At 44.3% G+C, this 72,089-nt stretch overlaps 3 protein-coding genes across 3 annotated transcripts; all 3 read right to left on the bottom strand.

Moving 5' to 3' along the window:
- Nucleotides 1–10,049: 10,049 nt before the first annotated feature.
- Nucleotides 10,050–16,597, bottom strand: LOC136013372 (heat shock factor protein 5-like). The gene is made up of 6 exons (XM_065677131.1): nt 15,829–16,597; nt 14,726–15,094; nt 13,059–13,153; nt 10,989–11,348; nt 10,750–10,902; nt 10,050–10,124 (listed from the first exon to the last, which is right to left on the bottom strand). Exons 1-6 carry the CDS (start codon nt 16,595–16,597, stop codon nt 10,050–10,052), a joined length of 1,821 nt encoding a protein of 606 aa, XP_065533203.1.
- Nucleotides 16,598–29,652: 13,055 nt separating this feature from the next.
- LOC136013371 (heat shock factor protein 5-like) lies at nt 29,653–36,297 on the bottom strand. The gene is made up of 6 exons (XM_065677130.1): nt 35,727–36,297; nt 34,357–34,725; nt 32,689–32,783; nt 30,592–30,951; nt 30,354–30,506; nt 29,653–29,727 (listed from the first exon to the last, which is right to left on the bottom strand). The coding sequence occupies exons 1-6, from the start codon at nt 36,295–36,297 to the stop codon at nt 29,653–29,655; spliced, it is 1,623 nt and encodes a 540-aa protein (XP_065533202.1).
- Nucleotides 36,298–52,502: 16,205 nt separating this feature from the next.
- LOC136013370 (heat shock factor protein 5-like) lies at nt 52,503–65,429 on the bottom strand. Its single transcript, XM_065677128.1, has 7 exons — nt 64,661–65,429; nt 63,558–63,926; nt 61,890–61,984; nt 59,809–60,168; nt 59,582–59,723; nt 58,995–59,088; nt 52,503–52,989 (listed from the first exon to the last, which is right to left on the bottom strand). Exons 1-7 carry the CDS (start codon nt 65,427–65,429, stop codon nt 52,503–52,505), a joined length of 2,316 nt encoding a protein of 771 aa, XP_065533200.1.
- Nucleotides 65,430–72,089: the final 6,660 nt, after the last annotated feature.

Below are 72,089 nucleotides of genomic sequence, written 5' to 3'. Positions count from 1 at the left end.
CCTCTAGACCACAGGAGCCGTCTCCTACACAGGTTGTGCTGCACAGGTCTTCCTTGTGTTCACTTCCTTGGAGCAGAGTTTTCTCTTCTCACCGTCGTGTCCTACAACCACTGCGTGGCCATCTGCAAGCCCCTGCACTGCGGGACAAGCAGAGCTTGTGTCCCCATGGCAGCAGCTGCCTGGGGCAGTGGGTTTGTCACTGCTCTGCTGCACACAGCCAGTACATTTTCACTACCCCTCTGCCAAGGCAGGGCTGTGGAGCAGTTCTTCTGGGAAATGCCCCAGATCCGCAAGCTCTCCTGCTCACATCCCTGCCTCCGGGAAGTTGCACTTCTGGTGGTCGGTGCCTGTTTATCATTGGGGTGTTTTGTTTTCATCGTGGGGTCCTCCGTGCACATCATCAGAGCCGTGCTGAGGATCCCCTCTGAGCAAGGGCACCACAAAGCCTTTTGCACGTGCCTCCCTCGCCTGCCCGTGCTCTCCCTGTCTGTCAGCACTGGCGCATTCGCCTGCCTGAAGCCCTCCTCCATCCCATCCCATCCCTGGATCTGGTGGTGGCAGTTCTGTACTCGGTGGTGTCTCCAGCAGTGAGCCCCCTCATCTCCAGCCTGAGGAACCAGGAGCTCAAGGATGCTCTGAGGAAGCTGGTGACTGGATGTGTTTCAGGCTCTATCTCCCTTTGCTGCTTTACATAGGTCTTTCTGTTTCAGCTGGTGATGCTCTTGTCTGTGTGTAAACGGCAGTTTTCATCCCCTCCTGCTTAAGTATCCACACACCTTCAGTGACCCACAGACGATGTGTCCTTGGGCGTCTCTCACTGTATTTAAGGGAAAGCAAAGACCTTGCAGCAATTTCTTCTCTGTGATACGGCTCTCTGGGATGGCTGCTCTGTTCCTGGAGCAGGAAGAGCTCTTGAGGAGCCCAAGGGCCAGGGCTGTTGTGCTGGTGTGGGGAGACGGGATGGCACGGGGGGGCTGCAGACCTCTCAGGGTGTCCTGGGCAGGAGAGCAGGGACACAGGGGTCCCTGCAGGGGACTCCCCTGCAATGGCACAGGCTGGGGCTGCCTGTCTGGGAGCAGCCCATGGCAAAGGTCTGGGTGTGCAGGAGCTGGACAGGAGGCGGCGTGTGCCCTGGCAGCAGGGGAGCGCAGCAGCACCGCGGGCTGTATGGCCAGGAGCATGGCAGGAGAACAAGGGAAGGGATGCTCTGGGATACTCCATCCAGGTTTCAGTTCCCCAATTCAGGAATGACATTGGCAAGCAGGAGTGGGTTTAGCAACGGGCCCTCAGGACAGGCAGGGACTGGAGCCCGGTGCCTGTGGGGAGAGGCTGGGGGAACTGGGCTTGTCCAGCCCGGAGAAGGGAAGGCTGATGGGGACCTGCGATCTTGGGAAGGGAAGCTGTCGGGACTGGCTGCCTCTCCCGGCAAGGAGGACGTGGAGAATACAGAGCCAGGCTCCTCGCTCTGGTGCCTGGTGGGAGGACGAAAGGCAATGGGGGATAGTGGCAGAGGAGAGGTTCAGCCAGGACATAAGGGAACCTTGTTCCCATAGGCTCAGGCAAGTGCTGCATGCGGTCACCCAGAGAGGCTGTGCAGTCTCTGACCTTGGGGTTTTCCAACTGGGACTGAATCGAGCTTTGAACCACTTGTTCTGAGCCTGTTTCTGACAGGTTGGGCTTGAGATTTCCTGCGGTCCCCTCCAACCTCTGTTCTCGTATGATCCTGCAATGATGAGGCTATGAAGGGCCACAGAGCAGCTGTGGCTGCCCCATCCCTGGCTGTGCTCAAGGCCGGGTTGGACGGGGCTTGGAGCAACCTGCTCTAATGGACCACTCTGAAACACCCCCATAACACCCAGGCACACCCCTGAAACACCTCAAAAAAAATCCAAACCACCCAGACAACTTCCAATGGACACCCTGAAACATGCCCAGAGCCCCCAAAACTCGATTGGGATTCCTCAAACTCCTCATGTCCTTGTCCCCTCCCTGCTGTGATGCTGTGGCTTAAATCAAAACCTAACCCCTAACCCTAAACCCTATCCCTGAGCAAAACCCTTATTCCTGACCCCAACTCTAACCCTCACTTATTTTTGTAATAAGCTATATCGTGTAATTATAATTATTGTCGAACAGATGTTATTTTAATGTATACCAATTTATACATCATACTCGCTAGTAGAAATGCTTTGCAGCCCAGTGCGCCCATGACACCTCAGGCCATAGAAACCAGGGCAGGTCACCCAGAAGGGACGGGTTGCTGCTTGGGTCGGGCTGGGTGACGCTCAGCGGGTGCTGAGCAACTGTATTGGGCTCCTGGTGTCTTTTTCCCTTTCTGGTTCCATATCTCTCCGCTTGTTGTTTCCATTCTCTGAATAGCAATAACACGAATATTACAGTGTTCTTGATTTCGGTTCCTGACCTGTTCTCATCTCCACCTGCGGGTTTTACGTTGTTCCCATTCTCCTCCCCATCCCGCCCGGGTGCTGAGCAAGTGGCTGCTGGTGCTGAGTTCCCAGCTGGGTTTCAGCAGTGACCCGATCCTGGGCTCTTTGTACACGGGCACAGAGCTGGAAGCAGCATTATTTGGTTCAGGAAGCGCAGCTCCCGAGTGTTGCTGGGGCTGGGGCTGTGCTTGCCAAGGGCAGGGGAGGCCCAGCAACAGCTCCTGTCCCGGCACTGCTGCTGAGGGAGCACAGGGGCTTCTGCGGACATTGCCACAGTCAGGATTCTGCAAAGCCCACCAGCTCCTTCCCACCTTCCGCAATGCCCGATGGGCTTCTGGGCTGTGCCTGCGTGTGCCAGTACCCGTCACCCCGGCTGGAATGGCTGGAGTGCTGCTGCTGAGGCTGCAGCAGCCGCAGTGCTGGTTGCTGGGGTTGGAGTAGAAGCACTGCCTGCTGCTTTGCCATGAGATCCAGGGACCTTTTCTCCTTGAGGGTGCTGGATAGTGCTGAGCAGGGCTCGGTGGGCATGGGGCAGGCCCCAGCACGTTGTGCTGATTTGGCCTCTCTGGTACCGCCAGGACGATGCTTTTCCCAGCCAATGGAGTAGTTCTCCTGGATCTTGCACTTGTTCAGGGGTGAAGTTCCACAGCATTGCAGGGGCCCCTGGCCTAGGTACCTGCCCATAGCATCCCACACCCCCTGCTCCCGTAACTGTACAGCCTCGGGGAAGATGTCTGGGGGTATGCTCACATCCTTGTTCACCCTTAAGCAAGACCTGAACCATACGCAGCAACACGCTGGCTCCCAGCAGAGGAGCAGGTTGGTTTCATGGGTATTCAAAGGACATTTGAAGTGTCTGAAATTCTGAAATGCTACCGTAAAGAGCCTGGCGGGGAGGTGGAAGGTGTGGGGGGACGTCTCCCCCATAGGTTGGTCCTCCGAGGAGAAAAAGCAGGAGGTACAGTTATTAATAGTTCCCACAACGTGGACTGCAAAGTCCAGGGGGGACGGCAATGCTGAGAGCACAGACCAGACTGACAGTGTCTAGTACAAAGATGTCGGCACTATTCTTAACAACAAGACACAAACACGGCTCTTTAAACCATAAGATTTATTATCACTAGAAACATCGAGAATGTTATAAATAACAATAAACTTACTAAGAAAGCTATAAATAACATAAACATTTATTAATAAAGCCCTAAATAACACACAAATTCATGAAGAAAGCTCTAAATAGCATAGATTTATTAATAAAGCTAAAATAACATACAAATCTATGAATAAAGCTACAAATAACAAATATATGAAAAAAGCTATAACACAAATTTATTAATAAAGTTATAAATAACACACAAATTTATAAAGAAAGCTATAAATAACATAGATTTATTAATAAAGCTATAAATAACATACAAATTTCTGAAGAAAGCCGTAACATATAAATTTATTAATAAAGATGTAAATAACATACAAATTTAAGAAAGCTATAAATAACAAATTTATTAATAAACCTATAAATTACAAATTAATGAAGAAAGCTATAAATAACAAATTTATTAATAAAGCTATAAATAACATACACATTTCTGAAAAAAGCTATAACATAGAAATTTATTAATAAAGATGTAAATAACATACAAATTGAAGAAAGTTAGAAATAACATACAAATTTCTGAAGATAGCTATAACATAGAAATTTATTAATAGAGATGTAAACAACATAGGAATTTATGAAGAAAGCGATAAATAACATACAAATTTATTAATAAGGCTATAAATAACACAAATTTATTAATAAAGCTATAATAACAAATTTATGAAGAAAGATATAACATAAATTTATTAATAAAGATGTAAATAACATACGAATTGATGAAGCTATAAATAACATACAAATTTATGAAGAAAGCTCTAAATAACACACAGATTTATGAAGAAAGCTCTAAATAGCAGATTTATTAATAAAGCTATAAATAACATACAAATTTCTTAAGAAAGCCATAACATATAAATTTATTAATAAACCTATAAATTACACACAAATTAATGAAGAAAGCTATAAATTACACACAAATTAATGAAGAAAGCTATATAAATAACATAGATTTATTAATAAAGTTATAAATAACATACAAAGTTATTAATAAAGCTATGAATAACAGATGAATTTATGAAAAAGCTATAACAAATTTATTAATAAGGCTATGACACAAATTTATTAACTAAGCTATAAATAACATACAAATTTATTAATAAACCTATAAATTACACACAAATTAATGAAGAAAGCTATAAATAACAGATGCATTTATTTAAAAAGCTATAAATAACACAAATTTAATAATAAAGCTATAAATAACATACAAATTTCTGAAGAAAGCTCTAAATAACACACAAATTTATGAAGAAAGCTATAAATGACACAAATTTATTAATAAAGCTATAAATAGCATACAAAGTTATTAATAAAGCTATGAGTAACAGATGAATTTATGAAAAAGCTTTAACAAATTTATTAATAAGGCTATAAATGACACAAATTTAGTAATAAAGCTATAAATAACATACAAATTTATGAAGAAAGCTGTAAATAACAGATGCATTTATTTAAAAAGCTATAACAAATTTAATAATAAAGCTATAAACAACAAATTTAGTAATAAGCCTATAAATAACATAGAAATTTATTAATAAAGCTATAACATATATATTTACAAATAAAGCTATAAAGAACACAAATTTAATAATAAAGCTATAAATAACAAATTTAGTAATAAGCTTATAAATAACATAGAAATTTATTAATAAAGCTATAACATATATAATTACAAATAAAGCTATAAAGAACACAAATTTAATAATAAAGCTATAAATAACAAATTTAGTAATAAGCCTATAAATAACATAGAAATTTATTAATAAAGCTATAACATATATATTTACAAATAAAGCTATAAATAACACAAATTTAATAATAAAGCTATAAATAAATTTATTAATAAGGCTATAAATAACAGGAATTTATTAATAAAGCTGTAACATATATATTTACAAATAAAGCTATAAATAACATATGAATTTGTGTTATATCTATTTATATAATTTACATACATATTATAAATAATATAATAACAATAATGATGTAAATAACAAATTTACTAAGAAAGCTATAAGTAACATCCAAATTTATTAATAAAGCTCTAAATAACACACAAACTTAGGAAGAAAGCTATAAATAACATCAATTTATTAATAAAGCTATAAATAACATACAAATTTATGAAGAAAGCTCTACATAACAGAGTAATAAAGCTATAAATGACAAAGTTCTTAATAAAGCTATGAATAACAGATGAATTTACGAAAAAAGCTATAACACAAATTTATTAATAAAGCTATAAGTAACATACAAATTTCTTAAGAAAGCCATAACATATAAATTTATGAAGAAAGCTATAAATAACATAAAAATTTATTAATAAACCTATAAATTACACACAAATTAATGAAGAAAGCTATATAAATAACATAGATTTATTAATAAAGTTATAAATAACATACAAAGTTATTAATAAAGCTATGAATAACAGATGAATTTATGAAAAAGCTATAACAAATTTATTAATAAGGCTATGACACAAATTTATTAACTAAGCTATAAATAACATACAAATTTATTAATAAACCTATAAATTACACACAAATTAATGAAGAAAGCTATAAGTAACAGATGCATTTATTAAAAAAGATATAAATAACACAAATTTAATAATAAAGCTATAAATAACATACAAATTTCTGAAGAAAGCTCTAAATAACACACAAATTTATGAAGAAAGCTATAAATGACACAAATTTATTAATAAAGCTATAAATAGCATACAAAGTTATTAATAAAGCTATGAGTAACAGATGAATTTATGAAAAAGCTATAACAAATTTATTAATAAGGCTATAAATGACACAAATTTAGTAATAAAGCTATAAATAACATACAAATTTATGAAGAAAGCTGTAAATAACAGATGCATTTATTTAAAAAGCTATAACAAATTTAATAATAAAGCTATAAACAACAAATTTAGTAATGAGCCTATAAATAACATAGAAATTTATTAATAAAGCTATAACATATATATTTACAAATAAAGCTATAAAGAACACAAATTTAATAATAAAGCTATAAATAACATACAAATTTATTAATAAACCTATAAATTACACACAAATAAATGAAGAAAGCTATAAATAACAGATGCATTTATTAAAAAAGATATAAATAACACAAATTTAATAATAAAGCTATAAATAAATTTATTAATAAGGCTATAAATAACAGAAATTTATTAATAAAGCTATAACATATATATTTACAACTAAAGCTATAAATAACACAAATTTAATAATAAAGCTATAAATAAATTTATTAATAAGGCTATAAATAACATAGAAATTTATTAATAAAGCTGTAACATATATATTTACAAATAAAGCTATAAATAAAACAAATTTAATAATAAAGCTATAAATAACATACAAATTTATTAATAAACCTATAAATTACACACAAATAAATGAAGAAAGCTATAAATAACAGATGCATTTATTAAAAAAGATATAAATAACACAAATTTAATAATAAAGCTATAAATAAATTTATTAATAAGGCTATAAATAACATAGAAATTTATTAATAAAGCTGTAACATATATATTTACAAATAAAGCTATAAATAAAACAAATTTAATAATAAAGCTATAAATAAATTTATTAATAAGGCTATAATAACGAATTTATGAAGAAAGCTATAAATAACATACAAAAGTATTAATAAAGCTATAACATATTGTATATATATTTTATATATAAATATATACTTCTTAATAAAGCTATAACATACAAATTTATAAATACAGCTATCAATAACATCAATATATAAAGCTATAAACATACTAATTTATTAATAAAGCTATAAATAACATATATTTATTAATAAACCTATAAATTACAAATTAATGAAGAAAGCTATAAATAACATACAAATTTATTAAGAAAGCCATAACATATAAATTTATTAATAAACCTATAAATTACACACAAATTAATGAAGAAAGCTATAAATAACAGATGCATTTATTTAAAAAGCTATAAATAACACAAATTTAATAATAAAGCTATAAATAACATAGATTTATTAATAACGTTAAAAATAACATACAAAGTTATTAATAAAGCTATAAATAACATACAAATTTATTAATAAAGATGTAAATAACATACAAATTAATGAAGAAAGCTATAAATTACACACAAATTAATGAAGAAATCTATAAATAACAGATGCATTTATTTAAAAAGCTATAAATAGCACAAATTTAATAATAAAGCTATACATAACAAATTTATTAATAAGGCTATAAATACCATAGAAATTTATTAATAAAGCTATAACATATATATTTACAAATAAATAACACAAATTTAATAATAAAGCTATAAATAACATACAAATTTATTAATAAAGATGTAAATAACATACGAATTTATGAAGAAAGCTATAAATAACAAATTTATTAATAAACCTATAAGTTACACACAAATTAATTAATACAGCTATAAATAACATAGATTTATTAATAAAGCTATAAGAAACATATCAATTTAGAAATAAAGCTATAAATAACATACAAATTTATGAAGAAAGCTATAACAAATAAATTTATTAGTAAAGCTATAATAACGAATTTATGAAGAAAGCTATAAATAACATATAAAAGTATTAATAAAGCTATAACATATTTTATATATATTTTATATATAAATATATATTTCTTAATAAAGCTATAACATAAAAATTTATAAATACAGCTATCAATAACATCAATATATAAAGCTATAAACATACAAGTTTATTAATAAAGCTATAAATAACATATATTCATCAGTAAAGCTATAAATAACATATAAATTTATTACTACAGCTATAAATAATGTAAAATATATTAATAAAGCTATAAATACCACACAAATCTATAAATACAGCTATCAATAACATCAATATATAAAGCTATAAACATACTAATTTATTAATAAAGCTATAAATAACATATATTTATCAGGAAAGCTATAAATAACCCATAAATTTATTAATACAGCTATAAATAATGTAAAATATATTAATAAAGCTATAAATACAACAAAAAATTATAAATACAGCTATCAATAACATCAATATATAAAGCTATAAACATACTAATTTAATAATAAAGCTATAAATAACATATATTTATCAGGAAAGCTATAAATAACCCATAAATTTATTCATACAGCTATAAATAATGTAAAATATATTAATAAAGCTATAAATACCACAAAAAATTATAAATACAGCTATCAATAACATCAATATATAAAGCTATAAACATACTAATTTAATAATAAAGCTATAAATGACATATATTTATCAGTAAAGCTATAAATAACATATACATTTATTACTACAGCTATAAATAATATAAAATATATTAATAAAGCTATAAATACCACACAAATCTATAAATACAGCTATCAATAACATCAATATATACAGCTATAAACATACTAATTTATTAATAAAGCTATAAATAACATATATTTATCAGAAAAGCTATAAATAACATAAAAATTTATTCATACAGCCATAAATAATATAAAATATATTAATAAAGCTATAAATACCACACAAATCTATAAATACAGCTATCAATAACATCAATATATAAAGCTATAAACATACTAATTTATTTATAAAGCTATAAATAACATATATTTATCAGGAAAGCTATAAATAACCCATAAATTTATTAATACAGCTATAAATAATATAAAATATATTAATAAAGCTATAAATACCACACAAATTTATAAATACAGCTATCAATAACATCAATATATAAAGCTATAAACATACTAATTTATTTATAAAGCTATAAATAACATATATTTATCAGGAAAGCTATAAATAACATATACATTTATTACTACAGCTATAAATAATATAAAATATATTAATAAAGCTATAAATACCACACAAATCTATAAATACAGCTATCAATAACATCAATATATAAAGCTATAAACATACTAATTTACTAATAAAGCTATAAATAACATATATTTATCAGTAAAGCTATAAATAACCTATAAATTTATTAATACAGCTATAAATAATATAAAATATATAATAAAGCTATAAATACCACACAAATTTATAAATACAGCGATCAATAACATACAAAATTTATGAAGAAAGCTGTAAATAAAACATAAATTTATCAATAAAGCTATAAATACCATACAAATTTATGAATAAAGCTATAAACACCACACAAATTTAGGAATAAAGCTATCAATAACACCTAAATTGATGAATAAAGCTATCAATAACACACAAGCTGATGACTAAAGCCATCAGTAACACACAAATTGATGACTAAAGCTATCAGCAACTTCAATGTCCGGAAACAGAAGAGGCGTGACGCTGAACCCAGGCCCCAGTTCCGTGCCCAGCGCTGCTGCCGCACTCGCAGGAGGGAACCAGCCGGCAGCTGCTCCACGTGTTCACCGCTCCTCACTCCGCTGTCTTCGTCCAGAAGCAGCCCCGCTTACAGGCTCCACCTTCCGGCTCGTGGGGGTCTAGGAAGCAAACGACACCCAGGAAGCATCAGGCCTTGCCTACGGCTCACCTGGCAGCACGCACAGCAACTGTGCTGCCATCGGGGACAGTCCGACCTGGCCAAAGGCGGCCTGCCACTTGGGAATCTGAGGGTGCTTTTCTCCTGTGTTTCAGCACACGTACCAGCAGGCTGCTCTGAAACGTCTTTAGTGAGCTGAGCCAGAAAGGCTGGACTCGTGCACTCACTTCGGCAGCGTGCGGGGCTTTTCCCCTCTTACTTCAAGGGTCACCTCATTGATCAGTGCTCCCTTTGTGGCACTCTCACCCTCCAGCAAGCATACCCGCAGCCTGCATCTCAGTGTTGTGCACTGTGCCGTGCAGGGCTCTGACCCAACTCCCGCAGCTTCAGCTTTTACTGACTGATAGAATTGATTCCCTTCTCCCCCCAGGAGTCCTCAGCACCAGCTTATCTATAGAAGCCTGTCGGGAAGTACGCTAAGAGCCTGTACGAGTGTAATGGTTGAACTGAAGGCCCAGTGAGGTACTTACACTGCAGACAGTAACTCAGCTCTTGTGATCTCCCCTTCCTGGAAGAGTTTCAGAGCAGCTGTCTTGGCCACCTCTAACAAACGGAGGATCTCTTACCAGGGACTTACCCTGCTGTGAGCTCTGTCTTCTCTTCCTGCACTGATGTTTTGCAGGGGATCCTGGCTCTTCTGCAGCATTCTTCGCCGCCTCGGTTCCTGATGGCAGCTCTCTCTCTTCCGCCAGAGATCCACATTCTACACTCGCATTCTCCTTTGAAAAAAACACACCAAAAATGAAATAAACCCAAAGATCACGCGATAGTTTCCCTCGGAGTTTTACCTCCATTTAGCCCTTACGTGCTCTGCACTGAACAGTGCTTCCACAACAGCCATTTCGGACTGGTGAGCTAGGGTGTGATCCAGTCCTTCTCCCTGTTCTTCAGGGGCTCCCTGTGTGGTCACAGAGTCTTGCGCCGTTTCAGCAGCAGTGGCACTTTCTATGGCCGCATTGAGGTAGCTTTCGAGCAGCTCTCCATCCCAGCTTTCCGCAGGCTCCGGTGTCACTACATCAGCGCTGCGTGATGCACACATCTCATTGAAAATCTCCAACACATCTTCGTAGCTGAATTCCGGCAACTTCTCCTCGCCCTCAGATGCATGATGTGCCCCATCAGAGGGCGGGCATTCAGCTGCAGAAGGTGGCTGCACGTCAGGACTCTGCAAGAAACAAAATGCAGGGAATTGCTAGATCCAAAAATCACAACTATTTTCAGTCAGGGCTGACGGATTTTACTGCTGCTGAGGACCGTGCAAGTGCTTACTGATGATGAGGACACAAGCAGGGCAGGATGATCAAGGCTGTAGCTGGCTGCATCCCTCAGCAGGACCTCGGGGAAGTGTCTGCCCCAGAGCACACACGAGGTAAACTGATTCTTGGCCAGAGCTCAGTGAGATCCACAGCCAAAGCACTGTCTTCTGTACCACCTGCACAGCCCCTGCCACCCTGCTCCCGGAGAAGTGATCGAGGCTACACTAAGGCTCGGAAATCTCAAGCCCCTTTGATCCCTTCTGCACACTGCTCCTGTTGTCCTGCTCAGAGGCAGCCAGGCACTGACCTGGCACCACTGGCTTACACCCGTGCTTGCCTTTGGGCTGCTCACACGCAGGGGACCTCTGCCCAGATGCAGCAGCACCTTTTGACTGGCAGTTCCCTGGCTGCGGCTGCACAATCCAAGCAACCGCTAACCAGGAAGCAGTTAACCAGGAAGCTACCAGGCCACTTACTGGTTAAGTAACCAGTCCATCTCTTCTGACTCCATGGGACTTGCTTCTCCAAGGAAGACCCTTTTGACTGTGTATTTCTATTACCTTTCAATCTAGACACACCACCACCCCCTGACGACTCCTTTGGGACCATGTGCTATCCCAGACACTGATCTCAGGCTTCTGACATCGGAACTGACGTGACTGTGACTTCCCATCACTCACACTGATCCTCATGTGCTGGAGGGAAAAGCAGCTCACAATGGAAGTGAGAGGACAAAGATGCACCGTGTGGAAAACAAACACCAGCCTATCGATGGCACGACTGGCTGTTGGCTATTTCTAGCCTCACAGCAACGTTACCCTGGCCATAACCTCCCCAGCTCGGGTAAGCTCATGTTAAAATAGAAAAACACACAAAAAGGACAAAAGGTCGGTATTTGCAAGACAAGAAACTGGACGATCAGGCTTGCACAGGTCAACCCTTTTTCAGCACACACCAGCAGAGCTTGCTTTGCTTATCCCCTGTGAGGAAAAAAAGCATCTCCATGCTGCTGGACCGCGAAAGGAAGCCCTGGCATTTTTACTGAGGTTCTTTTGCTACTGGATAAGCCAGGCCACCCAATGAGGGGCAATTTCCACCAGAATTCTAGAAAGCCTTGACAGGAAGCACTGGAGCTCTCCTAGATAGGGTATCTCTGAGCTGGGGCCAATTCCAAAAGTCAGCTTGGTTCTTCTCATGCATCCAATGAAACTCAGGACTGCCACAAGCTGTCTGGGGCACAGAAGTGGAGCTGATTCCCAGTATCATAACATTAAAGAATCCCATTTTGTGCAGGCAAGGGCTTTCTTCAAAGACAAACGGAGACTCAGGAAGTAAAGCGAATTATGGTGAAGTCAAACATAACACTTTTATGGGAAAAAACCCTCCGCCGATGAGGACACCCACTATGCCGCTGCCCTGAAACCTTACCTGCATTACAGCACTGCCCCTTTCATGTTTCAAAGCGGTGCTTTGAAATGGGCATTGGCAAACCACGTTACTTTCCCTTTCTAAAGCAGATCCAGTCCCAAAGTCCTCTCCTTCCTGCCGCAAGCCCAGAACCCTGCGGTCCATGCACGGGGTCTCCTCCCTTCCCCCTGCTCTCTGTGCGCTGCACTCACCTGCACAAAGCCGCAGTCGGTGGACGCCGCAGCCGCAGCTCTGGCGCTGACAGTCAGAGGCCCTCCCTGGGCAGGGGGCAAACACTGCAGGGTGCCTGCAAAATTCAAACACAGGCATCAGATGCCAGAACCGGTGCCCAGTGTGCACGGTTCTGTTGCTTACTTGCATTAAACACTGCAGTAACCACTCCGTAAGATAACTCCCTGAAAGGGATTATGACCTCCCCACTGACTGAGAGACTGAGCTCTCCACCTTAAAACATATTTCTTCTGAAGTATGGAGACACAAATCAAACATACGTGTTGTAGAATTAACCAACACACACACACACAGAAACTTCGTATTCACTCTTCTCTATCTAAATACCACCTTTTTGATATGGCTGTGTGTGACTTGAGACGGCCACGTGATCAGACCCGTTTCTTTGCAATGCCTGGCACCTCCGCGGGATTCCTCACGAGACAGTTGCTACGTAACCGATATGGATTTGAGTACCTAAACCTAGTGCCCTTTGTCATACGAAATCTGTGAACTCTTGTCCAGTTTGGAGCAACATACACAAGAGCTAAACAACATGGAGCGAGCTAGTGGACATCCTTCCACAGCAGCACGAGGCACGTGTCTGACTCCTGTTACTTCAAAAGCTCATTCTCAGCAACCTTACTTAGGATGAAATCTGGGCATCTTTCAGAAGAACAGTCTGTGACCTGCAAACATATTACAGTTCCACGCAGTGCCAAAAATCTAAGGATACCTGCGCTTCACTCCCTGGGAACACCAAAGGATGTGGACAAATCCAAGAAATCCACCAAAGAAACTTAAAGGGCTACTGTAAAAGCAGTGCAAGAGAGCAAAGGAGAGATGGGCTGTAACCTGCTGGAGTCATCCTAAGGAAACAAGCACGCAGTACAAAGAGCCTAGTTTCTAAGAGAGGAAAAGGAAGAACCCAAAGGGAAAAAGTGCTTGTGAAACAGGAGGCAAGTGTAAAACATGATGTCCAGACCACAGGCTGTAAGAAGCTACAAGTAAAGTAGAAATTGCACAACTCTTGCACTTTGTAGAGCTTACAGCGGAAGCAACTCGTGAATCAAACGCGCTGTAATGCCTGTACATCAAGGGGAGGAGAACAAACATAACTGTGTAGCAGCCCAGACTGGTGACCAGTTCTGAACGGGTCTGAAGTGCAGAATGGTGCACAAAAAGAATGGTTTGCACTCACAACACCTTTTCTTGGGGGTTTTTGCCAGCTGCAGCAGTGCCTGATCTAACAGCAAGAAAAACTGCACCTGTGGAAGCCCCACTGATGGGCTCGGCCGGCAAAGGGAAAGGGGCCAATTCATTTGTAATACTTCAAGTCTTCCAGGTGAATGAAGATTCCACACCCACCTGCTTCACCCACACACTGTTGTCCTTCCCTGCTCATTGCAGAGAAGGCATTTCTAAGCTCTTCTGTCTCTGATACAGTTCCTCTCATCAGAGCCAGAAGAAAGGAGCAGCTAAAGCACATTCTGTCCCCGGCTGGTAGCAAGTAACGGACAGGGAACACGCATCTCAGCGCAAGCACGCACGTCAGGTACACACACAGTGACAGAGCACTGGGGAAAAACATTTCATGCATCACTTTGCGGTAACTTCTCGAGCAGCAAGGGGAGAACTTTTGCCGTACGTGTTGGATCCGGGCCTGGCAAGCACTGCCCTGGAGACGCGCAGCTGCCGGGTTCTGGAAGGGAAGCAGCAGCTGGAGCCCCTCGCTGAAGCGGCAGAAGCGAGCACACGGTGTGGAGCGTGTACGTGACCTCGGTGGAACAGCGGTGGAGGACGGGAAAGGGAGCCCCTGGGCCTGGGAAAGCTGCGGAAGCCCCGTGCCCTGGCAGCGACCCAACAGAACCCTGCCACGGTCTGGAAGGGACTGGGCGCTGCTGGGAAGTCGCTGCCTGGAAAGCAGGGGGGTACAGGCAGGAGGCCGCTCTGTTGGAGTAGGGGAAGAAGCTGGGTGGACGGCAAGGTTGAGGAGCCTGTCCTGCAGTCACCAGTCCTGCAAAACAAAGGGAAACAAGGACTAAGGGAAGGAGTTTTCACTAGCCCTGAAAGGCAGGATGAGGAGCCAAGGCTCCACAACGTTCCCTGGGAAGACCACCTTTGCTCCAATGTTCTTAATCCAACTACAGACTCTATTCTAACAGTAACTGCTGTAGCACTACCACCTGAACACACAGGAACATCAGTGCTGGGCCAACACACGGACATCTCTGGAGCATTCAGTCTCCTGAAGCCCTCAGGAGCAAGGGATCGCTGCCTAGAAATGTGCTATTATGAACCAAAACGGGCAGGAGCTGACTAAACGGGCACAAGTCATTTAGGAAGTGCTGCGCGTTACAGCAGGCAGCGAGTTGAAATAAAAGGGGAATCGTGAAGCACGGCTCTACCAAGCTCCAGTGATGACAGCACACGGGCAGCCAAGGCAAGGGCAACGTCCAAATCCTAAACGTGCCTCTGAGAGCCCTTGATCACAAGTCCGTCAGTTTGTCAAGGAAAACAAACCCAAAGCCAGCTTTTTTCAGGTAGCTCACCCGGTGCAGTTGAGTCTCAAAAAGCTCAGACTTTGCTGTTTTGTTACTCCCAAGACATCCCCTTTAATCTTCCCTGGTTTCCTCTCTCAGTCAGTTACTGCTTCACGAAGCGGTACCTGCCCTCACAGCGTTACCCATCGCTTCACGCAGATTTAACGACAGCTTTTGGAGCAACCCCTCAAGGAGCAGTAACGTTCACCTGGCAGGGCCGTGCCCGCTCCACAGAGACGGGGTGAGGGGGCTCTCACTGCAGCCCCCGACAGAGGCCGTCTTGCAGCCGAGGGGCAGACTGAAGCACACGCGAGCCCCGCTCCCCGTGCCTGCTGGCAGCACATCTCCCTGCGCCAACAGCAGCGGCTTTCCCGCAGCAAGGTCCGGCAGCCCTGCTCCCTGCGGGGGTGGCGCTCTACGAAGCCCCCAGCCCCCAGCGCTTCTCGGCCCGCAGCCCGGGGCCACCCCAGCTCACCGGGCCTGGCAGCCTCGCCGAGCGTCGAGGGCGGGCGCTGGGAGCGCTGGGGCGGGCGGCTGGGCAGCTCCGGGCCGGCCGCCAGCTTCGCCTTGTTGGCCCTCGTCAGGCGCTTGAGGCGCACGAGGAGCTCGGGGCGGTCGCGGCGGAAATGGGGGCTGTGGAAGTGCAGCAGCGGCCCGGCGGAGCCGCCGCCGTCGCCCCCCGCCGGGTCCCGCAGGGGCCCGGGCCCCGGCCCCAGCTTGCGGAACCCGTACAGGTTCAGCTGCCGGATGAAGCTGGCGAAGTTCCTGGTTTTGAAGAGGCCGGCGCCCAGCGCCGCCCCCTCGCCGGCCGGCTCCGCGCCCAGCAGCTCCCGCTCGAAGAGCCGCCGGTCGATGAGCAGCCCCTCGCCACGGGCATCCCAGCGCACGGAGCCGCAGCGCGGGCTGTTCACCAGCTGCCAGAGCTTGGCCGGGAAGTGGCTGGGGTTGACAGCGCCGGGCAGCCGCTGGCCCTCCATGGCGCTCCCCGACAACGGACGCCCCGGCCGCTCGCGCTCCACCGGCCGCCGGGCACCGCCCGGCCCCATCGGCCCGCGCCGGGGGAGCGACACCGGCCCGCGGCCGGCTTCAGCCCGCGCTGCCCGCTGGACATCAGCAGACCGCAGCGCTCCGACAGAACCAAAGCTGCTTTCTTCCCGAAGCAAAGCCAGACTCAACTCATGCTTTCCCTCTCCGGAAAACACAGCAGAGTGAACCCAGCTCCCTGCACACCTTCCCCTCCGAGCCCGACTGTCCCACAGCAATCAGCCGCTTCAGAGAACCTTCTGGTGCCTGCTAAGGGGAACAAAGCCCACTTGTGAGCGCACTGCTCCCACTCTTCTCACTGCTCATTCTGCAGCTGAAGACCACCACAAATAATCCAGTGGGCTTTATGAGCATTTACGGAAAAATCAACCGAATTCCTCCACATGGAGACCTCCGGAAAGGTGCCCCCAGCACGGTAATCCGCCCTTGCCTTGCCACCTTAAGCACCACTGCCGTACTGACCCTCTGCTGCATCACTCTGCTGGGCTGGAGCACGGCTCCACAGTGCGAACATCCAGCCGCTGTTCCCAAGCACGTAGCGCCAGCACAGAAAGCAGCTGCTGAGCAGCACCTACACAGGGAGACCGGCAGGACAATGCTCCCAACATGGTAATCCACTCTTGCTTAACCACATAGGATTGCATGTGTACTGCCTACATGGAGTGCTCTCTCAAGTGCCACAGAACCAAGCTCCGAAGTGTGACTGTCTAGATCCTGCTCCTAAGGCTAATGTTTCAGAAAAGAAAGAACTGCACGTGCTCCATACGGTCCGGAACAGTGCCCCCAGCATGGATATCCTCACTTACATACACACCTAAAACTCCATCCTAAAGCCTCACTGAACAGCACTCTCTGTTGATCCACTAAAACAGCTCTCAAAGTTTGAACGTCCAAATCCTGATGTGAAGAATATACTAACAAACAGAAAGCTGGTGCTGGGCATCACGTAAACATGGCGCCTTCCGCAACAGTGACACCAACATGGCAATCCACCTTTGCTTAGCCACCTAAACCTACACCTCTGTCCGACCACACAGGGCAGCACTCTCAGACGCCCCATAAACCAGGCCCCTATGTGCGAGGTGTAGACCCTGCTCCTAAGCCTCATGTCATAGGCAGAAACGAGGAGCTAGGCATATCCTATGCATTGTGCCCTCTGGAACGGTGCTGCCAATATGGAAATTCTCACTTCCTTACCGACCTAAAACTACATTTGTGTAAAGTCCAACCGGACAGCACTACCCCCGACCCACAAACCAGCTCCCCGAGTGCAAACGTTCAGACCCTGATGCTAAGCCTATGGTGCCAGGACAGAAAGATACGCATTAGCTACACATGGCGTCCTGTGCAACAGTGCCACCTATAGGGCAAACCATTTGGGTGTCAACCCCCCAAATTATTTTCTTTTTTCCTTTTTTTTTCTCCCTAGATTTTTTCCCCCTATGTGTTTTTGTTCCACTCTTTTTAACCCCACGGTTATTTTATCCCACGTTTTTCCCCTTCCAGTTCCCCTCGTTTTTGTTCCCATCTTCACATCCCATACACACTTCTTTTTTCCTCACAGGATTCTCTCCTTTTTCTTCCTCTCCCTCCAGCGTTGTTTGGGGATTTTTCCCTTCTTTTTTTGTCTTTTTTTTTTTTTTTTTTTTTTTTTTTGAAGGTGGGCTGGGGTTTTTTTGCTGGTGTTTTGGGGTGAGTGTGTCCTGCGGAACAGTGCCAAGAACGTGGATATCCCCGCTTACTTACGCACCTAAAATCCTGTAAGGCCTCACTGGACACCACAGTCCAGTAGTCGAGACAGCAGCTCCCTAAGTGCCAATGTCCAGAACCGGCTCCTAAGCCTCATGTCTTAGGACAGAAACAGGAGCTGGACATGTACTACGCAGGGAACCCTCAGCAACAGTGCCGACAGCATGGATAGCCTCACTTACTTACACACCTAAACCTCCATCTCTGTAACGCATCGCTGGTCACCAGTATCTGGTGACCGAGCCACCACTCCATAAGTGCCTATGTCCAGACCCTGCTCCTAAGCCTCATTAATATCTTAGGACAGAAACTAGGAGCTGGGCATGTCCAACATATGGTGCCTTCCAGAGCAGCCCCTCCAACATGGATATTCTCACTTACTTAATGTAAAACTCCATCTCTCTAAAGCCTCATTGGACGCCAGTTTCTGGTGACCGAGACACCAGCTCCCTAAGGGCAAATGTCCAAACCCTTCTTCTGAGCCTCATGTGTTAGAACAGAAACCAGGAGCTGGACGCGTCCTTCACAGGGAGCCCTCTGGAACAGTGCCGCCAACGTGGATATCCTCACTTACCCACCTAAATCTCCATCTCCGTAATGCCTCACTGGACACCACTGTCCAGTGACCGAGAAAGGAGCTCCCAAAATGCCAATGTGCAGACCCTACTCCTAAGCCTAATGAGTTAGAACAGAAGGCTATAGCTGGGCATGTTCTACAGAGGGATCCCTCCAGAACAGCGGTACCAACATCTGTATCCTCACTTACTTACCCACCTCACTCTCCATCTCTGTAAAGCCTGAGTAGACACCACTCGTGGGTGACCGAGAAATCAGCTCCCTAAGTGCCAGTGTCCAGACCCTGCTCCTAAGCCTGCTGTGTTAGGACAGAAAAAAGTAGCTGGACACGTTCTATGCAGGGAGCCCTCTGGAACAGTGCCTCCAACATGGATATCCTCACTTACCCTTACTTATTTACCCACCTCAGACTCCACCCCTGTAAAGCATCACCAGACACCACTATCCCGTGACTGAGATACCAGCTCCGTAAGAGCGAATATCCAGACCTTCATCCTAAGCCTTATGTGCTAGGACAGAAACCAGAAGCTGGGCATATGCTACATATGGGTCTTTCTAGAAAAATGCGTCCAACATGGATATCCTCACTTATTTACCCATCTAAAACTCCATCCCTGTATAGCCTCACTGGACACCACTCTCCAGTGACCGAGTCACCGGTTTCCTACGTGCCAATGTGCAAACCCTACTCCTAAGCCTAATGAGTTAGCAGAAAAACTAGTAGCTGGACACGTTCTATGTAGGGAGCCCTCTGGAACAGTGCCTCCAACATGGATATCCTCCCTTACTTACACACCTAAAACTCCATCTCTCTAAAGCCTCACTGGACACAACTCTCCGGTGACCAAGATACCAGCTCCCTAAGTGCAAATGTCCAGAGCCAGCTCCTAAGCGTCATGTGTTAGGACAGAACCCAGGAGCTGGGCTTCTTTTACACAAGGTGCCATCTGAAACAGTGCTAGGAACATGGATATCCCCACTTAATTACCCGTCTCTAACTCCATCTCTATAAATCCTCCTTTCATGGCCCTCTTTGCTTCCCAAGAAAACAGCTCCCAAACTCCTCCAGAAGCAGCCCCGCTTACAGGCTCCACCTTCCGGCTCGTGGGGGTCTAGGAAGCAAACGACACCCAGGAAGCATCAGGCCTTGCCTACGGCTCACCTGGCAGCACGCACAGCAACTGTGCTGCCATCGGGGACAGTCCGACCTGGCCAAAGGCGGCCTGCCACTTGGGAATCTGAGGGTGACTCTTTAGAGCAGGAATTCTTCTAACGTTTCAAAGCCATAAATAGAAAACAGCAACCAAACAAATGAAAAGTGCTCCTGTTTTTCAAGCTCTGTTATTTATGTCTGCCTGTGCCAGCATGGACACCAGCTGCCAAACTGGAGCACCTTCCGGATGAAGACAGGCTGAGAAAGCTGGGGCTGTTCAGCCTGGAGAAGCTGTGTGGAGACTTCGTAGCAGCCTTCCAGTACCTGAAGCTCTTTACTGTGAGTGTGGTAAGGCACTGGAATGGGTTGCCCAAGGAAGCTGTGAATGCTCCATCTCTGGCAGTGTTCAAGGCCAGGTTGGACAGAGTCTTGGGTGACATAATCTAGTGGCCCTGCCCATGCAACGGGGGGTGGATCTTGATGATCTCCAGGTCCTTTCCAACCCTAACTATTCTATGATTCTATGAAAACCCGGGTGCTATCTACAGAAATTATCCTTGCTACCAGGACGTAACTGATCAAGAGCTCTCAGTTCTGCATTTTAAACAAAACCCTGTCTTCTTTCAAGATGGCATCCAGCCTTTTCCCGCAGCTTCCTGACAAAATGCCTCTTTTCCTTACTGAAATGTTTGAAATGGATGGGCGTTTAGAGCTGCATTATTAATCAGCGTCATGATCTGGAATGTAGAAACTACCCTTTGAAGTGAGCAACAGCTCTTCAAACACTGCACTCAGCTCTTTGATGAACAGCTGAGACAGAAACAGCTTCTCCTGAGACTTGCAGGCTGCACCAAGCTCTTCTGTAGGATGGACGCAAGGGACACTTTGTTCCCTCTTAACGTCTCTCTAACCTGCAGCCATTCGGGCATTACCTTAAGGTTTGTGACGTGCTTGGCCTCAGATGGTCTGCTGCTTGTTTTTCTCCTGTGTTTCAGCACACGTATCAGCAGAGTGGGGTGAAATTTATTTAGTGGTCTGAGCCAGAAAGGTTGGACACGTGCACTAACTTCGGCAGCGTGCCTAAAACTGTTGGTATTTGAGCTGGAAACGTAAGTGTTCATACATCCCACTTGCTGCATTTGTCTTTGTGTAGTTATAGTACAGGTCTGCTGCTTTGTCAGGCGGAAACAGAAACACCATTCCTCCTTTTCTGTTTTACTAGGATGGTCTTTTGCCATGTATGTATCTCGCAGGACTACCTGGGTATATTCTTGGGTTAGTGGAGGTTGCCTCCATCTGGTTGTTTGCAGACTTGGAAGCTGCAGTGCCAGAGAAATAAAGAGCCCTTCTGCATACAGAACAGTGGCTATTTATGATTCCTGTGAAGGAGGGAAATGGAATACCCTAGGTGAAGAGGTCAAAGGCAAAAGCAAGACCAGCAGTACTAATACCACTGAGAGCCTACGTGGACCTCACAGTGCTGCGCAGTGAGGTAAACAGAATTTATTTATCCTTGTTGCACGATGACCCCTAGACCTGTAGGCATTGCAGCTCTCTGAATCCTGACCATAAAGATTACCTTAATTTTTAAGGCATCTTGGAGCTGAGCCTGTCGTCCTACAGAAGAATGGGTGTCCCAGATGTGAAAGGCGTTGAAGGAGCAATGTTGGCGCAGTGCCATGCTCCCTTTGGCGTGCCTTTGGCAGCCCCAGTATCTCTGGAGCTGTTGGCTTTGTGGCTCTCTGAATCCTAGCCTTAACCATTGCCCTAGTTTTTAAGGTATCGTGGAGCTGAGCATGATGTCCTGGTGCAGAATGGGTGTCCCAGATGCGAAAGGCGTTGAGGGAGCACTGTTGGTGTGACGAGCCTTCAAGACCTACACGTGCGATACTGTGTCAGTCATGATTTGGATTTATATGGCTGTGAACATAAGGGCATGGGATCAGAACTCGTATTTGACATTAGTGCAAAATGTAACCAGTGCTCTTAACAAAAGCGAGTGTTGGGTCTGTACTCAACTGCCTAAATGTGAGATCTCCTTAATTGGCGTACCTATCCCCTACAAAATATCCTGGAATCTATGGGTAAATACCAGCTTCTTTGGGAATCACACTCAAAAGCAAGGACTCAGAATAATGAACCCCAATCCAGGTGAAAAACATCATACCTGTGTACAGAGATGTGGCCCACCAAAAGGGATGGGAAAGATGATGGAATGTGCCAGGCTCCTCACTCTGGTGCCTGGTGGGAGGACGAAAGGCAATGGGGGATAGTGGCAGAGGAGAGGTTCAGCCAGGACATAAGGGAACCTTGTTCCCATAGGCTCAGGCAAGTGCTGCATGCGGTCACCCAGAGAGGCTGTGCAGTCTCTGACCTTGGGGTTTTCCAACTGGGACTGAATCGAGCTTTGAACCACTTGTTCTGAGCCTGTTTCTGACAGGTTGGGCTTGAGATTTCCTGCGGTCCCCTCCAACCTCTGTTCTCGTATGATCCTGCAATGATGAGGCTATGAAGGGCCACAGAGCAGCTGTGGCTGCCCCATCCCTGGCTGTGCTCAAGGCCGGGTTGGACGGGGCTTGGAGCAACCTGCTCTAATGGACCACTCTGAAACACCCCCATAACACCCAGGCACACCCCTGAAACACCTCAAAAAAAATCCAAACCACCCAGACAACTTCCAATGGACACCCTGAAACATGCCCAGAGCCCCCAAAACTCGATTGGGATTCCTCAAACTCCTCATGTCCTTGTCCCCTCCCTGCTGTGATGCTGTGGCTTAAATCAAAACCTAACCCCTAACCCTAAACCCTATCCCTGAGCAAAACCCTTATTCCTGACCCCAACTCTAACCCTCACTTATTTTTGTAATAAGCTATATCGTGTAATTATAATTATTGTCGAACAGATGTTATTTTAATGTATACCAATTTATACATCATACTCGCTAGTAGAAATGCTTTGCAGCCCAGTGCGCCCATGACACCTCAGGCCATAGAAACCAGGGCAGGTCACCCAGAAGGGACGGGTTGCTGCTTGGGTCGGGCTGGGTGACGCTCAGCGGGTGCTGAGCAACTGTATTGGGCTCCTGGTGTCTTTTTCCCTTTCTGGTTCCATATCTCTCCGCTTGTTGTTTCCATTCTCTGAATAGCAATAACACGAATATTACAGTGTTCTTGATTTCGGTTCCTGACCTGTTCTCATCTCCACCTGCGGGTTTTACGTTGTTCCCATTCTCCTCCCCATCCCGCCCGGGTGCTGAGCAAGTGGCTGCTGGTGCTGAGTTCCCAGCTGGGTTTCAGCAGTGACCCGATCCTGGGCTCTTTGTACACGGGCACAGAGCTGGAAGCAGCATTATTTGGTTCAGGAAGCGCAGCTCCCGAGTGTTGCTGGGGCTGGGGCTGTGCTTGCCAAGGGCAGGGGAGGCCCAGCAACAGCTCCTGTCCCGGCACTGCTGCTGAGGGAGCACAGGGGCTTCTGCGGACATTGCCACAGTCAGGATTCTGCAAAGCCCACCAGCTCCTTCCCACCTTCCGCAATGCCCGATGGGCTTCTGGGCTGTGCCTGCGTGTGCCAGTACCCGTCACCCCGGCTGGAATGGCTGGAGTGCTGCTGCTGAGGCTGCAGCAGCCGCAGTGCTGGTTGCTGGGGTTGGAGTAGAAGCACTGCCTGCTGCTTTGCCATGAGATCCAGGGACCTTTTCTCCTTGAGGGTGCTGGATAGTGCTGAGCAGGGCTCGGTGGGCATGGGGCAGGCCCCAGCACGTTGTGCTGATTTGGCCTCTCTGGTACCGCCAGGACGATGCTTTTCCCAGCCAATGGAGTAGTTCTCCTGGATCTTGCACTTGTTCAGGGGTGAAGTTCCACAGCATTGCAGGGGCCCCTGGCCTAGGTACCTGCCCATAGCATCCCACACCCCCTGCTCCCGTAACTGTACAGCCTCGGGGAAGATGTCTGGGGGTATGCTCACATCCTTGTTCACCCTTAAGCAAGACCTGAACCATACGCAGCAACACGCTGGCTCCCAGCAGAGGAGCAGGTTGGTTTCATGGGTATTCAAAGGACATTTGAAGTGTCTGAAATTCTGAAATGCTACCGTAAGGAGCCTGGCGGGGAGGTGGAAGGTGTGGGGGGACGTCTCCCCCATAGGTTGGTCCTCCGAGGAGAAAAAGCAGGAGGTACAGTTATTAATAGTTCCCACAACGTGGACTGCAAAGTCCAGGGGGGACGGCAATGCTGAGAGCACAGACGAGACTGACAGTGTCTAGTACAAAGATGTCGGCACTATTCTTAACAACAAGACACAAACACGGCTCTTTAAACCATAAGATTTATTATCACTAGAAACATCGAGAATGTTATAAATAACAATAAACTTACTAAGAAAGCTATGAATAACATAAACATTTATTAATAAAGCCCTAAATAACACACAAATTCATGAAGAAAGCTCTAAATAGCATAGATTTATTAATAAAGCTAAAATAACATACAAATCTATGAATAAAGCTACAAATAACAGACAAATATATGAAAAAAGCTATAACACAAATTTATTAATAAAGTTATAAATAACACACAAATTTATAAAGAAAGCTATAAATAACATAGATTTATTAATAAAGCTATAAATAACATACAAATTTCTGAAGAAAGCCATAACATATAAATTTATTAATAAAGATGTAAATAACATACAAATTTAAGAAAGCTATAAATAACAAATTTATTAATAAACCTATAAATTACAAATTAATGAAGAAAGCTATAAATAACAAATTTATTAATAAAGCTATAAATAACATACACATTTCTGAAAAAAGCTATAACATAGAAATTTATTAATAAAGATGTAAATAACATACAAATTGAAGAAAGTTAGAAATAACATACAAATTACTGAAGATAGCTATAACATAGAAATTTATTAATAGAGATGTAAACAACATAGGAATTTATGAAGAAAGCGATAAATAACATACAAATTTATTAATAAGGCGATAAATAACACAAATTTATTAATAAAGCTATAATAACAAATTTATGAAGAAAGCTATAACATAAATTTATTAATAAAGATGTAAATAACATACGAATTGATGAAGCTATAAATAACATACAAATTTATGAAGAAAGCTCTAAATAACACACAGATTTATGAAGAAAGCTCTAAATAGCAGATTTATTAATAAAGCTATAAATAACATACAAATTTCTTAAGAAAGCCATAACATATAAATTTATTAATAAACCTATAAATTACACACAAATTAATGAAGAAAGCTATAAATTACACACAAATTAATGAAGAAAGCTATATAAATAACACAGATTTATTAATAAAGTTACAAATAACATACAAAGTTATTAATAAAGCTATGAATAACAGATGAATTTATGAAAAAGCTATAACAAATTTATTAATAAGGCTATGACACAAATTTATTAACTAAGCTATAAATAACATACAAATTTATTAATAAACCTATAAATTACACACAAATTAATGAAGAAAGCTATAAATAACAGATGCATTTATTTAAAAAGCTATAAATAACACAAATTTAATAATAAAGCTATAAATAACATACAAATTTCTGAAGAAAGCTCTAAATAACACACAAATTTATGAAGAAAGCTATAAATGACACAAATTTATTAATAAAGCTATAAATAGCATACAAAGTTAGTAATAAAGCTATGAGTAACAGATGAATTTATGAAAAAGCTATAACAAATTTATTAATAAGGCTATAAATGACACAAATTTAGTAATAAAGCTATAAATAACATACAAATTTATGAAGAAAGCTGTAAATAACAGATGCATTTATTTAAAAAGCTATAACAAATTTAATAATAAAGCTATAAACAACAAATTTAGTAATAAGCCTATAAATAACATAGAAATTTATTAATAAAGCTATAACATATATATTTACAAATAAAGCTATAAAGAACACAAATTTAATAATAAAGCTATAAATAACAAATTTAGTAATAAGCCTATAAATAACATAGAAATTTATTAATAAAGCTATAACATATATATTTACAAATAAAGCTATAAATAACACAAATTTAATAATAAAGCTATAAATAAAGTTATTAATAAGGCTATAAATAACATAGGAATTTATTAATAAAGCTGTAACATATATATTTACAAATAAAGCTATAAATAACATATGAATTTGTGTTATATCTATTTATATAATTTACATACATATTATAAATAATATAATAACAATAATGATGTAAATAACAAATTTACTAAGAAAGCTATAAGTAACATCCAAATTTATTAATAAAGCTCTAAATAACACACAAACTTAGGAAGAAAGCTATAAATAACATCGATTTATTAATAAAGCTATAAATAACATACAAATTTATGAAGAAAGCTCTACATAACAGAGTAATAAAGCTATAAATGATAAAGTTATTAATAAAGCTATGAATAACAGATGAATTTACGAAAAAAGCTATAACACAAATTTATTAATAAAGCTATAAGTAACATACAAATTTCTTAAGAAAGCCATAACATATAAATTTATGAAGAAAGCTATAAATAACATACAAATTTATTAATAAACCTATAAATTACACACAAATTAATGAAGAAAGCTATAAAAAACAGATGCATTTATTAAAAAAGATATAAATAACACAAATTTAATAATAAAGCTATAAATAACAAATTTATTAATAAGGCTATAAATAACAGAAATTTATTAATAAAGCTATAACATATATATTTACAAATAAAGCTATAAATAAAACAAATTTAATAATAAAGCTATAAATAAATTTATTAATAAGGCTATAAATAACATAGAAATTTATTAATAAAGCTGTAACATATATATTTACAAATAAAGCTATAAATAAAACAAATTTAATAATAAAGCTATAAATAAATTTATTAATACGGCTATAATAACGAATTTATGAAGAAAGCAATAAATAACATACAAAAGTATTAATAAAGCTATAACATATTTTATATATATTTTATATATAAATATATATTTCTTAATAAAGCTATAACATACAAATTTATAAATACAGCTATCAATAACATCAATATATAAAGCTATAAACATACTAATTTATTAATAAAGCTATAAATAACATATATTTATTAATAAACCTATAAATTACAAATTAATGAGGAAAGCTATAAATAACATACAAATTTATTAAGAAAGCCATAACATATAAATTTATTAATAAACCTATAAATTACACACAAATTAATGAAGAAAGCTATAAATAACAGATGCATTTATTTAAAAAGCTATAAATAACACAAATTTATTAATAAAGCTATAAATAACATAGATTTATTAATAACGTTAAAAATAACATACAAAGTTATTAATAAAGCTATGAATAACAGATGAATTTATGAAAAAGCTATAACAAATTTATTAATAAGGCTATAAATGACACAAATTTATTAATAAAGCTATAAATAACATACAAATTTATTAATAAAGATGTAAATAACATACAAATTAATGAAGAAAGCTATAAATTGCACACAAATTAATGAAGAAAGCTATAAATAACAGATGCATTTATTTAAAAAGCTATAAATAGCACAAATTTAATAATAAAGCTATACATAACAAATTTATTAATAAGGCTATAAATACCATAGAAATTTATTAATAAAGCTATAACATATATATTTACAAATAAAGCTATAAAAAACACAAATTTAATAATAAAGCTATAAATAACATACAAATTTATTAATAAAGATGTAAATAACATACGAATTTATGAAGAAAGCTATAAATAACAAATTTATTAATAAACCTATAAATTACACACAAATTAATTAATACAGCTATAAATAACATAGATTTATTAATAAAGCTATAAGAAACATATCAATTTAGAAATAAAGCTATACATAACATACAAATTTATGAAGAAAGCTATAACAAATAAATTTATTAATAAAGCTATAAATAACATATATTAATCAGTAAAGCTATAAATAACATATAAATTTATTACTACAGCTATAAATATTATAAAATATATTAATAAAGCTATAAATACCACACAAATCTATAAATACAGCTATCAACAACATCAATATATAAAGCTATAAACATACTAATTTATTAATAAAGCTATAAATAACATATATTTATCAGGAAAGCTATACATAACCTATAAATTTATTCATACAGCTATAAATAATATAAAATATATTAATAAAGCTATAAATACCACACAAATTTATAAATACAGCTATCAATAACATCAAGATATAAAGCTATAAACATACTAATTTATTTATAAAGCTATAAATAACATATATTTATCAGGAAAGCTATAAATAACCTATAAATTTATTAATACAGCTATAAATAATACAAAATATATTAATAAAGCTATAAATACCACACAAATTTATAAATACAGCTATCAATAACATCAATATATAAAGCTATAAAAATACTAATTTATTAATAAAGCTATAAATAACATATATTTATCAGTAAAGCTATAAATAACATATAAATTTATTCATACAGCTATAAATAATATAAAATATATTAATAAAGCTATAAATACCACACAAATTTATAAATACAGCTATCAATAACATCAATATATAAAGCTATAAACATACTAATTTATTAATAAAGCTATAAATAACATATATTTATCAGTAAAGCTATAAATAACCTATACATTTATTCATACAGCTATAAATAATATAAAATATATTAATAAAGCTATAAATACCACACAAATCTATAAATACAGCTCTCAATAACATCAATATATAAAGCTATAAACATACTAATTTATTAATAAAGCTATAAATAACATATATTTATCAGTAAAGCTATAAATAACATATAAATTTATTAATACAGCTATAAATAATATAAAATATATTAATAAAGCTATAAATACCACACAAATCTATAAATACAGCTATCAATAACATCAATATCTAAAGCTATAAACATACTAATTTATTTATAAAGCTATAAATAACATGTATTTATCAGTAAAGCTATAAATAACCTATAAATTTATTAATACAGCTATAAATAATATAAAATATATAATAAAGCTATAAATACCACACAAATTTATAAATACAGCTATCAATAACATACAAAATTTATGAAGAAAGCTGTAAATAAAACATAAATTTATCAATAAAGCTATAAATACCATACAAATTTATGAATAAAGCTATAAACACCACACAAATTTAGGAATAAAGCTATAAACACCACACAAATTTATGAATAAAGCTATCAATAACACCTAAATTGATGAATAAAGCTATCAATAACACACAAGCTGATGACTAAAGCCATCAGTAACACACAAATTGATGACTAAAGCTATCAGCAACTTCAATGTCCGGAAACAGAAGAGGCGTGACGCTGAACCCAGGCCCCAGTTCCGTGCCCAGCGCTGCTGCCGCACTCGCAGGAGGGAACCAGCCGGCAGCTGCTCCACGTGTTCACCGCTCCTCACTCCGCTGTCTTCGTCCAGAAGCAGCCCCGCTTACAGGCTCCACCTTCCGGCTCGTGGGGGTCTAGGAAGCAAACGACACCCAGGAAGCATCAGGCCTTGCCTACGGCTCACCTGGCAGCACGCACAGCAACTGTGCTGCCATCGGGGACAGTCCGACCTGGCCAAAGGCGGCCTGCCACTTGGGAATCTTGAGGGTGCTTTTCTCCTGTGTTTCAGCACACGTACCAGCAGGCTGCTCTGAAACGTCTTTAGTGAGCTGAGCCAGAAAGGCTGGACTCGTGCACTCACTTCGGCAGCGTGCGGGGCTTTTCCCCTCTTACTTCAAGGGTCACCTCATTGATCAGTGCTCCCTTTGTGGCACTCTCACCCTCCAGCAAGCATACCCGCAGCCTGCATCTCAGTGTTGTGCACTGTGCCGTGCAGGGCTCTGACCCAACTCCCGCAGCTTCAGCTTTTACTGACTGATAGAATTTATTCCCTTCTCCCCCCAGGAGTCCTCAGCACCAGCTTATCCATAGAAGCCTGTCGGGAAGTACGCTAAGAGCCTGTACGAGTGTAATGGTTGAACTGAAGGCCCAGTGAGGTACTTACACTGCAGACAGTAACTCAGCTCTTGTGATCTCCCCTTCCTGGAAGAGTTTCAGAGCAGCTGTCTTGGCCACCTCTAACAAACGGAGGATCTCTTACCAGGGACTTACCCTGCTGTGAGCTCTGTCTTCTCTTCCTGCACTGATGTTTTGCAGGGGATCCTGGCTCTTCTGCAGCATTCTTCGCCGCCTCGGTTCCTGATGGCAGCTCTCTCTCTTCCGCCAGAGATCCACATTCTACACTCGCATTCTCCTTTGAAAAAACACACCAAAAATGAAATAAACCCAAAGATCACGCGATAGTTTCCCTCGGAGTTTTACCTCCATTTAGCCCTTACGTGCTCTGCACTGAACAGTGCTTCCACAACAGCCATTTCGGACTGGTGAGCTAGGGTGTGATCCAGTCCTTCTCCCCGTTCTTCAGGGGCTCCCTGTGTGGTCACAGAGTCTTGCGCCGTTTCAGCAGCAGCGGCGCTTTCTATGGCCGCATTGAGGTAGCTTTCGAGCAGCTCTCCATCCCAGCTTTCCGCAGGCTCCGGTGTCACTACATCAGCGCTGCGTGATGCACACATCTCATTGAAAATCTCCAACACATCTTCGTAGCTGAATTCCGGCAACTTCTCCTCGCCCTCAGATGCATGATGTGCCCCATCAGAGGGCGGGCATTCAGCTGCAGAAGGTGGCTGCACGTCAGGACTCTGCGAGAAACAAAATACAGGGAATTGCTAGATCCAAAAATCACAACTATTTTCAGTCAGGGCTGACGGATTTTACTGCTGCTGAGGACCGTGCAAGTGCTTACTGATGATGAGGACACAAGCAGGGCAGGAAGACCAATGCTGCAGCTGGCTGCATCCCTCAGCAGGACCTCGGGGAAGTGTCTGCCCCAGAGCACACACGAGGTAAACTGATTCTTGGCCAGAGCTCAGTGAGATCCACAGCCAAAGCACTGTCTTCTGTACCACCTGCACAGCCCCTGCCACCCTGCTCCCGGAGAAGTGATCGAGGCTACACTAAGGCTCGGAAATCTCAAGCCCCTTTGATCCCTTCTGCACACTGCTCCTGTTGTCCTGCTCAGAGGCAGCCAGGCACTGACCTGGCACCACTGGCTTACACCCGTGCTTGCCTTTGGGCTACTCACACACAGGGGACCTTCCACCAACCTCTGCCCAGATGCAGCAGCACCTTTTGACTGGCAGTTCCCTGGCTGCGGCTGCACAATCCAAGCAACCGCTAACCAGGAAGCGGTTAACCAGGAAGCTACCAGGCCACTTACTGGTTAAGTAACCAGTCCATCTCTTCTGACTCCATGGGACTTGCTTCTCCAAGGAAGACCCTTTTGACCGTGTATTTCTATTACCTTTCAATCTAGACACACCACCACCCCCTGACGACTCCTTTGGGACCATGTGCTATCCCAGACACTGATCTCAGGCTTCTGACATCGGAACTGACGTGACTGTGACTTCCCATCACTCACACTGATCCTCATGTGCTGGAGGGAAAAGCAGCTCACAATGGAAGTGAGAGGACAAAGATGCACCGTGTGGAAAACAAACACCAGCCTATCGATGGCACGACTGGCTGTTGGCTATTTCTAGCCTCACAGCAACGTTACCCTGGCCATAACCTCCCCAGGTCGGGTAAGCTCATATTAAAATAGAAAAACACACAAAAAGTTCAAACGGTCGGTATTTGCAAGACAAGAAACTGGACGATCAGGCTTGCACAGGTCAACCCTTTTTCAGCACACACCAGCAGAGCTTGCTTTGCTTATCCCCTGCTTTGCTTATCCCCTGTGAGGAAAAAAAGCATCTCCATGCTGCTGGACCGCGAAAGGAAGCCCTGGCATTTTTACTGAGGTTCTTTTGCTACTGGATAAGCCAGGCCACCCAATGAGGGGCAATTTCCACCAGAATTCTAGAAAGCCTTGACAGGAAGCACTGGAGCTCTCCTAGATAGGGTATCTCTGAGCTGGGGCCAATTCCAAAAGTCAGCTTGGTTCTTCTCATGCATCCAATGAAACTCAGGACTGCCACAAGCTGTCTGGGGCACAGAAGTGGAGCTGATTCCCAGTATCATAACATTAAAGAATCCCATTTTGTGCAGGCAAGGGCTTTCTTCAAAGACAAACGGAGACTCAGGAAGTAAAGCGAATTATGGTGAAGTCAATCATAACACTTTTATGGGAAAAAACCCTCCGCCGATGAGGACACCCACTATGCCGCTGCCCTGAAACCTTACCTGCATTACAGCACTGCCCCTTTCATGTTTCAAAGCGGTGCTTTGAAATGGGCATTGGCAAACCACGTTACTTTCCCTTTCTAAAGCAGATCCAGTCCCAAAGTCCTCTCCTTCCTGCTGCAAGCCCAGAACCCTGCGGTCCATGCACGGGGTCTCCTCCCTTCCCCCTGCTCTCTGTGCGCTGCACTCACCTGCACAAAGCCGCAGTCGGTGGACGCCGCAGCCGCAGCTCTGGCGCTGACAGTCAGAGGCCCTCCCTGGGCAGGGGGCAAACACTGCAGGGTGCCTGCAAAATTCAAACACAGGGATCAGATGCCAGAACCGGTGCCCAGTGTGCACGGTTCTGTTGCTTACTTGCATTAAACACTGCAGTAACGACTCCGTAAGATAACTTCCTGAATGGGATTATGACCTCCCCACTGACTGAGAGACTGAGCTCTCCACCTTAAAACATATTTCTTCTGAAGTATGGAGACACAAATCAAACATACGTGTTGTAGAATTAACCAACACACACACACACAGAAACTTCGTATTCACTCTTCTCTATCTAAATACCACCTTTTTGATATGGCTGTGTGTGACTTGAGACGGCCACGTGATCAGACCCGTTTCTTTGCCATGCCTGGCACCTCCGCGGGATTCCTCACGAGACAGTTGCACCGATAACCGATATGGATTTGAGTACCTAAACCTAGTGCCCTTTGTCATACGAAATCTGTGAACTCTTGTCCAGTTTGGAGCAACATACACAAGAGCTAAACAACATGGAGCGAGCTAGTGGACATCCTTCCACAGCAGCACGAGGCACGTGTCTGACTCCTGTTACTTCAAAAGCTCATTCTCAGCAACCTTACTTAGGATGAAATCTGGGCATCTTTCAGAAGAACAGTCTGTGACCTGCAAACATATTACAGTTCCGCGCAGTGCCAAAAATCTAAGGATACCTGGGCTTCACTCCCTGGGAACGCCGAAGGATGTGGACAAACCCAAGAAATCCACCAAAGAAACTTAAAGGGCTACTGTAAAAGCAGTGCAAGAGAGCAAAGGAGAGATGGGCTGTAACCTGCTGGAGTCATCCTAAGGAAACAAGCACGCAGTACAAAGAGCCTAGTTTCTAAGAGAGGAAAAGGAAGAACCCAAAGGGAAAAAGTGCTTGTGAAACAGGAGGCAAGTGTAAAACATGATGTCCAGACCACAGGCTGTAAGAAGCTACAAGTAAAGTAGAAATTGCACAACTCTTGCACTTTGTAGAGCTTATAGCGGAAGCAACTCGTGAATCAAACGCGCTGTAATGCCTGTACATCCAGGGGAGGAGAACAAACATAACTGTGTAGCAGCCCAGACTGGTGACCAGTTCTGAACGGGTCTGAAGTGAAGAATGGTGCACAAAAAGAATGGTTTGCACTCACAACACCTTTTCTTGGGGGTTTTTGCCAGCTGCAGCAGTGCCTGATCTAACAGCAAGAAAAACTGCACCTGTGGAAGCCCCACTGATGGGCTCGGCCGGCAAAGGGAAAGGGGCCAATTCATTTGTAATACTTCAAGTCTTCCAGGTGAATGAAGATTCCACACCCACCTGCTTCACCCACACACTGTTGTCCTTCCCTGCTCATTGCAGAGAAGGCATTTCTAAGCTCTTCTGTCTCTGATACAGTTCATCTCATCAGAGCCAGAAGAAAGGAGCAGCTAAAGCACATTCTGTCCCCGGCTGGTAGCAAGTAACGGACAGGGAACACACTTCTCAGCGCAAGCACGCACGTCAGGTACACACACAGTGACAGAGCACTGGGGAAAACCATTTCATGCATCACTTTGCGGTAACTTCTCGAGCAGCAAGGGGAGAACTTTTGCCGTACGTGTTGGATCCGGGCCTGGCAAGCACTGCCCTGGAGACGCGCAGCTGCCGGGTTCTGGAAGGGAAGCAGCAGCTGGAGCCCCTCGCTGAAGCGGCAGAAGCGAGCACACGGTGTGGAGCGTGTACGTGACCTCGGTGGAACAGCGGTGGAGGACGGGAAAGGGAGCCCCTGGGCCTGGGAAAGCTGCGGAAGCCCCGTGCCCTGGCAGCGACCCAACGGAACCCTGCCACGGTCTGGAAGGGACTGGGCGCTGCTGGGAAGTCGCTGCCTGGAAAGCAGGGGGGTACAGGCAGGAGGCCGCTCTGTTGGAGTAGGGGAAGAAGCTGGGTGGACGGCAAGGTTGAGGAGCCTGTCCTGCAGTCACCAGTCCTGCAAAACAAAGGGAAACAAGGACTAAGGGAAGGAGTTTTCACTAGCCCTGAAAGGCAGGATGAGGAGCCAAGGCTCCACAACGTTCCCTGGGAAGACCACCTTTGCTCCAATGTTCTTAATCCAACTACAGGCTCTATTCTAACAGTAACTGCTGTAGCACTACCACCTGAACACACAGGAACATCAGTGCTGGGCCAACACACGGACATCTCTGGAGCATTCAGTCTCCTGAAGCCCTCAGGAGCAAGGGATCGCTGCCTAGAAATGTGCTATTATGAACCAAAACGGGCAGGAGCTGACTAAACGGGCACAAGTCATTTAGGAAGTGCTGCGCGTTACAGCAGGCAGCGAGTTGAAATAAAAGGGGAATCGTGAAGCACGGCTCTACCAAGCTCCAGTGATGACAGCACACGGGCAGCCAGGGCAAGGGCAACGTCCAAATCCTAAACGTGCCTCTGAGAGCCCTTGATCACAAGTCCGTCAGTTTGTCAAGGAAAACAAACCCAAAGCCAGCTTTTTTCAGGTAGCTCACCCGGTGCAGTTGAGTCTCAAAAAGCTCAGACTTTGCTGTTTTGTTACTCCCAAGACATTCCCTTTAATCTTCCCCGGTTTCCTCTCTCAGTCAGTTACTGTTTCACGAAGCGGTACCTGCCCTCACAGCGTTACCCATCGCTTCACGCAGATTTAACGACAGCTTTTGGAGCAACCCCTCAAGGAGCAGTAACGTTCACCTGGCAGGGCCGTGCCCGCTCCACAGAGACGGGGTGAGGGGGCTCTCACTGCAGCCCCCGACAGAGGCCGTCTTGCAGCCGAGGGGCAGACTGAAGCACACGCGAGCCCCGCTCCCCGTGCCTGCTGGCAGCACATCTCCCTGCGCCAACAGCAGCGGCTTTCCCGCAGCAAGGTCCGGCAGCCCTGCTCCCTGCGGGGGTGGCGCTCTACGAAGCCCCCAGCCCCCAGCGCTTCTCGGCCCGCAGCCCGGGGCCACCCCAGCTCACCGGGCCTGGCAGCCTCGCCGAGCGTCGAGGGCGGGCGCTGGGAGCGCTGGGGCGGGCGGCTGGGCAGCTCCGGGCCGGCCGCCAGCTTCGCCTTGTTGGCCCTCGTCAGGCGCTTGAGGCGCACGAGGAGCTCGGGGCGGTCGCGGCGGAAATGGGGGCTGTGGAAGTGCAGCAGCGGCCCGGCGGAGCCGCCGCCGTCGCCCCCCGCCGGGTCCCGCAGGGGCCCGGGCCCCGGCCCCAGCTTGCGGAACCCGTACAGGTTCAGCTGCCGGATGAAGCTGGCGAAGTTCCTGGTTTTGAAGAGGCCGGCGCCCAGCGCCGCCCCCTCGCCGGCCGGCTCCGCGCCCAGCAGCTCCCGCTCGAAGAGCCGCCGGTCGATGAGCAGCCCCTCGCCACGGGCATCCCAGCGCACGGAGCCGCAGCGCGGGCTGTTCACCAGCTGCCAGAGCTTGGCCGGGAAGTGGCTGGGGTTGACAGCGCCGGGCAGCCGCTGGCCCTCCATGGCGCTCCCCGACAACGGACGCCCCGGCCGCTCGCGCTCCACCGGCCGCCGGGCACCGCCCGGCCCCATCGGCCCGCGCCGGGGGAGCGACACCGGCCCGCGGCCGGCTTCAGCCCGCGCTGCCCGCTGGACATCAGCAGACCGCAGCGCTCCGACAGAACCAAAGCTGCTTTCTTCCCGAAGCAAAGCCAGACTCAACTCATGCTTTCCCTCTCCGGAAAACACAGCAGAGTGAACCCGGCTCCCTGCACACCTTCCCCTCCGAGCCCGACTGTCCCACAGCAATCAGCCGCTTCAGAGAACCTTCTGGTGCCTGCTAAGGGGAACAAAGCCCACTTGCGAGCGCACTGCTCCCACTCTTCTCACTGCTCATTCTGCAGCTGAAGACCACCACAAATAATCCAGTGGGCTTTATGAGCATTTACGGAAAAATCAACCGAATTCCTCCACATGGAGACCTCCGGAAAGGTGCCCCCAGCACGGTAATCCGCCCTTGCCTTGCCACCTTAAGCACCACTGCCGTACTGACCCTCTGCTGCATCACTCTGCTGGGCTGGAGCTCGGCTCCACAGTGCGAACATCCAGCCGCTGTTCCCAAGCACGTAGCGCCAGCACAGAACGCAGCTCCTGAGCAGCACCTACACAGGGAGACCGGCAGGACAATGCTCCCAACATGGGAATCCACTCTTGCTTAACCACATAGGATTGCATGTGTACTGCCTACATGGAGTGCTCTCTCAAGTGCCACAGAACCAAGCTCCGAAGTGTGACTGTCTAGATCCTGCTCCTAAGGCTAATGTTTCAGAAAAGAAAGAACTGCACGTGCTCCATACGGTCCGGAACAGTGCCCCCAGCATGGATATCCTCACTTACATACACACCTAAAACTCCATCCTAAAGCCTCACTGAACAGCACTCTCTGTTGATCCACTAAAACAGCTCTCAAAGTTTGAACGTCCAAATCCTGATGTGAAGAATATACTAAGAAACAGAAAGCTGGTGCTGGGCATCACGTAAACATGGTGCCTTCAGCAACAGTGACACCAACATGGCAATCCACCTTTGCTTAGCCACCTAAACCTACACCTCTGTCCGACCACACAGGGCAGCACTCTCAGACGCCCCATAAACCAGGCCCCTATGTGCGAGGTCTAGACCTTGCTCCTAAGCCTCATGTCTTAGGGCAGAAACGAGGAGCTAGGCATATCCTATGCATTGTGCCCTCTGGAACGGTGCTGCCAATATGGAAATTCTCACTTCCTTACCGACCTAAAACTGCATTTGTGTAAAGTCCATACACACTTCTTTTTTCCTCACAGGATTCTCTCCTTTTTCTCCCTCTCCCTCCAGCGTTGTTTGGGGATTTTTCCCTTTTTTTTTTTTTTTTTTTTTTTTTGGAGGTGGGCTGGGGTTTTTTTGCTGGTGTTTTGGGGTGAGTTGTTGTTGGTTTGTGTTGTTTTGTTTTTTTCTTTATTTGGATGGGGTTTTTAATTTTGCTGGAGCTTTTTCCATGGTGTTTTTTGTTGCATGCTCCCCCCCTTCCGCCCCCGCATTTTCCTCCCTCCCCGTTTCTCCCTCCCACTGTTTCCCCCCCAAGTCGGTAGGGTTCTTTTCCTATGGCTTCCCACACACACACTTCCCTCCCCACTTGTTTCCCCACCCATGTCTTCCCTTCTGGTTGGTGGGGGTTTTCCCCACACTTCCCCCCCTTCCACTTTTCTCCCTTGTGTGTGTGTCCCCCCTCCCTTTTTTCCCCCACCCTTTTTTTCCCATTGGTTGGCTGGTTTTTCCCCATGAGGATGAGGTTTTTTTGACACCCCCCTTTTTTTGCCCTCCCCCCACCCGCCAGGGGTTTCATTTGTTTTTTGGGGAAGTTGTTTTAATTGATGGTTTTGAGTGGGTTTTTATTTGCCTCCCCTTCCCCCCCCCCCTTTTTTTTGTCTGTATTTTTCTCCCCAGGTTGGTGTGGGGCTTTGGGTGCGGTTTTTGGTGGGTTGGGTTTGGTTTATTTTTTTCTTTTTTCCTGATTCCTCTTTTTTCCTGGATTTTTTTTCCGCAATTTTTTTGGTCCACATTTTTTAACCCCACAGCTCAAACACACACACACTTTTCCCCTGCCTCCACTTTTTTCTCTCTGCCCAGTTGGTGGGGTGTTTTTTTTTCCATTTTTTCCCCCCATCTTTTTCTCCTCTCTTCCACTTTCCCCGCCCCCCCACACTTTTCCTCCCCCACAAGATTGAGGTAGGATTAGGATCCCCTTCCAAGATTTTGAACAAAGGACTAAGGTCATGTGTCGTAAGTTTCAAAAAGGGACGTAAACAATTGATATCGCCTAAAAGCTTCTGAAAATCGTTTAAAGTACGCAAATTAGATACAGAAAGCGCTAATTTCTGAGGAATAAAACGTTTAGGATATAATTGAAATGCTAAATAGGTAAAAGGCTAGGTGCTTGCACCTTTTCTTGAGCTATTTTTAATCCATTGTTTACTAATTGGGTCTCTAAATGAGAATACGCTGAATTTAACAATTCAATATTGTCTGCCGCCAATAGAATATCATCCATATAATGAATGCATAAAAGAGAAGGAAATTGTTGTCTAGTTGTTTTGATACTATTGTGGACAAATTTTTGACATAAAGTTGGACTATTGGCCATTCCTTGAGGAAGCACTTTCCATTGATACCTTTCCATAGGTTCATTAAAATTAACTGATGGAAGACTAAAGGCAAAGCGATGTTTATCCGAAGGATCCAATCTAATGGTATAAAAACAATCCTTCAAATCTATAATTATCTTATCGTAATGCTGAGGGATAAACATTGGACTTGGTAGGCCAGGTTGTAAGGCCCCCATAGAATGCATAGTTTTATTTACTTCTCGGAGGTCTTGTAGCAACCTCCATTTTCCAGATTTCTTTTTGATAACAAAAATAGGGGAATTCCACGGGGATGTGGAGGGTTCAATATGTCCTAAAGAAAGCTGTTCTTGGACTAATTCCTTTGCTGCTTGAAGTTTAATCTCTGTTAATGGCCATTGGTCGACCCATACAGGATCATCAGATTTCCAGAGGATTTTATCAGCATACATTTTGAATTGTGCCTGCTGAAAGGGGTTCGAGCATTCCCTGGGAATGTTTCCCAAGCCCCTTCCCTAAGTATCCTTGTCTGCTCAAAATATTGGCAACTTGGGGGCTAGGACTATAAAGATAAGCTCCCATCTGAGACAGTACATCTCGTCCCCATAAGTTTAAAGGCAAGTTCTGAAGGACATAAGGTTGAATTGTTCCTTGATGCCCTTCCGAATCTTTCCAATGCAAAATAGCAGTGCTTTGAAGGGGGATGTCAGCAGTGCCTATTCCTTTCAATTGAGTTAAAGCTGGCTGTAAAGGCCAATTGTCAGGCCATTGATCATGGGACATTACAGTGACATCTGCCCCTGTGTCTAATAGGCCTATAAACTCCTTACCTTCTATTATAAGGCGGAGTTCAGGCCTGTCTTGGCCAATTGGCTGGACGAAATAGGCGTCAGAAGACCCAAATCCAGACGTTCCTCTGATTCTGGCATGAGAGTGACCCACTGATGACACAAACGGTAAGAGCAATAACTGGGCTATTTTTGTGCCTTCTACAAAATTGAAAATAGATGTTTCAGTATACATCATAACTTTCATTTCTCCACAATAGTCAGAATCAATTAGACCAGGTGCAATTCTCAGACCTTTCATGGTTAATCCACTTCTGCCCAAAATTAACCCACAAACTCCCTTTGGCAAGGGTCCATAGATACCAGTAGGTATTGCCTGTATTCCCATTTCTGGTGCTACTACGATGTGGGAGGAGGGACAGAGGTCCAATCCGGCACTCCCTGCTGTTGCTCTAATGAGTTGTGAAACGGATTTTTGTGAACTGGATAAACCCCCTGTTTTTGTTTAAACCCCCTGTTTAAACGCCCTCGATTCCCTTCAGCTCAGAGACTGGCATCAGCCTACCCACAGGAGGTGGCAGCGGCCGCCTCTGCCTCACTTGTGGCATTTTCTTCACTTCTTGCACTTCTCAGACCCTTTTCCTCTTTAATCTTGACGCGCACCTCCACACACACACTCTTCCTTGCTTTATTCCTCCATCCCCTACCGCAGCAGGAGCGAGGGGAACCCAGGGAGCAGCCGTGTGGTGCTTCGCTGCCCACCAAGGACAAAGGCACGCTCCCTCAGCTGCACGGCCCAGCTCTTCTGAAGCTGCTCCTGCTTTGAGCACGGAACCTTCTCCCAGTCTAACCCACCGCACTGAGCAAGGCACAGGCTGCTTTATTCCGAGCCTGCCTCGCAGAAATAGCTCCCAGTTTGCTGACAGCGACTGCCACGGGGAAAAACCCACCCGGTCCGGTCCCTGCACATCCACAGCCCGGGAGGCGGATCCGTGTGCGAGATCAACACCACAGGGAACTCCACCGGCCAGAGCCCCGCGCTATCCTGTGGGATACACGGCAGCGCCTTGCTCTGCAGCACCTGCGGCACCTCGCTGAAGCCTCGCACGGGCAGCGGGAGCGAGCGTCGCTTGTCCCAGGTACAGAACTGAAGTGTCCCGGGACCGCACCGCGGGCAGCCGCGCACACCCGGCAGCGTCCCTCGGGCAGGACAGGCGCTGCCGAGCCCCTGCCCCGCACCTCCCGGCCCCGGCACGCACACGCCCGGGCTGGCAGCGAGCCGCTTCCTCCGCGCTCTTTCCGCGCTCGCCTCACGGCCCCCGCGCTCCCTCCCCAGCGGCGGCGCGGCTCAGGCGGCCCCGCTGCGCGCGCAGGCGCCGGTCAGCGTCGCCCCGGCAACCCCGGCCCGCCGCGGCCAATGGCAGGCGTCCCTCGGCGACGCGGAGGGAACCGGCGGCCAATGGCCGTGCGCGGCGGAGAGGCCTGCGGGGCGCGGGCGACGCGGGCCGTGATGTGCCGGGACAGGAAGCTCGAGCTGCCCATGCCCTGCACAGGGAGCCCCCGGAGCGGAGCCACCAACGTGGCAATGCACCCTTGCTTAGCCACATACGAGTGCACCTGCGTCCTGCCTGTACGGAGTGCGCGCTCAGGCCCGTAGGAGCAAGCTCCGCAAGTGTGAATGTCCAGGTGCTGCTCCTACATCTAAGGTGTTAGTTCAGACCCAGATAGCTGGGCGTGTCCTGCACACAGCGCCCTCCAAAACAGTGCCGCCAACTTGGATATTCCCACTCACTTACACAGCTACAGGTCCATCTCTGTGAAGCCTCACAGGACACCGCTCTCCAGTAATGGAGACGGCAGCTCCCCAAGTGTGAATATCCAGATCCTGCTCCTGAGCCCCATGTGCTAGCACAGTAACAAACAGCTGGACATGTTATAAACAGTGTGTCCTGCGGAACAGTGCCAAGAACGTGGATATCCCCGCTTACTTACGCACCTAAAATCCTGTAAGGCCTCGCTGGACACCACACTCCAGTAGTCGAGACACCAGCTCCCTAAGTGCCAATGTCCAGAACCGGCTCCTAAGCCTCATTAATCTCCTAGGACAGAAACTAGGAGCTGGGCATGTCCAACATATGGTGCCTTCCAGAACAGCCCCTCCAACATGGATATTCTCACTTACTTAATGTAAAACTCCATCTCTCTAAAGCCTCATTGGACGCCAGTTTCTGGTGACCGAGACACCAGCTCCCTAAGGGCAAATGTCCAAACCCTTCTTCTGAGCCTCATGTGTTAGAACAGAAACCAGGAGCTGGACCCGTCCTTCACAGGGAGCCCTCTGGAACAGTGCCACCAACGTGGATATCCTCACTTACCCACCTAAATCTCCATCTCCGTAATGCCCCACTGGACACCACTGTCCAGTGACCGAGAAACGAGCTCCCAAAATGCCAATGTGCAGACCCTACTCCTAAGCCTAATGAGTTAGAACATGTGAGAAACTATAGACTAGTGTATTGTTTATTAAGATATATGTTAAGCCAAATGTAAAGGAACTGACAGAGATAAAACACAGCTGGCCAAGATAAGATAGCCGCAAGATGTCCCAGGAACTGGCAGAGATAAGACTAACAACTCCCTGCAAAGACATATGGGTGAAGGATCAAAGGAGGAAGACTTCTCACCTTGGTCTCATCGATCACCAGGAGGCAGGAAACTACCCCCTAACAACAACTGAAGCATGCGCAGAGTACTTCCACTATTTCATGAACAAAGAAGTAAAGATGTATAAAAAGGGGCTGTTTGAAATACTTAACACGGCAGTTGGCGGAGCGCAGACTCCCCTGTCGTCCAGCGCTGTCTTTGCTCATATTCTACTTGCTATAATTAATAAAATTTTAATTGGATTATGATCCGTTGTGGTCTCAATTTATAACAATTTCTGGTGCCGTGACTCGGATAAGGAATGGTGGGCTTTGGTCCTCCGGGGAGGCGCCCCACGACATTTCGCGGCCCCGCGACCAACAGCTTACCTCAACCTTACCGACGAACCTAAATTCTAGAATAATGAGCAAAGGAGAAACCGGTAAAATCCCATAAAAATTCTGTGCACGGGAGTCCGGACGAAGACGCAGGACGCGTAAGTATATTGCGAAATTTTCCGCAGAGCGAAATAGTTCGCGGCGGAGGTCTGCAGAGTGAGATTGTTCACGGCAGGTCTGCAGAGTGAGATTGTTCACGGCAGGTCTGCAGAGTGAGATTGTTCACGGCAGGTCTGCAGAGTGAGGTTGTTCACGGCAGGTCTGCAGAGTGAGATTGTTCACGGCAGGTCTGCAGAGTGAGGTTGTTCACGGCAGGTCTGCAGAGTGAGATTGTTCACGGCAGATCTGCAGAGTGAGATTGTTCACGGCAGATCTGCAGAGTGAGATTGTTCACGGCAGATCTGCAGAGTGAGATTGTTCACGGCAGGTCTGCAGAGTGAGATTGTTCACGGCAGGTCTGCAGAGTGAGATTGTTCACGGCAGATCTGCAGAGTGAGGTTGTTCACGGCAGGTCTGCAGAGTGAGGTTGTTCACGGCAGATCTGCAGAGTGAGGTTGTTCACGGCAGGTCTGCAGAGTGAGGTTGTTCACGGCAGGTCTGCAGAGTGATTGTTCACGGCAGGTCTGCAGAGTGAGATTGTTCACGGCAGGTCTGCAGCGTGAAATTGTTCAGGGCAGATCTGCAGAGTGATTGTTCACGGCAGAGTTGTTCGCGGGTTTACCGTTCGGGCGGGATTGGGTTTCCTGGAATATAACGAATGAGAGGTTCGATATACTGAACCAAGCGAGTGTGGACCCTTAAGTACTGCGGTTCCCATCTCCCGCGAGGGACTGGGCCAGGAACAAGGGGGAGCGAGTGAGTGTGTGTTCGGAGATATTCCAGAAGATGGGGGCGAAGGGCAGCAAGCCTTCGACTCCCATGGGAAGGGTACCCATTGTACCTAGGAATACCCCTCTGGCATATATCTTAGACAGTTGGAGATATTTCCCTGGAACCCTAGGGAAAGATAAGCAAAAAATGATAGAATATTGTACTAAGATATGGGGAGGGAAGAAGATTTTAAAAAATTTTTTTTTTTTTTTTTTTTTTGCCAGTCTATGGGTCAGAAGAAGATTGGGTAAGACAGCAATTAAACCTCTGGGTTAATAATAAAAAAACCCCTTAACCCTGAGGAGAGTCAATATGCGGAAGTGTGGCTAAAAAGACCGGGAGCTAGACTTTACCGGCTGAATGAGATAAAAACTAAACAAAAGAAAAAGAAGGTATAATATGAAGCGGGGACAGATACTAAATATGTATAGGCGTAAGGGAATAAATGTAAAGGAAAAACGACCCTGGGTGTGCATACTTTGGAGGAATGATCCCCATGCACCTCAGCGCTGAATAAAGCATACCTACTTTACAACTTGAACGAGTTGTGGAGTCAATCTGCATATCAATTTGGCGAGCCAGCCAGGAGGCCTCTGTTCGGCTGCAGGATCGGGTGAGGAGCGGATATCCTAAGCCCCCCCCCAGGCCGCTTGCCTGGAGGAGCTCCGCTTCTCATCCGCTCACTGCGGGGACAGACAGCGACCTGCGCCGGCTGCGGAGAGGCGGTATGCTTGGAATTTAGGTACTTTGGGGGGCCTGTAGGGCGTACGCGTGGCCCGGGGCTGCTGGTAAGGCGTGCAGAGACGTCTGGCGCACAGCGGAGTTCCCCGTGGCAGGTAGGGCTTGCAAGCTGGGGGCTCGTCGACCGATAGCGCGGCTGCAAGCGATCCTGGAGGCGGATCGGGCGAGCCCGGGTTTTCGCTGCATCCCAAGTTTTGGAGCCAGGGCGGACCTGCTAATGACCGTGTAGGAAGCAGGAGAAGCGTAAGCGGAACCATAGCGTGAGTGTGTGGGATCCCATGTGTTTCTGTGTGACTGAGACGTAGCGTAGCTACGAAGCGAGTGTGGAGTCCTAATCCGCGGTTCCGTGTCTCCGCGAGGGGAGCGGCCGGAGACGGACGAAGCGTTTATGTTTTTCTGTCCTGTGTCTTGTCTGTGTATAACCATCAAGCAGCTTAGAAAGCGGGGGAAGGTCCGGCTACCCCTCCCGCAGTGGATAATTTTACGAAATACAAGGGCAAGGGAGTTTCCTATATGCCCTGTGAGAGTATGTGCCTTGTAGGAGTGTAACTGTATGTGACGGGTGGCATTTCACGTGGATATTGCTACTCAGGACAGCGGTGGGGCAGATACTGCTCGGGGTGTCTTACAAAACACTGCCAGGTAGAAAATTATAATTATCTAATCGGTGACCAGAAATAAAAGATTACTTTGTGGAGAAAAGCCACAAAATCCTGGCGGACTTCCGGGAAGTTAGAATGGAAAACTGAGAAAGGGTTTATAAAAGGTATCAAAGAAAATTTGAGAAGATGTGGTTACAAAGGGAAAAAAAAAATGGGAATACAACGTCTCTCTTTTTGAGACAATCAACGGGGGATATTAGGAAAACCTTCGTAACCTGACATATGAGTGCATAATAAGTTTTGAACAGTGGAACCTGCTGTGGATACTAGGGCAGTGTAAATTTTGCTGGAACTGAAACTATGTTCTAATGACAGGGGAGTTGATCTGCAGAGCCCAGAGATACTATCTTACTGAATCCCCTGAGAGTATCATAAAACTTGTGTGTAGGTGCTCTCATATTTTAAGTGCATTTGCAGAGCACTGGGAAAGAGAAGCTATAGAGATTTGTAAGAGATTGTTTGAAATGGGAGCCGGTCAAAACAAGGGAATTGTGAAGAAAAGCCCATTGGGTTACATTTTGGCACATTGGAAAGAACTGGGAGGTTCTTCTGGGGGCTCGGTAAACAAGAAAACATTGGTAAAATATTGTAATCAATGGTGGCCTTTATAAACTTTGGAAAATCAGGAAAAATGGCCTAAAAATGGAACTCTGAATTCTAATGCATTTTTTTTACAATTTATGTTGGTTTTGAGGTGGCCAAGAAAATGCAATGAAGTAATGTATGCAGATATGTTTCACTTTAAGAAAGCATCTGGAGTGGCAGACAGAATGTGAAATTAATATAACTCTGCCAGATCCCTAATTTTGGTTTTGGAAAAGGACAGGGAAAAACAGAAAGCTAAGCTGGAGAGATGTTGTTCAGCCTGTGATATTGGGACAGTCATCAAGAAAATTATATATCACAGGTACCTCCGAGAGGAGCACCCTCTGCCTCTGTCCTATCAGGTATTGATAAGGAGGAGGAAATTGCTGTCACTGGCAACAAGCAGCACATTCACATTCAGGGTTAAGAAAGGGTTAAACCAGAAGTGCTGTTGCAGAGGCGGGCATCTGTAACCCCTGCAGAGCAGAGTGAGCACCTGTGAAAAATAATAAATAAAAAAAAAAAAAAAAGGGAAAACCAAAGGGGAAAGGAGGGGAGCTCCCGCAGTTCCTGTGTTTGAGTATGAGATGGGTGCTGGGGCAGGCAGACAGACATGTTGACAGACGGGATTGAACGGTTGATGAATAAATGTGAATGGGAGTGAAGGAGGAAGCATGGAGAGTGTATAGGAATTGGAAATAGGTAGAAAAGAAAAAGCTGGGTCGTGCTACAGCCACGGCTGCGCTGGTTGCTTTAAAACTGGTGGAGGACGAATGTCGGACAGAAGTGGGGGAGTAACCTCCTCTTCTGTGGAACTGGATCGGTGTGAGTGCTATGAGGAGTTTGGACGCTGGGAGTGAGACTACCCTAGTGGGAGTGCCATGGGGTGGCTCGGGTGACTGAATTGGAACTAGGCTGACAGGACCAGGGGAATCTTCCCGAGCAGATCCACTGGTTATAATGGAATTTTTGGTTGATACAGGTGCAATGCATTCAGTTTTAAACAAAGCTTTAATACCTTTGGGGATGATTATATGATGATAAAAGGGGCGACTGGCCAAGGTGAAAAGGCTTATTTTTGTAAACTACTAAAATATCAATTGGGAAAACAATGGGGCATCCATAAGTTTTTGTATATGCCTAACTCCACAAAAGCTCTTTTGGGGAGAGATTTGTTAGAACACTTGGGAGCAACCATTACTTTCAAAGGAGGCGAAATCACTTTGAAAGTAAAGGACCAACAGTATATAGAGATGTTAAAAGCTTAATTTTGATCACTAATCATGTCGAGGGAGAAGTCAGATTGAAAATATACTGGATCAGGTATTCCCAGGGATATGGGCTACAAACATACCTGGAAGAGCTCTTAAAAGAATACCAGGTACAAAAGGAGAACGTGCTGTTACAGTATGTAGATGATCTGCTCATAGCAGGGAATAATAAGGAGGATGTAAGAAAAGAAAGCATTCGATTTCTAAACTTTCTTGCACAAAAGGGCCTACGGGTGTCACAAGAAAAGTTACAATTTGTGGAGGAAAAAGTGAAATATTTGGGACATTATTTGTTTAATGGCCAGAAAAATATTGGAGCCAGTCGCATTAAAGGCCCAGTGACGAGACCCCACTGGAAAGTAATCAGTACTCCAGGTGACACCAAGATAATCTTGAAAAGATAACGTAATGATAGAAACTTTATGATTATTTTGCCACATTACCTTTTGGTATAAAGTGTGTATTGCTGTTTATATTGGCTGTATTTTGTTCTCTTTTCATCTATTATATATGGAAGCACACAAACTGTGCTGAAGGAAATTGCTAAACTTATGCAACCACACAATAGTGAATATAGAAGATATACTGATGTAAATAATGTATGTACTCTAGATATACGAATTAGGTGTAATAATTTGAATTGCAATTGTTATCCATTTGCTTGTTTTAGGTGTAAGGTATGTCAGGATAAATGGTGGACACACTGTAAATGTGGATGCCCTCCAATAGCAGTTTGCACACAGTGTTGGAAAATCCAAAGAACTCTCACTGAGTGGAAATTAAAACAATTAGAGTCTAAAACAAGAAATTATTTGGGAATCCCATGAGTGGTGGGAGATTTTTGCCAAAGGAATAAACCCTCAATATTATTGTTACCACTCCAATGAACCAGTCCCCTTTATAGCCCTCTGGAACAGTACCTCCAAACATGGATATCCTCACTTACTTGCACATCTAAATCTCCATCCCTGTATAGTCTCACTGGACACCACTCTCCGGTGACCAAGACACCAGTTTCCTACGTGCAAGTGTGCAAACCGTACTCCTAAGCCTAATGAGTTAGAAGAGAAAGATATAGCTGGCCATGTTCTACAGAGGGATCCCTCCAGAACAGCGGTACCAACATCTGTATCCTCACTTACTTACCCACCTCACTCTCCATCTCCGTAAAGCCTGAGTAGACACCACTCGTGGGTGACCGAGAAATCAGCTCCCTAAGTGCCAGTGTCCAGACCCTGCTCCTAAGCCTACTGTGTTAGGACAGAAAAAAGTAGCTGGACACGTCCTATGTAGGGAGCCCTCTGGAACAGTGCCTCCAACATGGATATCCTCACTTACCCTTACTTATTTACCCACCTCAGACTCCACCCCTGTAAAGCATCACCAGACACCACTATCCCGTGACTGAGATACCAGCTCCGTAAGAGCGAATATCCAGACCTTCATCCTAAGCCTAATGTGCTAGGACAGAAACCAGGAGCTGGGCATATGCTACATATGGGTCTTTCTAGAAAAATGCGTCCAACATGGATATCCTCACTTATTTACCCATCTAAAACTCCATCCCTGTATAGCCTCACTGGACACCACTCTCCAGTGACCGAGACACCGGTTTCCTACGTGCCAATGTGCAAACCCTACTCCTAAGCCTAATGAGTTAGCAGAAAAACCAGGAGCTGGGCATGTTCTACACAGGTTGCTCTTGGAATAGTGCCTCCAACATGGATATCCTCCCTTACTTACACACCTAAAACTCCATCTCTCTAAAGCCTCACTGGACACAACTCTCCAGTGACCGAGACACCGGTTTCCTACGTGCCAATGTGCAAACCCTACTCCTAAGCCTAATGAGTTAGCAGAAAAACTAGTAGCTGGACACGTTCTATGTAGGGAGCCCTCTGGAACCGTGCCTCCAACATGGATATCCTCCCTTACTTACACACCTAAAACTCCATCTCTCTAAAGCCTCACTGGACACCACTCTCCAGTGACCGAGACACCGGTTTCCTACGTGCCAATGTGCAAACCCTACTCCTAAGCCTAATGAGTTAGCAGAAAAACCAGGAGCTGGGCATGTTCTACACAGGTTGCTCTTGGAATAGTGCCTCCAACATGGATATCCTCCCTTACTTACACACCTAAAACTCCATCTCTCTAAAGCCTCACTGGACACAACTCTCCAGTGACCGAGACACCGGTTTCCTACGTGCCAATGTGCAAACCCTACTCCTAAGCCTAATGAGTTAGCAGAAAAACTAGTAGCTGGACACGTTCTATGTAGGGAGCCCTCTGGAACCGTGCCTCCAACATGGATATCCTCCCTTACTTACACACCTAAAACTCCATCTCTCTAAAGCCTCACTGGACACAACTCTCCGGTGACCAAGATACTAGCTCCCTAAGTGCAAATGTCCAGAGCCAGCTCCTAAGCGTCATGTGTTAGGACAGAACCCAGGAGCTGGGCTTCTTTTACACAAGGTGCCACCTGAAACAGTGCTAGGAACATGGATATCCCCACTTAATTACCCGTCTCTAACTCCATCTCTATAAATCCTCCTTTCATGGCCCTCTTTGCTTCCCAAGAAAACAGCTCCCAAACTCCTCCAGAAGCAGCCCCGCTTACAGGCTCCACCTTCCGGCTCGTGGGGGTCTAGGAAGCAAACGACACCCAGGAAGCATCAGGCCTTGCCTACGGCTCACCTGGCAGCACGCACAGCAACTGTGCTGCCATCGGGGACAGTCCGACCTGGCCAAAGGCGGCCTGCCACTTGGGAATCTGAGGGTGACTCTTTAGAGCAGGAATTCTTCTAACGTTTCAAAGCCATAAATAGAAAACAGCAACCAAACAAATGAAAAGTGCTCCTGTTTTTCAAGCTCTGTTATTTATATCTGCCTGTGCCAGCATGGACACCAGCTGCCAAACTGGAGCACCTTCCGGATGAAGACAGGCTGAGAAAGCTGGGGCACTCAGCTCTTTGATGAACAGCTGAGACAGAAACAGCTTCTCCTGAGACTTGCAGGCTGCACCAAGCTCTTCTGTAGGATGGACGCAAGGGACACTTTGTTCCCTCTTAACGTCTCTCTAACCTGCAGCCATTCGGGCATTACCTTAAGGTTTGTGACGTGCTTGGCCTCAGATGTTCTGCTGCTTGTTTTTCTCCTGTGTTTCAGCACACGTATCAGCAGAGTGGGGTGAAATTTATTTAGTGGTCTGAGCCAGAAAGGTTGGACACGTGCACTAACTTCGGCAGCGTGCCTAAAACTGTTGGTATTTGAGCTGGAAACGTAAGTGTTCATACATCCCACTTGCTGCATTTGTCTTTGTGTAGTTATAGTACAGGTCTGCTGCTTTGGCAGGCGGAAACAGAAACACCATTCCTCCTTTTCTGTTTTACTAGGATGGTCTTTTGCCATGTATGTATCTCGCAGGACTACCTGGGTATATTCTTGGGTTAGTGGAGGTTGCCTCCATCTGGTTGTTTGCAGACTTGGAAGCTGCAGTGCCAGAGAAATAAAGAGCCCTTCTGCATACAGAACAGTGGCTATTTATGATTCCTGTGAAGGAGGGAAATGGAATACCCTAGGTGAAGAGGTCAAAGGCAAAAGCAAGACCAGCAGTACTAATACCACTGAGAGCCTACGTGGACCTCACAGTGCTGCGCAGTGAGGTAAACAGAATTTATTTATCCTTGTTGCACGATGACCCCTAGACCTGTAGGCATTGCAGCTCTCTGAATCCTGACTATAAAGATTACCTTAATTTTTAAGGCATCTTGGAGCTGAGCCTGTCGTCCTACAGAAGAATGGGTGTCCCAGATGTGAAAGGCGTTGAAGGAGCAATGTTGGGGCAGTGCCATGCTCCCTTTGGCGTGCCTTTGGCAGCCCCAGTATCTCTGGAGCTGTTGGCTTTGTGGCTCTCTGAATCCTAGCCTTAACCATTGCCCTAGTTTTTAAGGTATCGTGGAGCTGAGCATGATGTCCTGGTGCAGAATGGGTGTCCCAGATGTGAAAGGCGTTGAGGGAGCACTGTTGGTGTGTCGAGCCTTCAAGACCTACACGTGCGATACTGTGTCAATCATGATTTGGATTTATATGACTGTGAACAGAAGGGCATGGGATCAGAACTCGTATTTGACATTAGTGCAAAATGTAACCAGTGCTCTTAACAAAAGCGAGTGTTGGGTCTGTACTCAACTGCCTAAATGTGAGATCTCCTTAATTGGCGTACCTATCCCCTACAAAATATCCTGGAATCTACGGGTAAATACCAGCTTCTTTGGGAATCACACTCAAAAGCAAGGACTCAGAATAATGAACCCTAATCCAGGTGAAAAACATCATACCTGTGTACAGAGATGTAGCCCACCAAAAGGGATGGGAAAGATGATGGAATGTGCCAGGCTCCTCACTCTGGTGCCTGGTGGGAGGACGAAAGGCAATGGGGGATAGTGGCAGAGGAGAGGTTCAGCCAGGACATAAGGGAACCTTGTTCCCATAGGCTCAGGCAAGTGCTGCATGCGGTCACCCAGAGAGGCTGTGCAGTCTCTGACCTTGGGGTTTTCCAACTGGGACTGAATCGAGCTTTGAACCGCTTGTTCTGAGCCTGTTTCTGACAGGTTGGGCTTGAGATTTCCTGCGGTCCCCTTCAACCTCTGTTCTCGTATGATCCTGCAATGATGAGGCTATGAAGGGCCACAGAGCAGCTGTGGCTGCCCCATCCCTGGCTGTGCTCAAGGCCGGGTTGGACGGGGCTTGGAGCAACCTGCTCTAATGGACCACTCTGAAACACCCCCATAACACCCAGGCACACCCCTGAAACACCTCAAAAAAAATCCAGACCACCCAGACAACTTCCAATGGACACCCTGAAACATGCCCAGAGCCCCCAAAACTCTATTGGGATTCCTCAAACTCCTCATGTCCTTGTCCCCTCCCTGCTGTGATGCTGTGGCTTAAATCAAAACCTAACCCCTAACCCTAAACCCTATCCCTGAGCAAAACCCTTATTCCTGACCCCAACTCTAACCCTCACTTATTTTTGTAATAAGCTATATCGTGTAATTATAATTATTGTCGAACAGATATTATTTTAATGTATACCAATTTATACATCATACTCGCTAGTAGAAATGCTTTGCAGCCCAGTGCGCCCATGACACCTCAGGCCATAGAAACCAGGGCAGGTCACCCAGAAGGGATGGGTTGCTGCTTGGGTCGGGCTGGGTGACGCTCAGCGGGTGCTGAGCAACTGTATTGGGCGTCACTGCTGGCTCCTGATGTCTTTTTCCCTTTCTGGTTCCGTATCTCTCCGCTTGTTGTTTCCATTCTCTGAATAGCAATAACACGAATGTTACAGTGTACTTGATTTCGGTTCCTGACCTGTTCTCATCTCCACCTGTGGGTTTTACGTTGTTCCCATTCTCCTCCCCATCCCGCCCGGGTGCTGAGCAAGTGGCTGCTGGTGCTGAGTTCCCAGCTGGGTTTCAGCAGTGACCCGATCCTGGGCTCTTTGTACACGGGCACAGAGCTGGAAGCAGCATTATTTGGTTCAGGAAGCGCAGCTCCCGAGTGTTGCTGGGGCTGGGGCTGTGCTTGCCAAGGGCAGGGGAGGCCCAGCAACAGCTCCTGTCCCGGCACTGCTGCTGAGGGAGCACAGGGGCTTCTGCGGACATTGCCACAGTCAGGATTCTGCAAAGCCCACCAGCTCCTTCCCACCTTCCGCAATGCCCGATGGGCTTCTGGGCTGTGCCTGCGTGTGCCAGTACCCGTCACCCCGGCTGGAATGGCTGGAGTGCTGCTGCTGAGGCTGCAGCAGCCGCAGTGCTGGTTGCTGGGGTTGGAGTAGAAGCACTGCCTGCTGCTTTGCCATGAGATCCAGGGACCTTTTCTCCTTGAGGGTGCTGGATAGTGCTGAGCAGGGCTCGGTGGGCATGGGGCAGGCCCCAGCACGTTGTGCTGATTTGGCCTCTCTGGTACCGCCAGGACGATGCTTTTCCCAGCCAATGGAGTCGTTCTCCTGGATCTTGCACTTGTTCAGGGGTGAAGTTCCACAGCATTGCCGGGGCCCCTGGCCTAGGTACCTGCCCATAGCATCCCACACCCCCTGCTCCCGTAACTGTACAGCCTCGGGGAAGATGTCTGGGGGTATGCTCACATCCTTGTTCACCCTTAAGCAAGACCTGAACCATACGCAGCAACACGCTGGCTCCCAGCAGAGGAGCAGGTTGGTTTCATGGGTATTCAAAGGACATTTGAAGTGTCTGAAATTCTGAAATGCTACCGTAAAGAGCCTGGCGGGGAGGTGGAAGGTGTGGGGGGACGTCTCCCCCATAGGTTGGTCCTCCGAGGAGAAAAAGCAGGAGGTACAGTTATTAATAGTTCCCACAACGTGGACTGCATGGTACAGTTATTAATAGTTCCCACAACGTGGACTGCATGGCACTGCTGAGAGCACAGACCAGACTGACAGTGTCTAGTACAAAGATGTCAGCACTATTCTTAACAACAAGACACAAACACGGCTCTTTAAACCATAAGATTTATTATCACTAGAAACATCGAGAATGTTATAAATAACAATAAATTTACTAAGAAAGCTATGAATAACATAAACATTTATTAATAAAGCCCTAAATAACACACAAATTCATGAAGAAAGCTCTAAATAGCATAGATTTATTAATAAAGCTAAAATAACATACAAATCTATGAATAAAGCTACAAATAACAAATATATGAAAAAAGCTATAACACAAATTTATTAATAAAGTTATAAATAACACACAAATTTATAAAGAAAGCTATAAATAACATAGATTTATTAATAAAGCTATAAATAACATACAAATTTCTGAAGAAAGCCATAACATATAAATTTATTAATAAAGATGTAAATAACATACAAATTTAAGAAAGCTATAAATAACAAATTTATTAATAAACCTATAAATTACAAATTAATGAAGAAAGCTATAAATAACAAATTTATTAATAAAGCTATAAATAACATACACATTTCTGAAAAAAGCTATAACATAGAAATTTATTAATAAAGATGTAAATAACATACAAATTGAAGAAAGATACAAATAACATAAATTTCTGAAGATAGCTATAACATAGAAATTTATTAATAGAGATGTAAACAACATAGGAATTTATGAAGAAAGCGATAAATAACATACAAATTTATTAATAAGGCTATAAATAACACAAATTTATTCATAAAGCTATAAGAACAAATTTATGAAGAAAGCTATAACATAAATTTATTAATAAAGATGTAAATAACATACGAATTGCTGAAGCTATAAATAACATACAAATTTATGAAGAAAGCTCTAAATAACACACAAATTTATGAAGAAAGCTCTAAATAGCAGATTTATTAATAAAGCTATAAATAACATACAAATTTCTTAAGAAAGCCATAACATATAAATTTATTAATAAACCTATAAATTACACACAAATTAATGAAGAAAGCTATAAATTACACACAAATTAATGAAGAAAGCTATATAAATAACACAGATTTATTAATAAAGTTATAAATAACATACAAAGTTATTAATAAAGCTATGAATAACAGATGAATTTATGAAAAAGCTATAACAAATTTATTAATAAGGCTATGACACAAATTTATTAACTAAGCTATAAATAACATACAAATTTATTAATAAACCTATAAATTACACACAAATTAATGAAGAAAGCTATAAATAACAGATGCATTTATTTAAAAAGCTATAAATAACACAAATTTAATAATAAAGCTATAAATAACATACAAATTTCTGAAGAAAGCTCTAAATAACACACAAATTTATGAAGAAAGCTATAAATGACACAAATTTATTAATAAAGCTATAAATAGCATACAAAGTTATTAATAAAGCTATGAGTAACAGATGAATTTATGAAAAAGCTATAACAAATTTATTAATAAGGCTATAAATGACACATTTAGTAATAAAGCTATAAATAACATACAAATTTATGAAGAAAGCTGTAAATAACAGATGCATTTATTTAAAAAGCTATAACAAATTTAATAATAAAGCTATAAACAACAAATTTAGTAATAAGCCTATAAATAACATAGAAATTTATTAATAAAGCTATAACATATATATTTACAAATAAAGCTATAAAGAACACAAATTTAATAATAAAGCTATAAATAACAAATTTAGTAATAAGCCTATAAATAACATAGAAATTTATTAATAAAGCTATAACATATATATTTACAAATAAAGCTATAAAGAACACAAATTTAATAATAAAGCTATAAATAACAAATTTATTAATAAGGCTATAAATAACATAGAAATTTATTAATAAAGCTATAACATATATATTTACAAATAAAGCTATAAATAACACAAATTTAATAATAAAGCTATAAATAAAGTTATTAATAAGGCTATAAATAACATAGGAATTTATTAATAAAGCTGTAACATATATATTTACAAATAAAGCTATAAATAACATATGAATTTGTGTTATATCTATTTATATAATTTACATACATATTATAAATAATATAATAACAATAATGATGTAAATAACAAATTTACTAAGAAAGCTATAAGTAACATCCAAATTTATTAATAAAGCTCTAAATAACACACAAACTTAGGAAGAAAGCTATAAATAACATCGATTTATTAATAAAGCTATAAATAACATACAAATTTATGAAGAAAGCTCTACATAACAGAGTAATAAAGCTATAAATGACAAAGTTATTAATAAAGCTATGAATAACAGATGAATTTACGAAAAAAGCTATAACACAAATTTATTAATAAAGCTATAAGTAACATACTATAAATAAATTTATTAATAAGGCTATAATAACGAATTTATGAAGAAAGCTATAAATAACATACAAAAGTATTAATAAAGCTATAACATATTTTATATATATTTTATATATAAATATATATTTCTTAATAAAGCTATAACATACAAATTTATAAATACAGCTATCAATAACATCAATATATAAAGCTATAAGCATACTAATTTATTAATAAAGCTATAAATAACATATATTTATTAATTAACCTATAAATTACAAATTAATGAAGAAAGCTATAAATAACAGATGCATTTATTTAAAAAGCTATAAATAACACAAATTTAATAATAAAGCTATAAATAACATAGATTTATTAATAACGATAAATAACATACAAAGTTATTAATAAAGCTATGAATAACAGATGAATTTATGAAAAAGCTATAACAAATTTATTAATAAGGCTATAAATGACAGAAATTTATTAATAAAGCCAAAAATAACATACAAATTTATTAATAAAGATGTAAATAACATACAAATTAATGAAGAAAGCTATAAATTACACACAAATTAATGAAGAAAGCTATAAATAACAGATGCATTTATTTAAAAAGCTATAAATAGCACAAATTTAATAATAAAGCTATACATAACAAATTTATTAATAAGGCTATAAATACCATACAAATTTATAAATAAAGCTATAACATATATATTTACAAATAAAGCTATAAATAAGACAAATTTAATAATAAAGCTATAAATAACATACAAATTTATTAATAAAGATGTAAATAACATACGAATTTATGAAGAAAGCTATAAATAACAAATTTATTAATAAACCAATAAATTACACACAAATTAATTAATACAGCTATAAATAACATAGATTTATTAATAAAGCGATAAGAAACATATCAATTTAGAAATAAAGCTATAAATAACATACAAATTTATGAAGAAAGCTATAACAAATAAATTTATTAATAAAGCTATAATAACGAATTTATGAAGAAAGCTATAAATAACATATAAAAGTATTAATAAAGCTATAACATATTTTATATATATTTTATATATAAATATATATTTCTTAATAAAGCTATAACATAAAAATTTATAAATACAGCTATCAATAACATCAATATATAAAGCTATAAACATACAAATTTATTAATAAAGCTATAAATAACATATATTTATCAGAAAAGCTATAAATAACATATAAATTTATTACTACAGCTATAAATAATATAAAATATATTAATAAAGCTATAAATACCACACAAATTTATAAATACAGCTATCAATAACATCAATATATAAAGCTATAAACATACTAATTTAATAATAAAGCTATAAATGACATATATTTATCAGTAAAGCTATAAATAACCTATAAATTTATTAATACAGCTATAAATAATATAAAATATATTAATAAAGCTATAACATAAAAATTTATAAATACAGCTATCAATAACATCCATATATAAAGCTATAAACATACAAATTTATTAATAAAGCTATAAATAACATATATTTATCAGAAAAGCTATAAATAACATATAAATTTATTCATACAGCTATAAATAATATAAAATATATTAATAAAGCTATAAATACCACACAAATTTATAAATACAGCTATCAATAACATCAATATATAAAGCTATAAACATACTAATTTATTTATAAAGCTATAAATAACATATATTTATCAGGAAAGCTATAAATAACCTATAAATTTATTACTACAGCTATAAATAATATAAAATATATTAATAAAGCTATAAATACCACAAAAATTATAAATACAGCTATCAATAACATCAATATATAAAGCTATAAACATACCAATTTATTAATAAAGCTATAAATAACATATATTTATCAGGAAAGCTATACATAACCTATAAATTTATTCATACAGCTATAAATAATATAAAATATATTAATAAAGCTATAAATACCACAAAAATTTATAAATACAGCTATCAATAACATCAATATATAAAGCTATAAACATACTAATTTATTTATAAAGCTATAAATAACATATATTTATCAGTAAAGCTATAAATAACATATAAATTTATTACTACAGCTATAAATAATATAAAATATATTAATAAAGCTATAAATACCACACAGATTTATAAATACAGCTATCAATAACATCAATATATAAAGCTATAAACATACTAATTTATTAATAAAGCTATAAATAACATATATTTATCAGTAAAGCTATAAATAACAAATTTATTACTACAGCTATAAATAATATAAAATATATTAATAAAGCTATAAATACCACACAAATCTATAAATACAGCTATCAATAACATCAATATATAAAGCTATAAACATACTAAGTTATTAATAAAGCTATAAATAACATATTTATCAGTAAAGCTGTAAATAACATAAATTTATTCATACAGCTATAAATAATATAAAATATATTGATAAAGCTATAAATACCACACAAATCTATAAATACAGCTATCAATAACATCAATATATAAAGCTATAAACATACTAATTTATTTATAAAGCTATAAATAACATATATTTATCAGTAAAGCTATAAATAACATATAAATTTATTACTACAGCTATAAATAATATAAAATATATTAATAAAGCTATAAATACCACACAGATTTATAAATACAGCTATCAATAACATCAATATCTAAAGCTATAAACATACTAATTTATTAATAAAGCTATAAATAACATATATTTATCAGTAAAGCTATAAATAACCTATAAATTTATTAATACAGCTATAAATAATATAAAATATATAATAAAGCTATAAATACCACACAAATTTATAAATACAGCTATCAATAACATACAAAATTTATGAAGAAAGCTGTAAATAAAACATAAATTTATCAATAAAGCTATAAATACCATACAAATTTATGAATAAAGCTATAAACACCACACAAATTTAGGAATAAAGCTATAAACACCACACAAATTTAAGAATAAAGCTATCAATAACACCTAAATTGATGAATAAAGCTATCAATAACACACAAGCTGATGACTAAAGCCATCAGTAACACACAAATTGATGACTAAAGCTATCAGCAACTTCAATGTCCGGAAACAGAAGAGGCGTGACGCTGAACCCAGGCCCCAGTTCCGTGGCCAGCGCTGCTGCCGCACTCGCAGGAGGGAACCAGCCGGCAGCTGCTCCACGTGTTCACCGCTCCTCACTCCGGTGTCTTCGTCCAGAAGCAGCCCCGCTTACAGGCTCCACCTTCCGGCTCGTGGGGGTCTAGGAAGCAAACGACACCCAGGAAGCATCAGGCCTTGCCTACGGCTCACCTGGCAGCACGCACAGCAACTGTGCTGCCATCGGGGACAGTCCGACCTGGCCAAAGGCGGCCTGCCACTTGGGAATCTTGAGGGTGCTTTTCTCCTGTGTTTCAGCACACGTACCAGCAGGCTGCTCTGAAACGTCTTTAGTGAGCTGAGCCAGAAAGGCTGGACTCGTGCACTCACTTCGGCAGCGTGCGGGGCTTTTCCCCTCTTACTTCAACGGTCACCTCATTGATCAGTGCTCCCTTTGTGGCACTCTCACCCTCCAGCAAGCATACCCGCAGCCTGCATCTCAGTGTTGTGCACTGTGCCGTGCAGGGCTCTGACCCAACTCCCGCAGCTTCAGCTTTTACTGACTGATAGAATTTATTCCCTTCTCCCCCCAGGAGTCCTCAGCACCAGCTTATCTATAGAAGCCTGTCGGGAAGTACGCTAAGAGCCTGTACGAGTGTAATGGTTGAACTGAAGGCCCAGTGAGGTACTTACACTGCAGACAGTAACTCAGCTCTTGTGATCTCCCCTTCCTGGAAGAGTTTCAGAGCAGCTGTCTTGGCCACCTCTAACAAACGGAGGATCTCTTACCAGGGACTTACCCTGCTGTGAGCTCTGTCTTCTCTTCCTGCACTGATGTTTTGCAGGGGATCCTGGCTCTTCTGCAGCATTCTTCGCCGCCTCGGTTCCTGATGGCAGCTCTCTCTCTTCCGCCAGAGATCCACATTCTACACTCGCATTCTCCTTTGAAAAAACACACCACAAATGAAATAAACCCAAAGATCACGCGATAGTTTCCCTCGGAGTTTTACCTCCATTTAGCCCTTACGTGCTCTGCACTGAACAGTGCTTCCAGAACATCCATTTCGGACTGGTGAGCTAGGGTGTGATCCAGTCCTTCTCCCTGTTCTTCAGGGGCTCCCTGTGTGGTCACAGAGTCTTGCGCCGTTTCAGCAGCAGCGGCGCTTTCTATGGCCGCATTGAGGTAGCTTTCGAGCAGCTCTCCATCCCAGCTTTCCGCAGGCTCCGGTGTCACTACATCAGCGCTGCGTGATGCACACATCTCATTGAAAATCTCCAACACATCTTCGTAGCTGAATTCCGGCAACTTCTCCTCGCCCTCAGATGCATGATGTGCCCCATCAGAGGGCGGGCATTCAGCTGCAGAAGGTGGCTGCACGTCAGGACTCTGCGAGAAACAAAATACAGGGAATTGCTAGATCCAAAAATCACAACTATTTTCAGTCAGGGCTGACGGATTTTACTGCTGCTGAGGACCGTGCAAGTGCTTACTGATGATGAGGACACAAGCAGGGCAGGATGATCAAGGCTGTAGCTGGCTGCATCCCTCAGCAGGACCTCAGGGAAGTGTCTGCCCCAGAGCACACACGAGGTAAACTGATTCTTGGCCAGAGCTCAGTGAGATCCACAGCCAAAGCACTGTCTTCTGCACCACCTGCACAGCCCCTGCCACCCTGCTCCCGGAGAAGTGATCGAGGCTACACTAAGGCTCGGAAATCTCAAGCCCCTTTGATCCCTTCTGCACACTGCTCCTGTTGTCCTGCTCAGAGGCAGCCAGGCACTGACCTGGCACCACTGGCTTACACCCCTGCTTGCCTTTGGGCTGCTCACACGCAGGGGACCTTCCACCAACCTCTGCCCAGATGCAGCAGCACCTTTTGACTGGCAGTTCCCTGGCTGCGGCTGCACAATCCAAGCAACCGCTAACCAGGAAGCGGTTAACCAGGAAGCTACCAGGCCGCTTACTGGTTAAGTAACCAGTCCATCTCTTCTGACTCCATGGGACTTGCTTCTCCAAGGAAGACCCTTTTGACTGTGTATTTCTATTACCTTTCAATCTAGACACACCACCACCCCCTGACGACTCCTTTGGGACCATGTGCTATCCCAGACACTGATCTCAGGCTTCTGACATCGGAACTGACGTGACTGTGACTTCCCATCACTCACACTGATCCTCATGTGCTGGAGGGAAAAGCAGCTCACAATGGAAGTGAGAGGACAAAGATGCACCGTGTGGAAAACAAACACCAGCCTATCAATGGCACGACTGGCTGTTGGCTATTTCTAGCCTCACAGCAACGTTACCCTGGCCATAACCTCCCCAGCTCGGGTAAGCTCATATTAAAATAGAAAAACACACAAAAAGTTCAAACGGTCGGTATTTGCAAGACAAGAAACTGGACGATCAGGCTTGCACAGGTCAACCCTTTTTCAGCACACACCAGCAGAGCTTGCTTTGCTTATCCCCTGTGAGGAAAAAAAGCATCTCCATGCTGCTGGACCGCGAAAGGAAGCCCTGGCATTTTTACTGAGGTTCTTTTGCTACTGGATAAGCCAGGCCACCCAATGAGGGGCAATTTCCACCAGAATTCTAGAAAGCCTTGACAGGAAGCACTGGAGCTCTCCTAGATAGGGTATCTCTGAGCTGGGGCCAATTCCAAAAGTCAGCTTGGTTCTTCTCATGCATCCAATGAAACTCAGGACTGCCACAAGCTGTCTGGGGCACAGAAGTGGAGCTGATTCCCAGTATCATAACATTAAAGAATCCCATTTTGTGCAGGCAAGGGCTTTCTTCAAAGACAAACGGAGACTCAGGAACTGAAGCGAATTATGGTGAAGTCAAACATAACACTTTTATGGGAAAAAACCCTCCGCCGATGAGGACACCCACTATGCCGCTGCCCTGAAACCTTACCTGCATTACAGCACTGCCCCTTTCATGTTTCAAAGCGGTGCTTTGAAATGGGCATTGGCAAACCACGTTACTTTCCCTTTCTAAAGCAGATCCAGTCCCAAAGTCCTCTCCTTCCTGCCGCAAGCCCAGAACCCTGCGGTCCATGCACGGGGTCTCCTCCCTTCCCCCTGCTCTCTGTGCGCTGCACTCACCTGCACAAAGCCGCAGTCGGTGGACGCCGCAGCCGCAGCTCTGGCGCTGACAGTCACAGGCCCTCCCTGGGCAGGGGGCAAACACTGCAGGGTGCCTGCAAAATTCAAACACAGGGATCAGATGCCAGAACCGGTGCCCAGTGTGCACGGTTCTGTTGCTTACTTGCATTAAACACTGCAGTAACCACTCCGTAAGATAACTCCCTGAAAGGGATTATGACCTCCCCACTGACTGAGAGACTGAGCTCTCCACCTTAAAACATATTTCTTCTGAAGTATGGAGACACAAATCAAACATACGTGTTGTAGAATTAACCAACACACACACACACAGAAACTTCGTATTCACTCTTCTCTATCTAAATACCACCTTTTTGATATGGCTGTGTGTGACTTGAGACGGCCACGTGATCAGACCCGTTTCTTTGCCATGCCTGGCACCTCCGCGGGATTCCTCACGAGACAGTTGCACCGATAACCGATATGGATTTGAGTACCTAAACCTAGTGCCCTTTGTCATACGAAATCTGTGAACTCTTGTCCAGTTTGGAGCAACATACACAAGAGCTAAACAACATGGAGCGAGCTAGTGGACATCCCTCCACAGCAGCACGAGGCACGTGTCTGACTCCTGTTACTTCAAAAGCTCATTCTCAGCAACCTTACTTAGGATGAAATCTGGGCATCTTTCAGAAGAACAGTCTGTGACCTGCAAACATATTACAGTTCCGCGCAGTGCCAAAAATCTAAGGATACCTGGGCTTCACTCCCTGGGAACGCCAAAGGATGTGGACAAACCCAAGAAATCCACCAAAGAAACTTAAAGGGCTACTGTAAAAGCAGTGCAAGAGAGCAAAGGAGAGATGGGCTGTAACCTGCTGGAGTCATCCTAAGGAAACAAGCACGCAGTACAAAGAGCCTAGTTTCTAAGAGAGGAAAAGGAAGAACCCAAAGGGAAAAAGTGCTTGTGAAACAGGAGGCAAGTGTAAAACATGATGTCCAGATCACAGGCTGTAAGAAGCTACAAGTAAAGTAGAAATTGCACAACTCTTGCACTTTGTAGAGCTTACAGCGGAAGCAACTCGTGAATCAAACGCGCTGTAATGCCTGTACATCAAGGGGAGGAGAACAAACATAACTGTGTAGCAGCCCAGACTGGTGACCAGTTCTGAACGGGTCTGAAGTGAAGAATGGTGCACAAAAAGAATGGTTTGCACTCACAACACCTTTTCTTGGGGGTTTTTGCCAGCTGCAGCAGTGCCTGATCTAACAGCAAGAAAAACTGCACCTGTGGAAGCCCCACTGATGGGCTCGGCCGGCAAAGGGAAAGGGGCCAATTCATTTGTAATACTTCAAGTCTTCCAGGTGAATGAAGATTCCACACCCACCTGCTTCACCCACACACTGTTGTCCTTCCCTGCTCATTGCAGAGAAGGCATTTCTAAGCTCTTCTGTCTCTGATACAGTTCATCTCATCAGAGCCAGAAGAAAGGAGCAGCTAAAGCACATTCTGTCCCCGGCTGGTAGCAAGTAACGGACAGGGAACACACATCTCAGCGCAAGCACGCACGTCAGGTACACACACAGTGACAGAGCACTGGGGAAAAACATTTCATGCATCACTTTGCGGTAACTTCTCGAGCAGCAAGGGGAGAACTTTTGCCGTACGTGTTGGATCCGGGCCTGGCAAGCACTGCCCTGGAGACGCGCAGCTGCCGGGTTCTGGAAGGGAAGCAGCAGCTGGAGCCCCTCGCTGAAGCGGCAGAAGCGAGCACACGGTGTGGAGCGTGTACGTGACCTCGGTGGAACAGCGGTGGAGGACGGGAAAGGGAGCCCCTGGGCCTGGGAAAGCTGCGGAAGCCCCGTGCCCTGGCAGCGACCCAACGGAACCCTGCCACGGTCTGGAAGGGAGTGGGCGCTGCTGGGAAGTCGCTGCCTGGAAAGCAGGGGGGTACAGGCAGGAGGCCACTCTGTTGGAGTAGGGGAAGAAGCTGGGTGGACGGCAAGGTTGAGGAGCCTGTCCTGCAGTCACCAGTCCTGCAAAACAAAGGGAAACAAGGACTAAGGGAAGGAGTTTTCACTAGCCCTGAAAGGCAGGATGAGGAGCCAAGGCTCCACAACGTTCCCTGGGAAGACCACCTTTGCTCCAATGTTCTTAATCCAACTACAGACTCTATTCTAACAGTAACTGCTGTAGCACTACCACCTGAACACACAGGAACATCAGTGCTGGGCCAACACACGGACATCTCTGGAGCATTCAGTCTCCTGAAGCCCTCAGGAGCAAGGGATCGCTGCCTAGAAATGTGCTATTATGAACCAAAACGGGCAGGAGCTGACTAAACGGGCACAAGTCATTTAGGAAGTGCTGCGCGTTACAGCAGGCAGCGAGTTGAAATAAAAGGGGAATCGTGAAGCACGGCTCTACCAAGCTCCAGTGATGACAGCACACGGGCAGCCAAGGCAAGGGCAACGTCCAAATCCTAAACGTGCCTCTGAGAGCCCTTGATCACAAGTCCGTCAGTTTGTCAAGGAAAACAAACCCAAAGCCAGCTTTTCTCAGGTAGCTCACCCGGTGCAGTTGAGTCTCAAAAAGCTCAGACTTTGCTGTTTTGTTACTCCCAAGACATCCCCTTTAATCTTCCCTGGTTTCCTCTCTCAGTCAGTTACTGTTTCACGAAGCGGTACCTGCCCTCACAGCGTTACCCATCGCTTCACGCAGATTTAACGACAGCTTTTGGAGCAACCCCTCAAGGAGCAGTAACGTTCACCTGGCAGGGCCGTGCCCGCTCCACAGAGACGGGGTGAGGGGGCTCTTACTGCAGCCCCCGACAGAGGCCGTCTTGCAGCCGAGGGGCAGACTGAAGCACACGCGAGCCCCGCTCCCCGTGCCTGCTGGCAGCACATCTCCCTGCGCCAACAGCAGCGGCTTTCCCGCAGCAAGGTCCGGCAGCCCTGCTCCCTGCGGGGGTGGCGCTCTACGAAGCCCCCAGCCCCCAGCGCTTCTCGGCCCGCAGCCCGGGGCCACCCCAGCTCACCGGGCCTGGCAGCCTCGCCGAGCGTCGAGGGCGGGCGCTGGGAGCGCTGGGGCGGGCGGCTGGGCAGCTCCGGGCCGGCCGCCAGCTTCGCCTTGTTGGCCCTCGTCAGGCGCTTGAGGCGCACGAGGAGCTCGGGGCGGTCGCGGCGGAAATGGGGGCTGTGGAAGTGCAGCAGCGGCCCGGCGGAGCCGCCGCCGTCGCCCCCCGCCGGGTCCCGCAGGGGCCCGGGCCCCGGCCCCAGCTTGCGGAACCCGTACAGGTTCAGCTGCCGGATGAAGCTGGCGAAGTTCCTGGTTTTGAAGAGGCCGGCGCCCAGCGCCGCCCCCTCGCCGGCCGGCTCCGCGCCCAGCAGCTCCCGCTCGAAGAGCCGCCGGTCGATGAGCAGCCCCTCGCCACGGGCATCCCAGCGCACGGAGCCGCAGCGCGGGCTGTTCACCAGCTGCCAGAGCTTGGCCGGGAAGTGGCTGGGGTTGACAGCGCCGGGCAGCCGCTGGCCCTCCATGGCGCTCCCCGACAACGGACGCCCCGGCCGCTCGCGCTCCACCGGCCGCCGGGCACCGCCCGGCCCCATCGGCCCGCGCCGGGGGAGCGACACCGGCCCGCGGCCGGCTTCAGCCCGCGCTGCCCGCTGGACATCAGCAGACCGCAGCGCTCCGACAGAACCAAAGCTGCTTTCTTCCCGAAGCAAAGCCAGACTCAACTCATGCTTTCCCTCTCCGGAAAACACAGCAGAGTGAACCCAGCTCCCTGCACACCTTCCCCTCCGAGCCCGACTGCCCCACAGCAATCAGCCGCTTCAGAGAACCTTCTGGTGCCTGCTAAGGGGAACAAAGCCCACTTGTGAGCGCACTGCTCCCACTCTTCTCACTGCTCATTCTGCAGCTGAAGACCACCACAAATAATCCAGTGGGCTTTATGAGCATTTACGGAAAAATCAACCGAATTCCTCCACATGGAGACCTCCGGAAAGGTGCCCCCAGCACGGTAATCCGCCCTTGCCTTGCCACCTTAAGCACCACTGCCGTACTGACCCTCTGCTGCATCACTCTGCTGGGCTGGAGCACGGCTCCACAGTGCGAACATCCAGCCGCTGTTCCCAAGCACGTAGCGCCAGCACAGAACGCAGCTGCTGAGCAGCACCTACACAGGGAGACCGGCAGGACAATGCTCCCAACATCGGAATCCGCTCTTGCTTAACCACATAGGATTGCATGTGTACTGCCTACATGGAGTGCTCTCTCAAGTGCCACAGAACCAAGCTCCGAAGTGTGACTGTCTAGATCCTGCTCCTAAGGCTAATGTTTCAGAAAAGAAAGAACTGCACGTGTTCCATACGGTCCGGAACAGTGCCCCCAGCATGGATATCCTCACTTACATACACACCTAAAACTCCATCCTAAAGCCTCACTGAACAGCACTCTCTGTTGACCCACTAAAACAGCTCTCAAAGTTTGAACGTCCAAATCCTGATGTGAAGAATATACTAACAAACAGAAAGCTGGTGCTGGGCATCACGTAAACATGGCACCTTCCGCAACAGTGACACCAACATGGCAATCCACCTTTGCTTAGCCACCTAAACCTACACCTCTGTCCGACCACACAGGGCAGCACTCTCAGACGCCCCATAAACCAGGCCCCTATGTGCGAGGTCTAGACCCTGCTCCTAAGCCTCATGTCTTAGGACAGAAACGAGGAGCTAGGCATATCCTATGCATTGTGCCCTCTGGAACGGTGCTGCCAATATGGAAAGTCTCACTTCCTTACCGACCTAAAACTACATTTGTGTAAAGTCCAACCGGACAGCACTACCCCCTGACCCACAAACCAGCTCCCCGAGTGCAAACGTTCAGACCCTGATGCTAAGCCTATGGTGCCAGAACAGAAAGATACGCATTAGCTACACATGGCGTCCTGTGCAACAGTGCCACCAATAGGGTAAACCATTTGGGTGTCAACCCCCCAAATTATTTTCTTTTTTCCTTTTTTTTTCTCCCTAGATTTTTTCCCCCTATGTGTTTTTGTTCCACTCTTTTTAACCCCACGGTTATTTTATCCCACGTTTTTCCCCTTCCAGTTCCCCTCGTTTTTGTTCCCATCTTCACATCCCATACACACTTCTTTTTTCCTCACAGGATTCTCTCCTTTTTCTCCCTCTCCCTCCAGCGTTGTTTGGGGATTTTTCCCTTCTTTTTTTGTCTTTTTTTTTTTTTTTTGGAGGTGGATTGGGGTTTTTTTGCTGGTGTTTTGGGGTGAGTTGTTGTTGGTTTGTGTTGTTTTGTTTTTTTCTTTATTTGGATGGGGTTTTTAATGTTGCTGGAGCTTTTTCCATGGTGTTTTTTGTTAAATGCTCCCCCCCTTCCCCCCCCGCATTTTCCTCCCTCCCACTGTTTCCCCCCCAAGTCGGTAGGGTTCTTTTCCTACGGCTTCCCACACACACACTTCCCTCCCCACTTGTTTCCCCACCCATGTCTTCCCTTCTGGTTGGTGGGGGTTTTCCCCACACTTCCCCCCCTTCCACTTTTCTCCCTTGTGTGTGTGTCCCCTCCCTTTTTTCCCCCACCCTTTTTTTCCCATTGGTTGGCTGGTTTTTCCCCATGGGGATGGGGTTTTTTTGACACCCCCCTTTTTTTGCCCTCCCCCCACCCGCCAGGGGTTTCATTTGTTTTTTGGGGAAGTTGTTTTAATTGATGGTTTTGAGTGGGTTTTTATTTGCCTCCCCTTCCCCCCCCCCCCCCTTTTTTTTTGTCTGTATTTTTCTCCCCAGGTTGGTGTGGGGCTTTGGGTGCGGTTTTTGGTGGGTTGGGTTTGGTTTATTTTTTTCTTTTTTCCTGATTCCTCTTTTTTCCTGGATTTTTTTTCCGCAATTTTTTTGGTCCACATTTTTTAACCCCACAGCTCAAACACACACACACTTTTCCCCTGCCTCCACTTTTTTCTCTCTGCCCAGTTGGTGGGGTGTTTTTTTCCATTTTTTCCCCCCATCTTTTTCTCCTCTCTTCCACTTCCCCCCCCCCCCCCCCACTTTTCCTCCCCCACAAGATTGAGGTAGGATTAGGATCCCCTTCCAAGATTTTGAACAAAGGACTAAGGTCATGTGTCGTAAGTTTCAAAAAGGGACGTAACCAATTGATATCGCCTAAAAGCTTCTGAAAATCGTTTAAAGTACGCAAATTAGATACAGAAAGCACTAATTTCTGAGGAATAAAACGTTTAGGATATAATTGAAATCCTAAATAGGTAAAAGGCTAGGTGCTTTGCACCTTTTCTTGAGCTATTTTTAATCCATTGTTTACTAATTGGGTCTCTAAATGAGAATACGCTGAATTTAACAATTCAATATTGTCTGCCGCCAATAGAATATCATCCATATAATGAATGCATAAAAGAGAAGGAAATTGTTGTCTAGTTGTTTTGATACTATTGTGGACAAATTTTTGACATAAAGTTGGACTATTGGCCATTCCTTGAGGAAGCACTTTCCATTGATACCTTTCCATAGGTTCATTAAAATTAACTGATGGAAGACTAAAGGCAAAGCGATGTTTATCCGAAGGATCCAATCTAATGGTATAAAAACAATCCTTCAAATCTATAATTATCTTATCGTAATGCTGAGGGATAAACATTGGACTTGGTAGGCCAGGTTGTAAGGCCCCCATAGAATGCATAGTTTTATTTACTTCTCGGAGGTCTTGCAGCAACCTCCATTTTCCAGATTTCTTTTTGATAACAAAAATAGGGGAATTCCACGGGGATGTGGAGGGTTCAATATGTCCTAAAGAAAGCTGTTCTTGGACTAATTCCTTTGCTGCTTGAAGTTTAATCTCTGTTAATGGCCATTGGTCGACCCATACAGGATCATCAGATTTCCAGAGGATTTTATCAGCATACATTTTGAATTGTGCCTGCTGAAAGGGGTTCGAGCATTCCCTGGGAATGTTTCCCAAGCCCCTTCCCTAAGTATCCTTGTCTGCTCAAAATATTGGCAACTTGGGGGCTAGGACTATAAAGATAAGCTCCCATCTGAGACAGTACATCTCCTCCCCATAAGTTTAAAGGCAAGTTCTGAAGGACATAAGGTTGAATTGTTCCTTGATGCCCTTCGGAATCTTTCCAATGCAAAATAGCAGTGCTTTGAAGGGGGATGTCAGCAGTGCCTATTCCTTTCAATTGAGTTAAAGCTGGCTGTAAAGGCCAATTGTCAGGCCATTGATCATGGGTCATTACAGTGACATCTGCCCCTGTGTCTAATAGGCCTATAAACTCCTTACCTTCTATTATAAGGCGGAGTTCAGGCCTGTCTTGGCCAATTGGCTGGACGAAATAGGCGTCAGAAGACCCAAATCCAGACGTTCCTCTGATTCTGGCATGAGAGTGACCCACTGATGACACAAACGGTAAGAGCAATAACTGGGCTATTTTTGTGCCTTCTACAAAATTGAAAATAGATGTTTCAGTATACATCATAACTTTCATTTCTCCACAATAGTCAGAATCAATTAGACCAGGTGCAATTCTCAGACCTTTCATGGTTAATCCACTTCTGCCCAAAATTAACCCACAAACTCCCTTTGGCAAGGGTCCATAGATACCAGTAGGTATTGCCTGTATTCCCATTTCTGGTGCTACTACGATGTGGGAGGAGGGACAGAGGTCCAATCCGGCACTCCCTGCTGTTGCTCTAATGAGTTGTGAAACGGATTTTTGTGAACTGGATAAACCCCCTGTTTAAACGCCCTCGATTCCCTTCAGCTCAGAGACTGGCATCAGCCTACCCACAGGAGGTGGCAGTGGCCGCCTCTGCCTCACTTGTGGCATTTTCTTCACTTCTTGCACTTCTCAGACCCTTTTCCTCTTTAATCTTGACGCGCACCTCCACACACACACTCTTCCTTGCTTTATTCCTCCATCCCCTATCGCAGCAGGAGCGAGGGGAACCCAGGGAGCAGCCGTGTGGTGCTTCGCTGCCCACCAAGGACAAAGGCACGCTCCCTCAGCTGCACGGCCCAGCTCTTCTGAAGCTGCTCCTGCTTTGAGCACGGAACCTTCTCCCAGTCTAACCCACCGCACTGAGCAAGGCACAGGCTGCTTTATTCCGAGCCTGCCTCGCACAAATAGCTCCCAGTTTGCTGACAGCGACTGCCACGGGGAAAAACCCACCCGGTCCGGTCCCTGCACAGCCACAGCCCGGGAGGCGGATCCGTGTGCGAGATCAACACCACAGGGAACTCCACCGGCCAGAGCCCCGCGCTATCCTGTGGGATACACGGCAGCGCCTTGCTCTGCAGCACCTGCGGCACCTCGCTGAAGCCTCGCACGGGCAGCGGGAGCGAGCGTCGCTTGTGCCTGGTACAGAACTGAAGTGTCCCGGGACCGCACCGCGGGCAGCCGCGCACACCCGGCAGCGTCCCTCGGGGCAGGACAGGCGCTGCCGAGCCCCTGCCCCGCACCTCCCGGCCCCGGCACGCACACGCCCGGGCTGGCAGCGAGCCGCTTCCTCCGCGCTCTTTCCGCGCTCGCCTCACGGCCCCCGCGCTCCCTCCCCAGCGGCGGCGCGGCTGAGGCGGCCCCGCTGCGCCCGCAGGCGCCGGTCAGCGTCGCCCCGGCAACCCCGGCCCGCCGCGGCCAATGGCAGGCGTCCCTCGGCGACGCGGGGGGAACCGGCGGCCAATGGCCGTGCGCGGCGGAGAGGCCTGCGGGGCGCGGGCGGGCTCGGGCGGTCCCGGGGAGCCGGTGAGACGCGGGCCGTGATGTGCCGGGACAGGAAGCTCGAGCTGCCCATGCCCTGCACAGGGAGCCCCCGGAGCGGAGCCACCAACGTGGCAATGCACCCTTGCTTAGCCACATACGAGTGCACCTGCGTCCTGCCTGTACGGAGTGCGCGCTCAGGCCCGTAGGAGCAAGCTCCGCAAGTGTGAATGTCCAGGTGCTGCTCCTACATCTAAGGTGTTAGTTCAGACCCAGATAGCTGGGCGTGTCCTGCACACAGCGCCCTCCAAAACAGTGCCGCCAACTTGGATATTCCCACTCACTTACACAGCTACAGGTCCATCTCTGTGAAGCCTCACAGGACACCGCTCTCCAGTAATGGAGACGGCAGCTCCCCAAGTGTGAATATCCAGATCCTGCTCCTGAGCCCCATGTGCTAGCACAGTAACAAACAGCTGGACATGTTATAAACAGTGTGTCCTGCGGAACAGTGCCAAGAACGTGGATATCCCCGCTTACTTACGCACCTAAAATCCTGTAAGGCCTCGCTGGACACCACACTCCAGTAGTCGAGACACCAGCTCCCTAAGTGCCAATGTCCAGAACCGGCTCCTAAGCCTCATTAATCTCCTAGGACAGAAACTAGGAGCTGGGCATGTCCAACATATGGTGCCTTCCAGAGCAGCCCCTCCAACATGGATATTCTCACTTACTTAATGTAAAACTCCATCTCTCTAAAGCCTCATTGGACGCCAGTTTCTGGTGACCGAGACACCAGCTCCCTAAGGGCAAATGTCCAAACCCTTCTTCTGAGCCTCATGTGTTAGAACAGAAACCAGGAGCTGGACCCGTCCTTCACAGGGAGCCCTCTGGAACAGTGCCGCCAACGTGGATATCCTCACTTACCCACCTAAATCTCCATCTCCGTAATGCCCCACTGGACACCACTGTCCAGTGACCGAGAAACGAGCTCCCAAAATGCCAATGTGCAGACCCTACTCCTAAGCCTAATGAGTTAGAACATGTGAGAAACTATAGACTAGTGTATTGTTTATTAAGATATATGTTAAGCCAAATGTAAAGGAACTGACAGAGATAAAGCACAGCTGGCCAAGATAAGATAGCCGCAAGATGTCCCAGGAACTGGCAGAGATAAGACTAACAACTCCCTGCAAAGACATATGGGTGAAGGATCAAAGGAGGAAGACTTCTCACCTTGGTCTCATCGATCACCAGGAGGCAGGAAACTACCCCCTAACAACAACTGAAGCATGCGCAGAGTACTTCCACTATTTCATGAACAAAGAAGTAAAGATGTATAAAAAGGGGCTGTTTGAAATACTTAACACGGCAGTTGGCGGAGCGCAGACTCCCCTGTCGTCCAGCGCTGTCTTTGCTCATATTCTACTTGCTATAATTAATAAAATTTTAATTGGATTATGATCTGTTG

The sequence above is a fragment of the Lathamus discolor genome, chromosome 4, assembly GCF_037157495.1.
Source record: "Lathamus discolor isolate bLatDis1 chromosome 4, bLatDis1.hap1, whole genome shotgun sequence".
NCBI classification, from domain to species: domain Eukaryota; kingdom Metazoa; phylum Chordata; class Aves; order Psittaciformes; family Psittacidae; genus Lathamus; species Lathamus discolor.
This window is presented reverse-complemented; position numbering and strand designations above follow the sequence as displayed.

Coding starts and splice junctions, on each gene's coding strand:
- LOC136013372 (XM_065677131.1), bottom strand. CDS start 16,597: ATGGAGGGCCAGCGGCTGCCCGGCGCTGTCAACCCCAGCCACTTCCCG. Junction 15,095..15,828: donor AGCGGGCACGGCCCTGCCAG/GTGAACGTTACT, acceptor TTTGTTTTGCAG/GACTGGTGACTGCAGGACAG. Junction 10,125..10,749: donor CACAGCAGGGTAAGTCCCTG/GTAAGAGATCCT, acceptor TTTGCTTCCTAG/ACCCCCACGAGCCGGAAGGT.
- LOC136013371 (XM_065677130.1), bottom strand. CDS start 36,297: ATGGGGCCGGGCGGTGCCCGGCGGCCGGTGGAGCGCGAGCGGCCGGGG. Junction 32,784..34,356: donor GCCAGGCCCGGATCCAACAC/GTACGGCAAAAG, acceptor TGAATTTTGCAG/GCACCCTGCAGTGTTTGCCC. Junction 30,507..30,591: donor CACTGTTCAGTGCAGAGCAC/GTAAGGGCTAAA, acceptor GTTTTTTCAAAG/GAGAATGCGAGTGTAGAATG.
- LOC136013370 (XM_065677128.1), bottom strand. CDS start 65,429: ATGGAGGGCCAGCGGCTGCCCGGCGCTGTCAACCCCAGCCACTTCCCG. Junction 60,169..61,889: donor CCGACTGCGGCTTTGTGCAG/GTGAGTGCAGCG, acceptor TGTTTCTCGCAG/AGTCCTGACGTGCAGCCACC. Junction 59,089..59,581: donor AAGACAGAGCTCACAGCAGG/GTAAGTCCCTGG, acceptor GCTGAAACACAG/GAGAAAAGCACCCTCAAGAT.